At 45.6% G+C, this 71245-nt stretch overlaps 2 protein-coding genes and 1 long non-coding RNA gene across 7 annotated transcripts; 2 read left to right on the forward strand and 1 right to left on the reverse strand.

The window, feature by feature from the left end:
• The first annotated feature begins 6292 nt into the window (after positions 1–6292).
• Positions 6293–11130, forward strand: LOC132002787 (uncharacterized). Its single transcript, XR_009400012.1, has 3 exons — positions 6293–7308; positions 9275–9438; positions 10802–11130. It is a non-coding gene; the product is annotated as an uncharacterized LOC132002787 (long non-coding RNA).
• An 11149-nt stretch (positions 11131–22279) lies between these two features.
• On the forward strand, positions 22280–35300 carry GTF3A (general transcription factor IIIA). Its single transcript, XM_059377965.1, is given in 11 exon segments — positions 22280–22357; positions 22394–22687; positions 25196–25296; positions 29347–29443; positions 29819–29907; positions 31126–31199; positions 32587–32667; positions 33416–33645; positions 34733–34796; positions 35034–35086; positions 35088–35300. Coding segments are annotated over 11 exon segments (1272 nt in total). The 3' UTR covers positions 35199–35300.
• Positions 35242–48651, reverse strand: MTIF3 (mitochondrial translational initiation factor 3). Of its 5 annotated transcripts, none has more exons than XM_059377963.1 (5): positions 48553–48647; positions 42928–43002; positions 39080–39543; positions 36430–36587; positions 35242–35498 (listed from the first exon to the last, which is right to left on the reverse strand). In XM_059377963.1, exons 3-5 carry the CDS (start codon positions 39540–39542, stop codon positions 35280–35282), a joined length of 840 nt encoding a protein of 279 aa, XP_059233946.1. In that variant the 5' UTR covers position 39543; positions 42928–43002; positions 48553–48647; the 3' UTR covers positions 35242–35279. The 5 variants fall into 5 exon arrangements, with proteins under 5 accessions (XP_059233946.1, XP_059233945.1, XP_059233944.1 ...); XM_059377962.1 differs by having other exon boundaries at positions 48442–48637; XM_059377961.1 differs by lacking the exon at positions 42928–43002 and having other exon boundaries at positions 48553–48651.
• Between the last annotated feature and the right edge of the window lie 22594 nt (positions 48652–71245).

Below are 71245 nucleotides of genomic sequence, written 5' to 3' on the forward strand. Positions count from 1 at the left end.
TTATCAGAAATATAATTGTTCAGGGATACCTGGGTGGCTCAGTCGTTTAAGCATCTGCCTTCGGCTCATGCTCTGGAATTGAGTTCTGCGTCCGGCTCCCTGCTCAGCAGGGAAGCTGCTTCTCTCTCTGCCTCTGCACTTCCCACCACTTGTGCTCTCTCTCTTGCTCACTCTCTCTCTTTCAAACAAATAAATAAACTCTTGAAAAAAGAGAAAACTTTCCGTATGTGAGCTTATTTATTTATAAACTAGGAATCATACATTTTCTTCTAGCTTTTTTGTAAGGTTCAAATGTGTGAGGTTATGTTCTAGAAGTACAAAGCATGATGTACGCCCACATGGGGAGAATGTTAGTACCCAATAATATATATTGTGGACACATTGATATGAAGTATTATATTTCTTTGGACCTTAGACCAGTGGTGTCATGCCCGATATAAACCTATAGGCATCTTACTGTACTGATCCAAATATAAAAACACTCCTGGTTATCACGAGCATGAAAAATGTTTATTAAATATTTATCGAATTTCCACTTTTGTTCTGTGTGGTCCTTGAAGTCTGGGTGATTATCTGTCTTTGAAAAGAGCAAAGGGTTTTGTGGCCAGGAATCCCAGTCCTACTTAGCTACACCCATTGTTAATGCCTTAGGAAATGCTCTCAATTCCAGTTTCTGTAGGGGATAGTTCACTTCCCATCTCCCAAATTTCTGAATTCTGAAAAGCCTTGGAATTTCCAGTTTCCATTGAAGTTTTCCTCTGTGCTTTTATTTCTATTTTTTATTTTTTGAAGATTTTATTTATTTATTTGACAGAGATCACAAGTAGGCAGAGAGAGAGAGAGGAGGAAGCAGGCTTCCCATTGAGCAGAGAGCCTGATGCGGGGCTCTGATCCCAGGAGCCTAGGATCATGACCTGAGCTGAAGGCAGGGGCTTTAACCCACTGAGCCACCCGGGCACCCCTCTTCTGTGCTTTTATTAATCGAGGCTGTTGTTGATATAGTGCATGATTTTATCCTCAAAGGTGAAATCTGGCCAAAATACAGATGGGAATATTTCAGTAAGAATTTTATTCCAACTAGTTTAGCCCTTTGTAATTATTTGGGCCATGTGTTCAGAGGACTTTCTACTTTGGGTTACATACTCTTGAGTCGGTAACTTCTTGTTTTGTTTTTGTTTTTTAAAGATTTTATATATTTATTTGACAGAGAGAGACACAGCGAGAGAGGAAACACAAGCAGGGGGAGTGGGAGAGGGAGAAGCAGGCTTCCCGCTAAGCAGGGAGCCTGATGCGGGGCTCAATCCCAGCACCCTGGGATTATGACCCAAGCCAAAGGCAGACGCTTAACAGTTGAGCCACCCAAGTGCCCAAAGTCAGTAACTTCTTATTAAATGAATGATGTTTTAGGGTTCATAGCTAGTCCTCCCAAGGCGTGGCTAGTAGACTGTTTCCCTCCGTTCCACAGCCCAGAAAGGAGTTCCAGCTTCATCCCCTTCTCCTCCTTACCCTCTGGCCCCAGAATGGAACTTGAACTTCTGGGGTTTAAAGACAAACATACCAACTGTGCTCCAATAATAGACACCTGCATAAACTCATGAAAGAGTCCTTGATTCAAATAGCTAGTTTTACATTCTTGGCCAGTTGTGGAACCCCACCCCACCCCTTAGCCCCTGGGCTGTGGCTGGGGGAAATCAGAGAAGGACTTGAAGTGATAGCACATTCCAGATGAAGCATGCGTGCTCACAGGGTCTGTCTTACGGCACTTACAACCTCTCCAGGAACAGGAGGGAACTAACTGCTAGGTTAGAATACCCATAAGACAGATGTGGAGATGGAGATACAGAAGGGGGCAGACCCCAGATGGGTGGACACAGTGAGCTCCTGGGAGTGCTGGCAAAACCAGCCACTCCCTATCCCCTGCTCCTTCATCCTGACCTAGTAGAGAGCTGGATTTACTAGAAAAAAGGGGGACATTGAAACCTCATCAATTAAGCCCAGCAAGGAATGCTTCCTCCTTCAAAAACTAAAATGCTTTTGTCGTCAAAAGACCTTTTAATTAAAGGAGTTATGTCAATAGCCATCTGGGCACGGTGAAAAGAGCTCATTTGAATGTTCGTAAATGCTGTTAGTGTCACAGTTATTCAAACTGTGGCTGACGGTTGTGTTTCAGCAAGTGCTACCTGCATTCCTACTTCTCCAGGTGCCTCTTGGAAACCGGATCATTGTAGCTCAACCTGGCCATTTCCCTAATGAAAAAGGAATTTATGAGGCTGCCTACTTTCCTCAGGCTTCTTATTCAAGAAGAGTTGATCTTTTGTCCTCTTCACCCTATTACTAAATATCGGTTCTGAGTAGAAGGGACTTCTGGAACAGAATTACTTACTAGTATGAGTATTTAAATTTATTTTTTCTGTAGTGCCTTTCAAAGAGCAGATTTTTGTGTTCAAAACTCTAGGATGGCTTCCAAATTAGGAATTTGTTTATTTGAACTCCTTTTCTCGAGAAGTCCACAGGTGAGTGTTCCGAGAAGGGAATAGTCTTCAAGTCTAAGATACTTCCTTACTGGAATGACAGTAGCGAGGGAGCTGGGAGCCAGTCTAGAACAGTCCTGCATGGGAGGAGGGCAAGGACACAGCCTCCCCTGGGATCTGCAGGATCCCAGGTCATTTCAACAACAACAAAAAAGGGAGTAGAAAATGGAGAAATGTTTTTGTCTTGTTCTCTTTTTAAACGAATGGACCCTTCTCGAAAGACATGGAGACCTGTCATCACTGACAATTAGATACTGTGCAAAATAAAACTCCAACAATTCCACACTTGACCAATAATCGCACAAACGCAGTTTAAAAAAAAAAAAAAGAGGGTTAAAAAGGGTTTTTTAAAAAAGGAGCATTTTTAGACATCTGATAAAGCATTGTAAAATGTATTTCATCCATACAGATCCCTAGACATGTCCTCCAACCCTGGAATTTGAGTTTTATGATCTGCCTGTGTAATCGAAGTTTTTGGTTAAGTTTCTAAGGGAGAGAAAATTAAACACCTTGAAAGCCAACACCTTGTTTCTCAAGACATAACCCGGGGCAGATTTTTATGGCTGCACTAGGCTTTTAGTCCCTGGCTGGCACTCTCTTCCTAATTCTCAAACTGCTCCTAGCACTTCCTCTTTATGGCAGGGGCTGGGCTTCCGGCTGCAAGTTCAGACCTGTCCCGCCAGGCTCCCTGCAGAATCTCGGGCAGTCAGGGCCTCCAGGTGGGGGGCTGACACTGAAGGGGACAAGCCCAGGCTGAGCGGTTGGCCAAATTATAAAGTCAAGGAAGTGAGAATGGGAAATACAATCACCATGTCTGAATAAATAACTAGTCTTTCTTAGGCCACAGTAGTCTTCCTGCCAGACACTCAGTGATGGGCCGGGCCAGCTGGTTCCGGCTCCCAAGGATCTCCCAGACCAGTGATTACACAGAGCCATTACTGGTCATTAAGTTATGGAAAGGCAAAGGTAAGACTACTTGAAGATGATCACTTCCCTAATTCGCTTTTACTATTTTTTACATTTACTCTGTTCTATAGGTACTTTTTTGTTTTTTTGTTTTGTCCTTGTTTTTCATTTTTTTTAAATGATTTTATTTATTTACTTAAGAGAGAGTGAGAGAGAGAATGGAGGGAGAGAGAGGGAGAAGCAGAACCCCTGCTGAGCCCAGAGCCTGACATGGGGCTCCATCCCAGGACACACCACCCCATCAAGACCTGAGCCAAAGGCATAGGCTTAACCAACTAAGCCATCCAGCTGCCCTGTCCTGCAGGGACTTTGGATTTCTGTGCCAGTCCGGGGACACACTTTTGGAGGGCATAAAACTGGGCATTGTTCCCACCTCCACATTCAGTGACGTCATGGCAGTCAACTGAAATCTGCCACGAGGGGAGTGTTTACACCATAAAAGTGGGCAAAATGTTATAAATCAGAGCTCAGTTTATTGTTTTGTTGATTGTCTGGACTTAAAGAAAAGGACAGAGAAAAATGTCAGTGATGCCGCCGATGAAACTTACAAGTGTGTCATGTGTTAGTTGCTCAGTTGTGAATAGCTGAAAAACTGAAAATATATTTTTCCAGGGTTTGCAGACATTAGCTGATTTAGCCATCACACACATCTTTGATAAATGGCTGAAGTTTCGGCATCGCCTTTGTCATTCTATTTGGTCTTACTCTTAAAAATACCACCTAACATTTATGTCAGAACTACAGTTTGTCCTCAGTTGCAACTATAGCTTGGACACAGGATATGAGAACTCAACAAACATCTGCTGAAAGCCAGAAAGATAATTACCATATGATCTTTCTGATATGAGGAATTTGAGAGGCAGTGTGGAAGGGCTGTGGCGGAGAAGGGAGGGAAAAAATAAAACAAGATGGGACCAGGTAGGGAGACAAACCATAAGAGACTCTTATTAATCTCGGGAAATGGGCTGATGGTTGCTGGAGGGAGAGGGGTGGGAAGGGGAGGGTGGTTGGGTGATGGACATTGGAGAGGGGATGTGCTATGGTGAGTGCTGTGAATCGCATAGGACTGATGATTCACAGACCTGTACCCCCTGAAGCAAATAAAACATTATATGTTAATAAAATAAAATAAAAAATAAAAATAATTTTTAAAAACCTCAAAAACATCCACTTAAAGCATTCTGTAAGGGTCATATGGCTGTATGGAATTTCCAATCAATGCTGTATATTGTCTTATTTGTACATTATGGGTCAGACATCTTCTACATCGGTAACATTTTGAATAAAGCTATAGATGAAACAGATCACACACACACACTACCCCTGAGTGTTGATTGCTAAATGTCTACTGGCACACCCACACATACTCAGTGCAATGGCAGTCCAGACTTCTGGGACAGTGAGTGGTCCAGAAACTTTCTGGACAACAACCCACTTTGACAAGCAAAAAATCATGGCCTCCTTACTTCAAACAGTTTCTGTATGGCATAAAAACAGACCTCGTCCTGTCCCTTCCCCGGCAGAGTTAGGCGCATTTCTGATATAGCAATAGGGGCATGGACGGATGATGTTTAAACACACGTGTATTGATGTGTTTCCGTGTAATTACGGGGGGAGTGGAGGCAGATGCTGCACCACTGCACACAGCAGGGCTAATCAAACAACCACAACAAACGGAACTGACAATAAAAAAGCGAAAGCAGCCGGCGAGTTCTAATTTAAAAGCAAGAGAAGCCAGCAATTGCAAAGCATGACCAACTCAAGACAGAGGTTGATAACCAAGTGCTCCTCCCCCCGAAATGCAGGAATCCCAACCACGCTGCTCAGGAAGGAACCCAAGTGAAATGGTCAGTTTCTTCCAGTCCCGGGCTCATTTTGGTTTGAGAAGGATAAATTGCACTGACTCCTAATGACTCACTGCTGAGGTCACAAATCATCAGGCATCAGTCATCTATAAAAATGTAAGTGTCTGGAAGTGCCTGTCATTTACACTTGGGAAAGTTTTCCTCTGTTCCCTGCTCAGCTCGTGGGCTGTACGTCAAGGGCAAGCCCAGGCAGCCCATGTCCTAGGGAGCTCTGTGGCATCCCTTCATGCACAGATGCTCTGTCCACTCTGTCCACCAAACATGACTCGGGCTTTGGAGTCCTTGGGCTAAAGAAGACCCATGCTGGTAGTTACTGGCCAGGAAGTGACGCATCAGATCTTTCATGTCCTCAGGGAGTCAGCTGGGGCAGGGGCGGAGTTGGTCCCAGAATGTCTGCAGGCTACCTTCTTCTCCAGGTGGATGGATGGGCTTCCCTGGCTCTGGTCACTACAAAGGCCCAGGTCCGTGCCAGGCACTTAGGCAGACAGGCCCCCCGTCATCCAGATGAGGTCCGAGCAGCCGGTTATCTCTGAGGGGGAAATCCTGGGTCTGCTTCACCATGTGCTTTAAAGAGCTTATCTTTCTGTTTATTTGTTCTCCTGATAGAAACAGCGTTGGCCCAGCAACAGACGGCACCCGGAGCTGACCCAGCAGCCCGGCCTCCTCTGCCTCAGTCCAGGGTTGATTTGGGGGTTAAAGGTTATACTTTTGGAGAAAGGTAGTAAAACATTAATGATGAGTAAAGTTCTTTCTCTTCTCCCCCTTAAGTTAACTGGGTGATCCCGTCTGCTCTATAAAATGAACTATGTTTGCCGAGGATAATTTGAATTCGGCAGCACAAATGACCTTGATTTCCTCCTGCTGCTGGGCTGTGGGTGGAGGTGAGCCCTGCAGGGTGTTATCAGGAGGCCGTGGTGCCCAGGACAGCTCTCAGTCAAGCCCCCCAGGCAGGAGAGATGCTGCAGGTTTTATGAGAACCCCTGGACTCAAGGCTGGAGTACCCAAAATGTGAGCAAGGCACAAACTTCTCAGAGCCTCCTCCTCACCTGCAAACGTGCTGACGGTGTGCATCACACACACTGACGCCCAGTGACATTAAAAGCTGGGGAGTCACTCACTTTCATCACTGAAGGTTCTGATTTTATTCCCATCTCCAGCCCCCAGAGTCCCGGGTGACCTTGCAAACTGCTTCGGATTCTACATCTAGAATGTGATGAATTTCTTTTTTCATCGTCTTCCCACTGGAATCGAAGCTCGTGAGAGCAGGACCTTGGCCTGTTTTACTCACTGCTGACTTCCCAGGGCTTGGAGCAGTGCCCGGCATGGAGTCCGCGCTCGGTGCGTGTCTGTCAAGTGACCACATGGATCCCATCACCTGTTCTACACTTGTCGCCCGTTGCCTTTGTGGTATTTGGCACCTCCCTGGGCAGATGTGGGTGATACGTGGCAGTCGTGAAAGAATGAGACAACAACATAAGACCCGCAGAGCCAGGATCTAACACACAGGCAAGGCGGGCACGCCTCGGCAGGAAGTCATCGGGCTCAGAGGCCCTCGTGGGCTAAGGGCTGAGGTCAGGCAGGCGCCTCTGTGTCTGCTGGGCAAAGATCAGGCTGGTGTGGGGTAAGGGCTGGGTGAGCATCGTTGAGCAGAAATTACATTCTAGGTTGCCCTAAGGACATGGAGAAAACTGCTAGTTTTTAAAAATCGAACTGAATTCTGTCTTCGTGGGCTGGAGAGCATGGTCAAAGTCATTTCTAGCAGATCACACCCCGTCTGGTTTGGGGCGGTTCCTCCGTGCCTGGAAACTTCTATACCATGCCAGGGCTCATAGCTCCATTGTTTGTCGTCCTGAGACTTGGCTTTCCTAAACACGGCCCAGAAGTTCTCTTCCCAGCACTGGGCAAGTGGCTGAGAAGTTGCCCATCCAAGGAAACACATAGAGAAGGTGAGACAAACTTATTGGTCATCACATTTAAAAAAAAAAAAAATTGTCTCTCAGGACGACTGGGTGGCTGTCACTGAAGAATCCGACTCAGTCTCAGCTCAGGTCGTGATTTCAGAGTCATGAAATCGAGCCCCGCGGAGCTCGGCAGGGACTCGGCTTGGGATTCTCTCTCTCTCTCTCTCACTCTCTCCCTCTGCCCCTCCCCCTGCTCGCACTCTCTCTCACATAAGTTTAATCTTTAAAAAATAAACAAAAATTTTTAAAATGTCTCTCGCGGTGAGTATCCAGTGTGCTTATGTGGGGCCTGAGGTTTGTACGCAGAAAAGCACACGGACCTCCGCGGTCGCAGCTGACCCGGGCGCCGGACGCTCCCTCTGGGGGCAGGCTGTTGGAACGGCCGGAGGCCCAGGGCAAGACGCAGCCGCCAGCGGCCAGGCTCAGACAGCAGCTGGTCGGCGGTGGGCCCTCTGAACGCCTGTCCCGACGCCTGGTGTCACGCTCTGCGCCGTCTCAGGGGTCAGCGTGTGTCAGTGCTGTTTGGAATGTGAGAAAAGTCCCTCGCGAAATGACGGAGGCTTCCAGAAGACAAACCGATTCTGCACACCTTGTACCGTCTCGGACAAATTAGGTTTATCCTCAGAACAGAGCAGTGGCCGCCTGGCACGTGGCAGCAATCGGGAGTTTCTTATTTTCCCACGACATAAAAATCAAAACCACGCAACTGAGGCAAAGAGCCAATCTTTCAGGATCACGGTTACCCAATTTGGCTGTTTACTTTAATCAAATCACAAACTAATGATCGAAATTGGATTGGATTATGTACCTATAAAGATAACCAAGGATCCCACGAAAGTGACTGTCAAAGCCTTTCAGACAATAGCATGACAACATGCCAATTACATTTTTATCAGGTAGTTAAGATAATTACCTGTGGTAAATGTGTTAGCGCGACAAGTCTAGATTGCTGTAAACATTTGCCGACCACTTTAAAATGCTGCCCGCCCGTCTGGGAGGAATCAAGGGTACAATAGCATGCAGATGTATTTACACCGGCTGAGGGCATAGAAAATCCAATAAAGTTTCTTCACCGGAAGCCTGTGTGTCCTTTTGCCACCACAAGATGGCTCTGTACCGTTTCTTCTGGGGAGCAACAGGGGCTCCAGAACCAAATCGCGTTAGCGAAGCATAGACAAGCCCTGGGGTGGTGGGGGGGATCATCGAAACTGGACAAACAGCTTGAACCCCTTGTCCCTCCCTCTCTCTCAAGCCCCTGATGCCCTGGGTTTTCTTCCAAATGCTGGACCCATGGGGCATCAGCCTCCAATCGAGGGTGCACTGCCTGACGTTCTCCCCCACATGCAATGCTGGTGAAACTGCATACAATTTTTAATATACACTTTGTTCCATTTGGCTCTTTGTATTAAGATGATCCTTTTCCCAAACCCCAAACTTAGGTGATTCAAGACTTGCTTTCCGTCAGGAATGTTAGCTGCATTCCCATTCCTTCCTCTCCCTATTTCTAGATGGTACCAACTCCTGCTGGTCCTTTTCTAAGGAAGTCTGGGCATTTATCTCATTATCTCCACAGCATTGTCTTTTTCTCCCACCCTAAGAGCCTCCAAAACGATTTCACTGCATTTGACTGTTCTGAGTGTTTACCACGTATCAACTCCTTCAGTTTCTTAACTCTGCTGTGTCAGTTACCAGCCAAATTTCTACTTTGCAGCCTCCAAAATTTTCCTGCTGCAATCTTGTCTCTTGTTCTTTTGTTCTTCTGGGATAATGTGCGTTGGGGGAACATATCCATTCAGTCTTTTTATCAGGGTTTCAGAAGCAAGCCGTCAATGCTCATACTTAGTCCACCATCTTTATTAAGAAGCCCAAAGGGAGCCCTCAGCGTGTGGGTGCTCATGTCCTTATGTACTTATCACAATAACCTTGGCCTGTCAATGTCCCCATTTTTCAGATGAGGAAATGGAGGCACAGAAGAATTAAATAACTTGCTCAAGTCCACACAGCTAGGAAGTGGAGAGGAAGCTAGAATTAATTCCAGGCAGCCCGACATCAGCATTATGTCTACTTCTGGAAGAAACAGAACTGACAGTCTGCTAAGAACTGGTCAGACCCCAGGTACAGTGTTGGTGTGCCTGTGCACATACAGGCGCCACACACACACACACACACACACACACACTCTCTCTCTCTCTCTCTCTCTCTCTCTCTCTCTCTCTCTCTCCTTGCTGTGCAGTCTCCCCTTGCCTCTTCCCATCAGAAGCTTGGAGTTACTCCCAGTGAAGAGAGTGAAACACGAGGTCTTTGGATTGATGGGGGTCTAGCACAGTGGTGCGTAGGAGAGACAGAAAATGTATCTAACGAACAGGGGGAGATTCCCAGTCTCCTCCTCCGCAAAGCTTCTGGGATTCTAGAACCAGAAGCATTACCTTTTGCAGAAACCTGGTACATGCGACCAGCTGGAGAGGACAGCCCTCAAAACACCAGGGTTCCCAGTGACATGGTGCAGCTCTCAGTCAGCACTCACATGGATGAAACTGGCCTTGAAGGAAATTTGAGGGGGACTGCCAAGGATCGCTGCACAGCTAAAGAAACTTTGTAACCTAAGACTAGGCTCAACACAAAGGGGAGAAAGCAGAGTGGAGTAACCAGAATCTAGGCAAGGAGGTGAAGATTTCAGAACTATGATCATTAATATCCTCAAATAGAGAAGAGAAGATACCAGATGCATGAAACAGGAACAGGATGCCATTGTGTGTGTGTGTGTGTGTGTGTGTGTGTGTGTGTGTGTGTGTGTGTTTTAAACAAACCCTGAGAACAAATTTTAAAAATTTCAAAACTTGATAGCAGAAGATATAAAAACATACAGTTATTGTAGAATATTAAGAAAATTCAGTGTATAGCTTAAAAAATAAAGGTAGGGAAATCTTCCAGAAAACAGAGCAAAATAGTCAAAGAACTAAAAAGTAGGAATGAAAATGTGGGCACAGGGGCGCCTGGGTGGCTCAGTGGGAAAACCTCTGCCCTCGGCCCAGGTCGTGATCTCAGGGTCCTGGGATCTAGCCCTGCATCTGGCTCTTCTGCTCAGCAGGGAGCCTGTTTCCTCTTCTCTCTCTCTGCCTGCCTCTCCCCCTACTTGAGATCTCTATCAAATAAATAAAGAAAATCTTCTTAAAAAAAAAAAAAGAAGAAGAAGAAGAAGAAGAAAGACAAGGTGGGCACATAAGGGAACTGAAGGACATCATTTAAGAATCAGTTAAGGAGAGGGGTGCCTAGGTGGCTCAGTCTGTTACGTGTCTGCCTTTGCCTCAGGTCATGATCTCAGGGTCTTGGGATCTAGCCCCTCATTGTGCTCCCTGCTCAGCAGGGAGCCTGCTTCTTCCTCTCCCGCACCCTCTGCTTGTATTCATTCTCTGTGTCTCTATCAGATAAATAAATTTTTAAAAAAATCTTTAAAAAAAGCAGACTCTTTCAACTGCAGGACACAGGTTTTCAGAACATGTGAGTGCACTCTGCCTGGTCCAGCGGTCAAAGAGACCACACCAAGACGCAGCACTGCCTACCCCTGGGAGATCTCAGGACACCAAGAAGGAGAGGATGCTGAAGGCTTCCGGAGTCCTCGAGGGAAAAACAAAATCAATTCATAAATGAGATACAGAGATATAGATAACATGTAATATACAAAGGATGAGGAGTCAAAATGTCTTCAGAATTTTCTAAAGAATGCTAGAGGCAAGAAGGCAATGAAACCACAAATTCCTGAAAAGAAAACATTTCAAACTTGGAATTCTATACTCAGCCAAACAATATAGTGGGAGGGTAGACAAAAGATTTTTTTAAGCACTTCCCGAGAGTTGTTTCTAGGGAAGCCACCAAGCGCTCCACGGATGACAAGCCAATGACACTGTAAAAATGTGATTTGGGGATGTAAATAAACATACCAAAAAAAAAAAAAAAAAAGCTGAGAGGAACATAAAATGTTTGCTTCTGAAGACGAAATTGGAGGGAGCCTGGGGTGAAGGTGGGAAGGGCAGAAGTATGTTGTTTTTCGTAATAATCCTTGTCAAATGACTTAACTGTCGGTTCCCGAGAAGCAGACCCTGAGACAAGGATTTGGGGACAGGATTTAGCAAGGAAGGGCTCCCGTGGGAGATAGGAGGGGAGGGGAGAGAGGGCTGGGATGGACTCAGGCTGACTCTGCTGCAGGCAAGGTTGCTGGGCCAGCCGCTCCGCACCTCTGGCTGGGGGCCAGGTACACCCACAGGCCCACAGGTAAAGGAGGCTCCCGCCGCCCCAGGGCACCCTGCCTCTGGAGAGATAGTCCTGGGTGCCCGTTTGCAGAAGACTGGTGTCAGGCTTAAGAAATGTACAAAGAAATGTACAAATGGGTGGTGGCCTTTAGTTAGCTAAAGGTCCTAAAAATAGTGTTCAAAAATCTCCAGTTTGTATCTCCAGCCAAACTCTTCCAGACCTCGCTGGGATGGGCAATAAACCCAACTTATTCAACTCTTAGAGGTCTGTGGCTGGAGGAGGCTGAGATAGCCTTCCAGGGATCCCCCCCCCCCCTCCCAGTTACCTAAGTTTCTCAGTGTGTACATTTAAGCATGGGGTAGGGTTCTTCCTTGAACCCCTGAAATCCCTCCACGTGGACTGGCACACCTGCCTTGTCAGTCTCAATGCTATGAGTGGGCGGCTGCTCAAGAAATATAACCTTATCATTTATTGGCATCCTCCCCAAAGCAATTTATATTATTTATGTATTTTTTATTCAAATTCAATTATTTAACTTATAATGTATTATTTGCTTAAGGGTGTAGGTCTGTCATTCATCAGTCGTCTATCACACCCAGTGCTCATTTCATCACATACCCTCCCCAATGCCCATCACCTGGTTACCCCATCCCTCCACCCACCTTCCCTCCAGCAACCCTCAGTTTGTTTCCTAGGATTAAGAGTCCTGTATGGTTTGTCGACCCCTCTGGTTTCGTCTTGTATCATTTTTTCTTCTCTTCCTCTATGATCCTCTGCCTTGTTTCTTAAATTCCATATATCAGTGAGAGCTGATTGTCTTTCTCTGATTGACTTATTTCGTTTAGCATAATACCCTTTGTTCCAACCACATTGTTGCAAATGGCAAGACTTCGTTCTTTTTGATGGCTGAGTAATATTCCATTATATATACATATATAACATATATAATGTGTATTATATACATATAATTCATATATATATACCACATCTTCTTTATCCATTCATCTGTCGATGGACATCTGGGCTCTTTCCATAGTTGGGCTATTGTGGACATTGTTGTCATAAGCATTGGGTGCAGGTGCCCCTTCAGATCACTACATCTGTATCTTCCCCCCCAAAGCAATTTAGACAGAAACAACAGTGTTTAAGTAAACTTTAGGACAATTATAATATTCAAACAGCACTTTTTGGCAAATAAAGAACCAGTAACAAAATATCACCAAAGATTCTTAAATGCTCAAGATAACTTTGAAAGAAGAAAAAAACCAGTCCTTCAACTTTCTCCAGAGGACACTGCCCTACCTTTCTTCCAGATTTACATACTTTCACCGATTGCTAAATAAAAGCTTAATAAAAAAGTTTGTATATGATGACAGGATTAAAATCCATAGGAATTCTTTTTTTTTTTTTTTCCCAGCAATCCTATTGAAAACAAGAAGGGACCTCTCACTCCTGTTTTTATATTTCTTACCACCACAATGGCACTGGCCCAGGCATCCTGGTGGTCAGCTGGAAGGCTCTGTGGGACACACCCCAGCATCACGTGGGGCTGGCACAGCATCTCACCCAGAGATCCCCAATAAATATCTGAAGGAACCAACCTGAAGCCGCTACATGCAGGCTCCCTCCCATTATCAAAGGGACCATAAACACATGTCTGTCTGTGGCAATCATATCATAATACATGGTAAATCTCTGTGGGAGGTGAATAAGCAAGCCATTGGTTTATGGACAAGATTTACAGTCACAAATGATCACACAGGAGAACATGCTCCCTTCTAAGTTGACAGTGCTTCCCTTCCTGGGCTGCCCACCCTTTGGGATGTTGGAGGACACCGCTGAGCTGGAGACAACCTGTTCAAAATCATTGCTAACTCTAGGATTTAAAATGATGACAGCAACCACAACAAATCAACTGAAAGATCTAAAATTCTAAACCAAGTTGTTGGCTCCATTTCATTTTGGCTGTCCTAAGTGTTACTTATGAAAAATCTTTTTCCACTTACCTTCTGGAGCAGGAATTTTTTTTTCTTTTCTTAGAGACAGAGTGTACACAAACAAGGGGAAGGTAGAGCAGAGGCAGAGGGACAAAGAGAATCTTAAGCAGGCTTTACTCCCAGCACAGAACCCATCATGGGGCTTGATCTCTTAGCCCTAAGATCATGACCTGAGCAGAAACCAAGAGTCCAGTGTTTAACCTACTGAGCCACCCCATTGGCCCTAGAGCAGTAATTCTTAACGTGGGGTCCAAATCCACGAGATTGTTGGACAGTTTTTTTGCTTAGATGTGTATTTTCTAGGGAGAGGACCCTGGAGATGACCTCCCAGTTATAGCAGTAGGCTGGAAGGGTGACAAAGGGAGAGATTTTGGTGCACAGTGGAATATTTTTTTTGTACATTTGGCAGAGGAAGTATCTCCATTGGGGGAAAGAATGACAAAAGGCTAGGAAAACAGAAAAGCCAAACAGGAAAAAAGGAAAGAAGAGAGAAAAGAAAAGAAAAGAGCCAAACAACCATTTCATCCACTAGCTGCAAACAGATGAAGGCATTTCTCCTTTCATACAGAGGCAGGGACCCAGATAGGAATGGAAGCAGCTGCTCTGACTTCAGTGACTAAGAAGGAAAGGGGGGAATGGTATTTCAAAGTCAATTCAGAGGCTACAGGGACCCCATGAAGCACATGAGAGAGAGAAAGGTAGAAAGTAAAAACATTACCGGCGTGCTAGAAAGCGACAGTTATAACTTTGTTAAAGGCAAAAAATTCATGTTTTATGTGAAGTGCTTTCTGGACCAGTAAGTGTTTGACAAAGTGATAAAAATGTCCGCTGTTATTTCTGCTGTTTCTTGGCAGTAGCAGGAAATGCATTGATTCAACTGAGAAATATTTATTGGCACCTACCATGTGCCAGGCCTTGTGCTAGATGCTGGGGTGACAGTGGTGAACAAGATCCACGGAGCCTGGCCTGCAGAGCTGTCATGCTGCCAAGGACGATGAATTGAAGAATTTCAGTGAAGCGTGTCTGGTGCCAAGAGTGGAGACATGCCAAGTACTGTGGGGTCCAGAGCAAAGCCCCTTGCCCAACTGAAGCAAAAGCCTTTGGAGGACTTGACCCTAAACTGCCACCCGATGGATGAGTTGACATTTGCTGGTTTGGAGGGACAGCAGGGAGCAAGGAGGAGAGAGTGATACAAACTGAGGAGTATCGGGGAGGCCGGAAGGGAAGCGAGAGCTGGGCAGGGGTGAGGAAGGAAGGAAGCACAGCTGGGGCAGAGCGGAAGTGGCAAGGAATAGGGCTGGGATAATGCCAGCTTCCCTGAGGCCTTGCAAGGGTATTACTAAGGAGTCGGGACTTTGTCCTAAAGGCTATGGGATGCCGCTGTGATCCCTGGCGTTTGGGGAGGATCCCTTGGCAGTGATGCAGAGAAAGGATTGGAGAGAGCGAGCCTAGATGGAGGACGGGAAGGGACCATGCGCCGGACTGCGGTGCCAGCGGCGGAGGTGAAAGGAGAGGGATGGATGCTGCCCCTCGTGGAAACCAAAAATCCATCCCGAAGGACTTCCTAAAAGTGCCTGCTCACCTCTGGCAGAGGTGGTGTCGGGTGGCTCAGCGAGAAAAGCTGGAGGAGGAAATCATCAAACACAAAAATCCTCTACGGGCTGTAGGTGGAAACCGCACGCATTCAAGCAGCTGTCCCTGCGGGCAATCAGAGGGTAATTAGGCCGCACTCACTGATGCAATCTGGCCACTCCAGACTAAAATGGAATTGAAGTGGGAGGGAATGGCGAAGTCCAGGCCTGTGGCGGTACCCTGGCGGGGGAGTTCCAGCTGCAGGGAAATGTGATGGTCAGACCGAAGCTAGAGGAGGGCTGATTTGAGAAGCCAGGTTGGAACTGCGCAGTGAGTAGACAACCAAGAAGGACAAGAATACTGGATCTAAGCACTGTGCACTGGTTGATTCCAGGCCAAGTCATGTGAGACATCCAAAGAACAGGTGTTCAGAGAGGGCAAGAAATCTGCTGACATAGCACAGCTGGGAGCAAGGACAAAGATACAGGTGACAGCCTGGGGGACATCTTTTAACTGGGCAATTAGACAATCAGTGACTCCTCAAGGCTCTTTGAAAGATGGGCCATAGAGTGAGAATGTGGCTGAGGGGCAGAATCTTTCTTGCTCAATCTGAAGGCAAAGTGGAGGGAAATTTGCCTAACCATTGTCTTCCAGCTCACTTTGGACTGACCTTGGCCAATGTAATACTGCTCAGCCATTAATTCATTTTGTTGTTGTTTGAGCCAATATCTGAGAACCTACTGTCAGTTACAGTTTACAGACATATAGCTCTTCACGGTGTTCACGCACACCATGTGATGATGGTGACAAGCACTAACATTCCCTGAGCAACTCCTCTGAGCATGCGTTTTGCTACACGGCTTACATGTTTTCTTGTTCAGTCCTCACAACCTGAGGTACTACTGTCCTAAATTGACTTACAGAGAGGTTAATGAACTTACCCAGTTCTTACATAATACCCACAATAACTCTGTGAAAGCAGTAGAGTAGGGTTTCCTCTATTTTATAGATGAGGCAAGGCAGGTTGGGAAGAGCTGCCCAAAGTCATATTCAAGTAGTAGCGATGGGGGTCCAATCCCAATTTCTTTCTATCACATGCCTGTAAAGGAAAAAAGAGTATGTGGCTCTGCTTCATTAAGTTAAAGGTGTGTTTTGGGGATGATGTCTTGGTTCCTTGTCTGATCCAAAGGGCAAAAGCTCTAGCTAACCACCTTGCTTGTGCTGGACCAACCCACAAGAAGTGAATATTGGAGATGAGAGTAAAATTGGGGTGAAAGGAACTACATGCTGAAGGCCTCCCAGAACTGTACACATTTGAGCTATTTTGTCCAGTTTCCACAGTAACTGCACTAATTTTTGTTGCACTGTGCACCTGACTTGGTTAGGAAGAGACTTGTATAATGGCTAGATGCTGTGTCAGGGTCCCCTTTGCTGTCAGAACCCTCTTTGTTCGCCATTCTGCCTTTAGTGAGAGTTCAGGAGCACCAGGTCTAGCATTACTTTGTATAACGAAAGATACTGACTCTATGTATTACTTATATTGCATAACAAATTATCCCCAGACTTAATGGATTAAACCAACACACATTTATTATCTTACAATTTCTGTGGGTCAGGAGTCTAGGCATAGCTTTACTAAGTGGCCTGCTCCAGGGTGTCTACCTGGTTGTGATAAAGGAGTCAGCCAGGGTTAGGATCTCATCTGAAGGTTCAACTGGAGAAGGATCCACTTCTAAGTCTCTATGGTTGTTGGCAGGATTCACTTACTATTCAGTCCTGCTGGACTGAGGGCCTCTACTTCTAGTTGGCTGTTGGCCAACCAACCAACCCTCAACTGTTTTCTGTGGGCTTCTCCAGCATGGCAGCTTGTTTCATCAAAGTGTACAAGCCAAGAAGAGGAGGGGAGTTGCTAGGAAGATGGCAAAAGCCCAATATTTTGTAACTTAATCACAGCCCATCACCTTTATCTTTTTCTATGAGTTAGAAGCACTTACAAGGAGAGTCCTCGTCTGCACCCAAGGAGAGAGGTACTTACACAAGGACATGAATACCAGGAAGTAACGATTATTGGGGGCCATCACAGAAGCCTGCCAAACACAACTCTAGCTTGAGAGTAAAAGGCATAAGGCAGCAGCAAATGAGGAAAAAAATAAAGGCTTCTATTTTTTGCTGACTTGTCATGTGCTGAGCCTTGTGCTGAGCACCACACAAGAATTAATTAATTCTCACAACAACCCCGTGGCATATATATTATTATTCCCATTGTATTATCCCACAGATAACACAAAATTCAGAGGGATTAAGTAACTATCTCAAGGTCAAATAGTAAATGGTAGAGCCAGGATTCAAGGTTAGATCTGCCAAACTCCAAAGCCCATCTGTTACTGGGATGCCTTTTCACCTGTGCACTCAAATGTCTCCTACTTGCCTCCCTCTCTCTGGTCCCATGGTCACCCCCTTGAGCCTGGACTTCCACTCTTTTGACAGTCCTGTACCGTAGTATGCCTTTCTAATGTTAGGATCCACCCTTCTAATCCTACTATCTACATTCTTTTTCTTTAGCACCATTTTTGTTAGCGTTCAAAGATCTAGGTCTTGCTGGAGTAACTCTAGGAGGACTGGGGAGATCTGGAGCAGTTTGGGGGAGGATAGCTCTGAGCAAGATTCTCTCCAAATGGTTGGGGCGTGGCATAATTTCAACACTGCTTTTCTGATGGTATCACAGCCTGCAGTGGTAACGGGAAGGATCAGGGCCTTTCTTGGGTGTAACTGAAGATGGGGAGGTGAAATCAACTGTGATGGGCCATTTAATAAATGCAGAAGGTGAAAGAAGGGAAGAAGCCACGGGTTCAGTCAGCTGGGTGGAGGGTGGCCACATTCATTGGGACCAGAAAACCCCGGAGGAGGAGAGGGGGGTGGAGAGAAGTTTTGAATATGTGGAGTTTGAGCACCTGTGGGTGTTAGGTGGTTTACAGGATCTACTGTTCATTTTGCTGGGTCTGATAATAGAATGAAGATATGATTATATAATTAGAATCGGCAGTTAGAGCTAATTCTCAAAATGAGATGATGTAGGAGACTGCTTTAAAATATTCTCTTTAAAAAAATATTTTATTTATTTATTTGACAGAGAGAGAGACACAGAGAAAGAGGGAACACAAACAGGGGGAGTGGGAGAGGGAGATTCAGGCTTCCCGCTGAGCAGGGAGCCTGATGTGGGCCTTGGTTCCAGGACCCCAGGATCACGACCTGAGCGAAGGCAGACGCTTAATGACTGAGCTACCCAGGTGTCCTAAAATACTCTTTAAAGGAGCATTTTGCTGGACTTTAAAATAGTCCGGGAAAAAAAAGAAAAAAAAGAAAAAGAAAAAGCATGGGGAAAGTTGGGGATGGAGGCATTTAGAATGAAAACAAATTATTGGTTGTCACAGTGGAGTGGTGGGTCCATGGGGTTTCTCATACTATTCACTCTATTTTTACATGGTCTGAAAGATGATAACGGTGGCGATGACGATAAGACAAGAAGAGGAAACGAGGAAGAAGGGCACAGACTATCCCTCTCAATAACCTGGCTGGGAAGGGAAACCATGCAGTGGATATGAGAAGCACGGAGACATGAAGGAGTTTTTTGTGTTTTTTTGTTTGTTTGTTTTTCATTTTGGTTTTAAAGATGAGATTCTAGAGCATATATATTGGCTGAGGGAAAGCACTTGAGAAGAGAGTACAACTTAGCCATTGACACAAAACTGCTTAGTTAGAAGCTATCCTACAATATAATGGCTCCCAATCATTTATGGTCAAGATGTGTAGATAAGTGGATAGTCAGCAGACGGTAGAGTGATGGACACTGGCCTCAGCAGGGAAGACTCAACTTTGTTCCTCATGTCTCCCTTCTACCTAGCACAGGCTAAAGCTGAAATGTCCTCGTGGGGCCAATGACAGAAGTCTAAGAGAACAACACACAAATTCTCTTGAGGCCTGGGCTTGGAACCAGCACACTGTCACTTTCAACTCACAAGCCAAAGCAAGTCACACAGCTGAGGAGAGAGAAAATATCTCCGGCTCCCTTCACGGGAGGGAGAGGGTCAAGAGTTGATAAAAAGCTGAGGCTAGTAAATGAAATTTTCTAGCTAGAAGGGGTATATTATAATTCTGTCTATATTAACCCTTTGGCTTGACTTACAAGAGGCACAGTCTTATCCCTTTCAGGCTGAAGCTGTCTGGGACTGGGGAAAAGAGCGTGAACCTCAGGTAGGCCCAAGATTCTCTTTCAGGAGTGATTCTCTATGGGCAATTAAGGAGTCAGATTATATAAAGTCCAGACTGCTTGGGTTGAGCCATAGCCCTTGGAAAACCACAGTCACAAGGGTAGAAACTCAGAATCTCATAGAAGAAGCTAATCTATAGAGAAGAGTGGAGAAACAGGCAGGGATGACCAGGGATCTGGGGCTGTCAGGGCATGAAGCCTGGGAGAGAAGGGGGAAGGGAAAAAACACACACACATGCAGACATACATGTACACATATGTGTACACACAAAAATACGTGCACACAGCCAGGCAAGTAGTTTCCTAGAGTAGTCTAACAGATGCCTGGAGAGAGCTTAAGGAGGACAGCAGATCCAAGTATCGACAGTCAGATGGAGAAGTGGACTGTCCGCAGATGACTGATCCTATCAGGTCTTTCCACAATTGGTGCATAGAGATTCCCTTGAATGTTTACCCTAAATCTCTTTTCACGTGGATTAGTTCGAGCGTTCCTTGTATAGAAAGATTCCTTGATGAATACATTCATGTAAAACCTTTAAGGTTTCACACAGTAGTTCATGGTTGTGCTCATATAACCAAGAAATAATGTGTGCAAGTCACCTTGCTGTTGGGGATCCAAAATGTGATCCAGTCTCTGCCTTTATGGAGAGTAAATCAGGATCGGGGAAACAGGAAATTTATAGCCTGCTAGTCAAAGACAACCCAGACACTGGAAAACTTTCTACACAGTGCTATGGAAGGAAAGGGCTGCAGAAGTTCAAAGGCAGAAAAGATGGGTGAGGGCTGCAGTAATCAGGTAAGGCTTATCTGGAGGAAATAGGACCGGATCTGCTCAGAGTCGGAAGGAGACTGCTGGCGGGCTGAGCTCAGGGACCCCATTTCCCACCTGAGTGCTGTTACCTGAGCTGCAGGCACAACAGCCAAGAGGACTGAAAATGCTTTGCAATTAGCAGTCTTGCACACTTAAACTTATACAATCTCAGATGTGTTAGGGAGGTGATGCTGGAAGCCTCCTGACTGGCTGTTTCAGGTGGGTAGGTCCCAAGTACAGAAAAACTAGACAGAGAGTGAGAAAGGGAAAGAGGAAGGAGGAGGATCAGGGATTCAGATTTCACTGGTCGCCCCAGGTGTCATCGTTTTCAAAAGTGAATTTCCTGTGTGCAGCCAGGGCTGAGAACCACTGTTCTAGGATTTCATGAGTGGGAGACAGAGCTCATCACTGTTGACAGGGCAAGAGAGGGAAGGAGGTATAGCCAGATGGAGGAAGTAAGATTGATTGCTTGGTGTTAAAGTTAAAAAAAAAAAAAAAAAAAAAAAGATCCACTTGTCATTTAGAAGTATGGGTATTGGAAAAACACACTGTGGAGTAAACTGCAGAAAGAAAAGAGGTGGAACAATGGATCCGTTCACAGGAAAGAAAGAGACAGAAGGAAAAAGGCGTCCTATTATCGGCTTTACATGCAGTGTTGTGGGGGAAACTGAAACTGGTGGTCGATGGGCCTAGCACAGGGGCCTGTAATAAATGGAACTGTTGTTTCATATGATCTCATTCATTCCAAAAATTACTATAACAGGTGGGTATTAGGAGAAAAAAGAGTCAAAGCTATCTAGACTCCTATGGTTAATAAACTAGGAACCCAAAGGTAGGTGTAGTAGGAGGCTCTCCCACCACAATACATCACAGCAGAGGGCTGAGCATGAGAATGTGGGTACTGAACTAAGAAGGTGGGAAGAACTAAAGAGAACTAAAGAGACGGGAAAAATCAAGAAGACAAGAGGAGAGCCGTGGGCACACTGAATGGAGTCAGGAGGCTAAGGGAGTATCTTGAAGAGATTCACCCAGTATCCTTGACATGTCTAGGGTACAGTGGGAGTGAGGAGGAGAAAGCCAAAACCCACACAAGGGAAAGCATTTAAGACCCTCCAAGTTGCGGGAGGGTGGGATGCATGTGAGCTTGTCCCACAGATCCCCACTACCGCGGCAATCCAAGAAAAGCTACAGGTGGACCCACGTCCCAGCACCCTCTCTCAGTCTCATGACACCCTGAGATGGGCATTATTATCATCATCTTCACTGTAAAGATGAGGGGATTGAGCTCAAGGGTGAGTATGCTGTGAGGATCCCAGATCAGGACTGGCTAGTAAGCCCTGGCTTGTTTTCGAAACTTCTCTACAGGGACCTGTTCATCACCCTCTGACAAAGACCCGTTTCGATTTGGAATGACGCAGGATATGAAAAAAACACACCTGGCAGAATGTCAGACAATCTATCCCATCATTGTTACCCTCATCCAAGGACATACTTTAAACATGTGATCCTCGTAAAAAAAAAAAAAGACACCTATATTCATTTGAGCCTCTGAGCAGCGCTTCTCGAATTTTTATGTGCATCGCACCACCTGGAGATCTGATTCAAGTAGGTCTGTGGTTCTGATATCTATCAATGTCGCTGGTCCGCAAACCATACTTGGAGAGGCCAAGGCCTTAGGGCAATGGTTTCCAAACTTCCATGAGCACTCGAATGCCTGGCGGCGTTTCCAAAACTTCTGATTCCTATGTCCTACCTCCAGAAATTGTGGTTTAATTGGTCTGGGGCATGCGCTGGGTTTGGAATTTGTAAAAGATCTCCACTTAAGTCTAACGCGCAGACAAGTTCAGGAAGCACGTAGAAAGCATACGACCAAACATATCCATAAGAAGCCAAATCAATAATGTAAGGACAAGTTAGTTTAAATTATGCACGACACAGTGCAGAGGGCGGTGGAGGAGATGGGGAGCAGGTCGCAAACCAACCGTGCCTCCTGCTAGGTATGAGGAAGCCACGCCCCTCAAGCGCGGGAGGGGCGCCGGCCCGCCAGCGGCTTGTCGGAGCATGCGCGGATGCGGCGCCGGCGCGGGGCGGGGCCTGCTATCTGCGCGTGCGCCGCCGCTCCAGTCCCGCTGCGCTGAGGTCGCGCTCCCGGAAGTGCGGAGGGCTCGCAAGTAGGGTGCTCCCGGAACGGAAGGCGCAGGGCTGAGCGTCGGTCACGCGCAGCCGTTTGCTGCACGTGTCTCGGCACTTGGCTGACCCACTGTGCGGGGCGCCCTGGAGCCGCCTGCCTCGGTTGCGGAGGGTGTGTCATCCCTGACCATCGCCGACGCCTTCACGGAAGCCGGCGAGAGCCCCGCCCCGCCGCCCTCCGGGCTCAATAGGAGGTTCATCTGCTCCTTCCCTGATTGCAGCGCCAGTTACAACAAGGCCTGGAAGTTAGACGCGCACCTGTGCAAGCACACGGGGGAGGTAACCGGGCACCAGCCTTGCGGCGGAGGGGCGTGGCGTCCAGCCCCAGGGACTCGGGACGTGGAGGCCGGCCTGGCGGGCTCTGTCCGTGAGGCCAGGGGCAGCACGTGGGTGCACATGCCTTTGCAAGACATGTTTATCTTTGGCAGCCTGGATCATAGAGGCGAACCAGCTCTGCCTTAGGTTTGGGAGGAGCCGAGGAGAGGTAGACACGTTCTGAGACCGAGACACTTGTCCTGGGCTCGGGGCTTTCTAAACCAACGCTTCCCTTTTGATCTTGAGCTTTGGCCAGTCATCACCTCCGGGTAATCTGTAAATAGGTGCAGAGGAAGGATACATTTATTCTCATCCCTTCTATATCCCCTATTTTTACCCCCAACAGACACCTGACTTAATCCCTGGCGTCCTGGAACTGGAATAGGGAATGACTTCTAAGTACTGGAGCGTTAGCAAGCAGCATGCGTTCATTCCTTCATAATTCAGGACCTTTCTAGCCCTGAAGAGAGAAGAACAGTCTGGGCAGGAAAACAAAAAAACAAACTGCAGAAGGAAGCGTGATTGAGTGTGATTGAGTTGGGGACAATACAAGAGGAGGTTTGAGAAGCATGTCTGGTGGGCTGATTTTTTGGCCAGGGTACAAATAGGGTTTGGAGTTTGGGTTTTATTTTGAGGGCAATACGAAGTCTTTGGAAGATCATCTCTGGGGAAAGGGAAGTTCACGGAGGCCAAGGAATCTGCCCAATTTCCCAATGTTTTGCAGAACCTGGCTTCACATTGCCTCATATGAAGGCCCCCAATTTCCTCTGCCTCCATCCTTTTTTTAGATTAATTTATTTTGGAGAGAAAGAGAGGGAGTTCAGTGGGGAGAGGGAGAGGCAGAGAGAGAATCTTAAGCAGACTGAGTGCTGAGTGTGGAGCAGGATCTCATGACCCTGAGGTCACGACTTGAGAGGAAATGAAGAGTTGGATGCTCAGCCGACTGAGCCATCCAGGTGCCTCTGAAGGCCCTTAATTTCTTAAACCAGAGGCCTGCAGCCCCTGCTTTTGCACCTAACACCTTCCACACATATAGGCTATTCATTCCGTCACATGTCCTCATGGCCCCCATCCTCCTTACCCTCTCCAGCATTGGAAGGCTGACCATTTCCTCCAAATCTTTTCCTCTTCCTCACCTACTGTTTTCACTGCTCCTTTCTGCCCTTGACTTTACCCATGCTACCCAGTTGTCTTGGCAGTCTTACCCAGTGACTGTCTTCACTCAAAACATCCATTAAGTTCTGCCACCCTGTCCTTTCTGTTGCCCATTCGGTCCCTCAGATTGTGGGTTCTGAAACTTGTATGTCCAAGTAGGGAAGCATGTGGTCACTTTTGTGTCCCTCCCTGAAAACCTTTGGGGCAGCATGAGCCTCCTCTCCCTTCGGTGGGTCACCCCCAGAGCCATGGCCCAGAGGAAGGATAGACTGTCTGTGATCTTGGGACATGGGGCAAGTAGTCTCCAACTCTTCCCTCAGCTCTGCCCTCTAGATAAATAAACTGCCCTCTCTTTAAAACAAGGGCGCCTGGGGGGCTCAGTGGGTTAAGCCTCTGCCTTTGGGTCAGGTCGTGATCTCAGGGTCCTGAAATCGAGCCCAGCATCATCAGGCTTTCTGCTCAGTAGGGAGCCTGCTTCCATCTCTCTCTGCTTGTTGCTCTGCCTACTTGTGATCTCTCTCTGTCAAATAAAATAAATTAATTAATCAAGTAAAAAAAACAAAAACAATAAAAAAAGACTTATAAATACTGTGCAAAGTTCCATGCATTTTCCCCCAGTAATAAACTCTTCTGTCTTCCTGTCTAGTGGCTTTGCTACTAGTACTGATATTTGAGGCTTTGGTACCTCCTTCCTGGACCATCTTGGGGTTACGTTTTTCATAATAAAATAAAACTGGTGATTTGGGGGACATTTTTTACTTTTACTGTAGGTGTAGAATGGAGACCCTTCCTCCCTGGGTCCCAGGTGGTGGTTGCAGTTAGGCTGAGAGCTGATGGCTTTGCTCTGGCACCTGTGAATATCTTCCTGGAGGTGTGCTGGGCATTCTCTTAGCATAGGCATTGTGCTTGTCTGGGATGAGACGGAACCTGCATGTTCCTGTGCCTTAGGCTTCGAATGGATAAAAATATGCTGTGGTTGGAAACACGTGCATGTTGGCCATGCTGGGTGGGGTGGTACCGGTGAAGCCTGTTGTCAGGCTAGAAGTAGGTTAGCAGTGCCATCTCTTACTGTGAAGGCTACCTGGGTATTTCATCTGCTATTCATAGAACAAAATCTGTCACACTGCCTTTGTGAGAAAGTTGTGGCATTTGTAGAACACCATTTTCTAGCCTCGGGTGCTCAGCACTTACTGAGAGGAAACCATCTCTGGAGGTGGCGTCCATGGTTTTGCCTCCTGTACAATTTTAGGTGTTTAAATAATACCAGAATTACTAACTGGGGCAGGATTGACCTGTTTTTTCTTTCCTTCCTGCTAGAGACCGTTTGCTTGTGACCATGAAGGGTGTGGCAAAGCCTTTGTCAGGGACTACCATCTGAGTCGCCACATCCTGATTCACACGGGGGAAAAGCCATTTGCGTAAGTAGAGCACAATTCTGAGGCCTTTGAAGCGGTTGTATTTGGCATATCGACCTGTATTTGGCATATCGTTCCTGGTAAGGAAGTAGATTGTTCACTCCTAAGACCAAGAGCGAGCAGCTTCTCTCCTTTGCTTCTCTGGGTCCAAGAGGAGACTGGGTTTGAATATGTGGGAGAGAAGAGGGGGTTTTGTGGGTCCTTTGTGTGTGATAACTTCAGCAGTGAGTTTATCTGAAGTTGTCTTGAGTTTGCATCCTGTCTTCTCCCTTTTATTTATTTATTGTTTTAAGATTTTATTTATGTATTTGACAGAGATCACAAGTAGGCAGAGACGCAGGCAGAGGGGATGAGGGAAGCAGGCTCCCCACTGAGGGGAGAGCCCAATGCAGGGCTCGATAGCCGAAGGCAGAGGCTTAACCCACTGAGCCACCCAGGCACCCCTCTTCTTCCTTTTACAGTAGATACTGACTGGGAAATCCTCCCCCCAAAACACTCTATTCAGACTAGATGGTATAATGGTTCTCTGGCAGAGTCTTGCCTCCATGGGTTACAGGGTCTTTATGAACCAGTAAATAAGCTTCTGGGATAAGAGACAGAAGCATGAAGAAGTAGAGCTTTTCATAGTTTTATCTTGTATTTCTTCAAATTAAGCCCTGCACCTCTCCACACCGGGTTCCTATTTTATTCTTCTTGGAGTTACTGCTTGCCTTTTGAATCAGCTACTTCTTTAAAGCACTGGATCTCAGATTTAGGGAGCTGAGAATCACCGGGAGAGCTTGTTAAAACCCGAGTGCTGGATCCCATCCCGGAGTTTCTGATTCCATAGGTACTGGGTGGAGCCAGAGAATGTGCATTTCCAGAAAGTTCCCAGGTGATGATGCTGTTGGTCTGACGTCCATACTTGGAGATCCACTGAACAGAACAGAACGTTCCATGGAAACACTTAGTTTTCATTGAAAAAACAATACTCTATTAGCTGTCCAGAGCTACATACAGGAGACCGGTATTGCCCATGTTGGAATTTGATATCGTAATTGTGTTCCATGAGACATTTCCTTGCGTGTAAGGTTTTCTCATGATCTGAGTTGTTTTCTTTTAGTTTTAAGATGATGGTGAAGGTGAAGTGTCTCATGTCTCACTAAGGCCCAAACAGTCTTGGGGAAAGTGAGTTGTCAGTAATTGACACGGGATCATCTTCATGTCCTTTTCCACGTGGAGAGCCACCTCTCTGTGTGACCAGCGTGGTAGCAAGCGGGAATGGGACAAATTACTGGGGGGGCAGATGTCTTTATCTCAGCCTCCGCGCAAGCACACGGTGTATCATCAAAATAAATAGCCCTAAGTAAAGCTTAATGGATTTCAAAATGTAGTTCAGCTAGCCCAGCAGAGAGTAACTAAGTATGGTCTGGAAAATAGAGCTGGACTATAGTTTTTGACCTGGAAGTTTCACGTTGGGGGATTTATTCTGTAGGTACCCTCGTGCCTGTATTAAATGCATGTATGAGGTTATGCACAACACTATTAGTAGGATCGGAGCATTGGGATCAACCCACCTGCTGGTCATGAGGGACTAAAGAGCATAGCAACACAGTAGAATAGTCTACAGCTGGGAAAACGAGTGCAGGTGTTGTCTGGGAAACAGGATCTCCAAGGCATAGTCACTGAAAGACCAAAGTTCAGAAGAGTGTGTACGGAGAACTGCCTTTTTGCGTGTAAAAAGGAGGAGGGAAGAGGGGCGCCTGGGTGGCTCCGTGGGTTAAAGCCTCTGCTTTCGGCTCAGGTCATGATCTCAGGGTCCTGGGATAGAGCCCCACATTAGCCTCTCTGCTCAGCAGGGGGCCTGCTTCCTCCCCTCTCTCTCTGCCTGCCTCTCTGACTACTTATGATCTCTGTCTGTCAAATAAATAAATAAAATCTTAAAAAAAAAAAAAAGGAGGGAAGAGTGGACAGGAAGAATCTGTATTTATATTTGCAACGTTAAAAGTTACTTAATAAAACCGAAAGTGTCACCTCTCCTAAGAGTGGTGGGGCGTCACGCAGCAGTGTCCCTTTTCATGCTTTTTGGTTTCTGAGCTAAGATACTTTGTGCTATTTAAAAGATGAAATCTTCAAGGAGAATGAGCTGGGTACAGATGCATAGGGGGACCAGGAAAGCTGAAATGTTCTTCCCTCTGGACCAAGGCCACTCTGTGGTAATCCTGGCCAGCTCTCTCCCTCACCTGACCCGTCTTCAGTTCCAGGCTCCCATCTGGACAGTGCTGCTGGATGTCTCTCTGACTCCTTAAGTTTCCTGTGGCGCAAATCCCTCCCAGTCAAGTCTGAGCTCTGCTTCCTTTGGTCTTCACCTGCCTGGTCTTCACCTGCCTCGTTCTTGTCGGGTGGCATCTGTGTCTACCTGATGACCCATAGCAGAGACAAGGCAGCTCCCCTGGGTGCCTCACCCTCTTAGCTGTCCCTCAGACCCTGTCCTTCAGACTCTGTCCCTCCGGCTGCTGTGGTCTTACTCCAGCCTCTTAACTCCCACTTGAATGGTGTTTTCTTTGCCTCCAGACTGCTTCCCTTTTTAAGGCTGGGCACGGGTTTTAAGTGTGGCTTTCATAACCAAATCTAGGACCTTAGTATGTTGTGTAAATGACCCTGGTGACCTCACCTTTTCATGATCTTGCCCTGTTTGCTTGACTCTCTGACATGAAACTTTGGTCCAGCAGCACTTAACTGACCAGCAGCCCCATCTGTGACGCTGCCTGCATCTACTGGGTCTCTGTGCCTGCTCCTTGCTTCCTGTCAGGACGTTTCTGGGCCCTGTCCTCTTGCCCCAACTTGTGTTGGGTTAGATGCTTGGATCAGGATTCAAGGCCAGAGTGACAGAAAACCCAGCACCCTAGTGGCTTAAACAAGACAGTCTCTGTTTTTCTTGCTTAACTGAAATGCAGGAGTGGACAGTTGAGGGGTGTGCCACAGTCAGGAGACCTGGGCTCTTTGTAGCCTGTCTCTGCCATCTTCATCTTGGGGCTTCAACATCATGCTCCAGGAGGACTGCTGGAGCTCCAGCTATCACACAGGCGTTCCGCCACCAGGGTGGACGAAGGAGCAAAAGAAGGTGTGCCCCTTCTCAGATGCTTTATGGTTGCTTTAATTGGACGGGCCCAAAAGAGCCATGTGGCCACCCCTAATTGCAAGGGAGGCTGGAAAAAGCTCTATTTCTGTTCATCGTGTACCCAGCTAAAACTGCATTCTATTCCCAAAGTCAAAAACAACCCCTGTTGAAATTCATAGTGGTCTCTGCCCCAGCGCCCCTCCTGTGTGCTTCTAGTGCCATCGATCGCACGGCCCCTACCTGTGTGTCTCCCATCTGTCCCTGTGCCCGACGGGACTATTACCCAGTATTTATCAGTGAATGACAGCTGAGATCAGGGCTCTCAGGGAGGTCCTGCTTCGTCCACCAAGCTTTGGAGAACTCATCACAAGAAGAGCACACAGTAAAAAACGCAACCGCCCAAAGAATTTAGGTAATTCAAGGGTGAGATATAGAAGCACTCATTAAGGGGTGGGGGACTAGAATGGCTTGATGATATGCGAGAAGCCATATGGTTTGTGGTTTTGCTCTAAATATCTGTTTTTACCTCTGATGGTAAGCAGAAACTAGTATTTTTGAGGTTTTTTTTGGAAATGCAGCTTATTGTGACATTTCAAGCAAAATTAAGGTTATTCAATTCTAAATTGAGAACAGTTTAACTTAAATACAATTTAAGCCTAAGCAGGGTTTGGGCTTTTGGGAACTAGTATTTTCCACTTTCCCTCTGCCCGGTTCACAAAGCGTGTGTGCTGTACTATGCCTGATTTCAGAGGCCTCACATGAAAAACGCATCTCCGTGCTTGGTAATCATATCAGAACTGAGAGGCTGACACTGACTTAACACTTTGGAATTTGTTAAAGACTATTTCATACTGTACTTGGGAAAGTACTTTTATAAAGTTGGAGGATATATGCATCTTAAAAATTCTCTTCCCTCGGCTTGTAAATATTTTGATTTTTACAATTTCTTACAGTTGTACAGCCAGCGGTTGTGATCAAAAATTCAACACAAAATCAAACTTGAAGAAACATTTTGAACGTAAACATGAAAATCAGCAAAAACAATATGTAGTAAGTATGAATGATTTGCTGTGCCTAAATTCTCTATTTTTATGCTTATTGTCCATGTTACGAAAATGCTTATCAACCAGATTTTGTCTGCCAAATACCTGAATTTAGCCCAACTCCTAGCTAACATAACAGCGGCTTATTTTGAAAGCAAAACATTTTCGTGCTGATGAGGTTTATTATGGGTAGGCTGCCCCAAACGAAACTCTTAAGCTGTTACAAATGGGTTCTTCTTCAAAGCTTCCTGGCCTAGAATTTGACAGTAACTCAGTGGAAGCAAGTAGCAAGTATAAAGTTTCCATAATGTGTTTATCTTGAGGGAATTCTCTTGTGAATGGTTCTTTTTTTTCTTCAGACTAATGAACCTTTATTAAACAGTGCACTTTTGAAGGTTGCAAGAAGGCCTTTAGGAAACACCAGCAGCTGAGAATCCACCAGTGCCAGCACACCAACGAGCCACTGTTCACGTAGGTGCTTCCTGCTCCTGGGCTCTCTTACAGTTGAGGGGGGGATAAGATTGAAAGGCGGAGGTTGGGTGCAAGTGTTCAGAAACCATTTCTTAACGCTTTTCTGTACTGTGAATGCCCATTGATATAGTGGGGCATTTCAAAAGTTTGATTGTGCTTTTCCTTTCCAACAGAAATAGTTAATGTATTTCTAAATGATTTGTAAACTAGTGCAGTTGTGGTGAAGCTCGAAGGGAGAACTAAGAAATTACTTTATTTAGTTAGAGCTCATTTATTTTTATTTTTATTGACGATTTTATTTATTTGTTAGAGAGGGAGGGCGCCTAAGTAGGGAAAGCGGCAGACAGAGGGAGAAGCAGACTGACTCCCCACTGTGCAGGGAACTCCGATATGGGACTCGATCCTAGGACCCTGAGATCATGACCTGAGCCAAAGGCAGACGCTTAACTGACTGAGCCACCCCCGCGTCCCAGAGAGGCTGTTTAATTGTGTGAACTGTCATTATACAGACACGAAGCATTCCTTTGCTACAGAGCAGAAGTCTACTTTAGAGTGGCCTTCCTGAGGAACAGGGATGGTGACTGGACACACGGGCCTGGACTTGCTGAGGGTGTCAGGGAGCTCCAGCTGCCTGCTCGGAGGTGCATCTTCAAGGGCACTAGCCAGCCTCTCTGTGGGCCACCATCCTGCCCAGTGCCTTCCTGGTCCCCCCAGAGCCGTGGCTTGCCTGGGGTCACTGCAGGGCCTGCGTCTCCTCGCTGGCAGGCCTGCCACCTCTTGTGCCACCCGGGCCTTTTGCACGGAAGCGGCTATGCCCTGTGTGGCTCACCAGAGCCCGTGCGTCTGCCGCTGCTTTCCTTCCACACTGTCCCGAGGTGGCAGCGTGAGACCCAGGAGACAGTTGAGAATGCCTTAGTGGTTTACCTCAGCTGTCACGTAGCCATGAAAACAGCCCAGTCTCAGAAGGGTGAAGATGAACACTTTAATATGATCACAATGCCAAAAAAAGAAGTCATGACTCTTAGTTTGTTTGGTCTCGAGGCTGGTCAAGTCACTTGAATTTCACTTGGGATTTGGTCTCAATTTCAAATATCCTCTTTATGATTGGTTTGGTGGTGGGGAGAGACTTGGGTAGCAGAAAAGGACAGAGTAATACTGACCTTCAGCAGATGCTCCACAAAAGCGGATTGGCTCATACGGGACCTGTTGTTAACCCAGGTGTGCCCAGGAAGGATGTGGCAAACACTTCGCCTCACCTAGCAGGCTGAAGCGACACAGGAAGGTCCATGAGGGTATGTCTGGCGCTCCCAGGTGGCCCCCGCTTTGAGGAGACCCCAGGAGAGATTTTGTGTGTGTGTGTGTGTGTGTGTGTGTGTGTGTATGTGTTGTGTCAAGTTCTTTGACTGTAAGATGCTCTGTTCTGTGCTGTGGTCCCGTGGCACCCAACACGATCTAGGTGGGGACCGCGTGCTGTAGGTTCAGGCTTTAGACTCGACCAGAGACACTGCACGCCCTCGTCTGTTCTTCCACTCCTGTCATCACTGTTTACAGCCGGTGTCTCTTGGTCTGCCACAAGTGCCTGGGGGTTCTCTGCTTCTGAGAGGGTTAGCGCTCCGGCTATGAAGTGCTATGGTTGGCTTTTTCACCGCTGTTACCTCTGATGCCTGTGTCCTCCTTCTCATTAGGGGCATCCTCAGGGCTTGGATAACAGTTTGAGATTTTGGAGTTAGCAGATTGTAACTTTTTCCAGAAAGACTTGATTAAATTACTTGAATCTTCTCTCTGTTTCCTTGAGGGCTTTGTTTTTTTTTTAAGAATTTATTTATTTGACAGAGAGAGAGATCACAAGTAGGCAGAGAGGGGGAAGCAGGGTCCCCGCTGAGCAGAGAGCCTGATATGGGCCTCAATCCCAGGACCCTGAGATCATGACCTAAGCCAAAGGCAGAGGCTTAACCCACTGAGCCACCCAGGTGCCCCTCCTTGAGGGTTTTTTTATTCTGTATTCCAGTTTTCTAAGTATTGAGTATATGGGGGTTTTGTTGTTGTTGTTTTAAACATTCCACTAGTAGCTGAAGAGTAAGAGGTACCCTCATTCCTTTTAGTTTCTGTCTATTGAGTTGGTGAAATACAGATTGGCTGTTAACAGTGACAGATTCTTCCAGTTCTGGTGCTTCGCATGATGTCTGCTTTTGTCTACAGTGTTTCCTCTGGGTTCTTATTTTCTCCCTTAATTGCACCCTGCGTCTTTCCTGTATTTTATAACTAACAGATAGTAAGACTAGAGGCCAGGCGTAGGCACACAACCCCTGAGACGTAGTGGTGGTGTGCCAAGCCCAGAGGACCAAGGAGCTTTCACGAGGAACACAAGAGGCAGGCATAAAGCAGGGAGGGGCAGGGCGCTGCAAGCCATGGCAGCTGGGGAAGGGCAGCAACTTACTGGGAACAGTGTGCTTCTGTGAAGTGTACAGACCTAAGACACTACGTGGACTACCTTGCTACATGATTATTAGGTTTCCCTGCAAAACTGAGTTTTTATTCCCACCTCTAAAGACTAACTGAACATTACTGGGAGATTGGAGAAAGATTATGTAGGCTTACAAGTTTCCTTTCTAATTATGTTTGGTATTTATGCTGAATATTTATGAAAGGCAATGCACCAATGTATTTTTTTCTCAACAGGCTATATGTGTCAAAAAGAATGTTCCTTTGTGGCAAAAACATGGACAGAACTTCTAAAACATGTGAGAGAAACCCACAAAGGTAAGGCAGACGTGTATGGCACAGTGTAAATATTTGTCGCTATAGAACTGCTTTTAAAGAGGGAAATATTAAACATGGGCCTTAAAATAATAACTTTTCCATGTCATGTTTTGAGACGTGCTCAGCCATGTGGCACATGAGCAGACAAAGCTGTGGTCCCAGGTTCAGGAGGAGCTACGCAACAAATTGCTTGTGCACACTTGTGTTTTTTTAAGATGTTATTTATTTATTTGAGAGAGCGAGCACAAGGCAGGGAGGAGAAGGGCAGAGAGGGAGAGGAGCAGCAGGTTCCCCACTGAGCAGGGAGCACAATGTGGAACTCAGTCCCAGGACCCTGGGAACATGACGTGAGCTGAAGGCAGAGGCTTAACAGACTGAGCCACCCAGGCACCCCTAAATTAGTAGTCAAGAACTTTGGGAGGCACTGGTGGCCAATGGGACAGTTTGGGAAATAGCGCTTTATGTATTGGCAGACAAGGAAAGAAACTGGTCGTCTCAATCTCCCTTTGCCCGCAGCTACCATGCTGAGAACCCCTGCTCCCTGGTAAGGGAAGAGTGACTTTCTGTAATACAAGAGCATGGGAGAATTGAGACAGATTTCCAAGCAATAAAAATTGGACTTCGTTTTCTGATTTATGATAATCATGACATTTTCAGCATCAAATATATTACTTCTATATTGAAGTAAATTTTCTCTGTATGGTCATACCTGGGGAAATCGGTTAAGTTTGTCTGTCTACTCCACCAGAGGACATAAAATGTGAAGTATGCCAGAAAACATTTAAGCGCAAGGATTACCTTAAGCAGCATATGAAAACTCATGCCCTGGAAAGGGATGTATGCCGGTGTCCGAGGGAAGGCTGTGGTAGGACCTACACAACCGTGTTTAACCTCCAGAGCCACATTCTCTCATTTCATGAGGAACGGCGCCCATTTACCTGTGAACATCCTGGCTGTGGCAAAACCTTCGCAATGAAAGTAAGTATTCGCCCTCCCGGATGCTGTCCTTTAGGTCTGGGGCTTCCCAGCTGGGTTCCTGGGAGCTCTGGATTTCAAGATGGTGCCCCAGGACCTACAGATGGGGAAAACCGGGTACTCTGGACCTTCCACTCTGGCTTCAGCAGGAGCGGTTCTTAACTCAGGTCTGCAGAACCACCGGATTTTCCTATGCCAGTGGCTCTCAAAGCATGGCCCTGGACCAGGAGCATCGGTGTCACCTGAGAACTTGCTAGAAATGCACATCCACAGGCCCTCCCCGGACCAGAAACTCTGGAGATGGGACCCAGTAATTTGTTTTAACAAACCCTCGGGTCTTCATGTCCTTGAGAACCAGTGGCCTGCAGTACCACATGCTTATTAATTATAAGAGTATGATAATACTTGGGTGTCCTTTTAGACTGTCGTCTTTTAGGGGTTGAGAGAGTGGGCAACAAGGACATGAGGGACTATAGCACTTGGGGATCGAGTCTGGATCTTGGTGTGACTTGAATAGGTAAGAACGGGACACTTACCAGATGACCCGCGCTGCTCTGTGGACCCTCAGTCTGGCAGGTGCTCCTACAAGTGTGAACCATGAGTTACAGCTGAGTCTGAAGAGACAGTGATGCGGGCGCCGAGTGCGTCCAGACCGTTAGAAAACCACCTGGGGCTGACGATGGTCAGCATTATTGAGGACGGGAAGGCCTCGGTCAGATTTTCCACTGGGGTTTCGGAATGCTGCTGAGGTTCACCTAAAGGTGCAGCTAAAAGAACCTTCTTCGGCTTGGAATAGCTCACTCAGAACTGGTTTCTCCTCCTCTTACGAACAACTAAGAAGCCGGTGGAGGTTGAGACTGTGTAAGTTCCTATCCTGGGTCCTTCAGAAAGGTAGTGATTTAGGTCTAGGATTTGAGGAAGAATTCGCTCTGGTGGGGGAATCTTTGTAAGCTGAGGTCACATCCTTCAACGGGATGTAACAGAAAGAAGGTGGACAGTTTATTTAAGTAAGTCATGGAGTTTTCCTATTAAGAGATACCAAAATGGCAGTGTTCTAAAGATTTAACTGTTTCTTTCTCCTTCATTGTAGCAAAGTCTCACTAGGCATGCCGTTGTGCATGACCCTGATAAGAAGAAAATGAAGCTCAAAGTAAGTTGAGTCAGGCAAGCTGTTGATTTTAAACACCAGTTACCTCAGCCAGATACAATCTAGAATGTTTCAGCTCCTTAGTAGCGAGTGAGCCTGCGCTGCTGTGGAAGGGAGGGCACGACCTTCACTGTTCTAAAGGAGCGCTGTGTGTGGGGGTGGGGGAGGGGGTTACAGCTAGTAGAAGATCGGTTCACACAACTTGATTTTGAATTACCATTATCTTGTTTCCTTATCTCCAAAGGTAAAACCCTCTCGTGAAAAACGGAGTTTGGCCTCTCGTCTCAGTGGTTATATTCCTCCTAAAAGGAAGCAAGAACAAGGCTTATCTGCACCTAAAAATGGAGAGACCCTGAACTGTACTGAAGACCAAGTACTCTCCACTGCTGCGGCCCTCGCCCTCAGCTGAACCTCACCCTGCTTTGTTTAAATGATGCACAGCAGCCATCTCATTGACTTCCACTCAGAAGCACATTTTTCTTTATTAAAATCACTGATGCACAACATCTGATTCTTGATTGTTTCTGTCTTCTTTATTCAAAGCGTCTCCTTTCTGGGTTCCTTGAGCTTCTCTCCAGGCATTCTCTTCCTTTTTGCTCAAATGACGAAGAACACACATTACAGCTTTTCCTCCCCGAACAGGCTGTGGCCGGGATGAGAAGGTAGCTAGTCCAGGCATGGTCTGGAGTATTTGATTACAGATCTCCTCCTAGAAAGGGAAAACACCCAAAGATAAATTTAAAACTGTCTTTGATGCTTTCTAGTGTTAACGCTCCAATACACATAAAAATCAGCATTCCTGAATTGCTGTTAAGTGACTGCCTAATATCAAATTGTGCCTATCTGGTTAAGCTGACTGAAACCTGTACAATAACCAGGAGTTTTACAAATGCCACATAACTAACTGATGCACTGAAGGTTGACAGTTTTAAATTCCCACTCTGTCCTGGCATTGTGGGACTGTGTCTGGGCCCTTCTACCATCTCCAAAAAAGGAGGTACAAAGCAGTGGGTTTCAGTACTGACAGAGGACCTCTTTATCCCCCAAGCTGTCAGTCTAGTGCATTTCTTAACATTGGTAACACAGAGTCACTGGGGTGATTAGAAGAATACACCCAGTTCTAGAGACTCTGGGCTGAAACCTAGGCCTAAGTGATTCTAACCTGGAGTGAGGGCGGAAACCACCAGACTAATGCTGCCTTTTAGCTGCTAAGGTCTTGGACTCTAAGGACAAAACAAATATTCTAGAAACTTAGCCTGGGAATATAAACTGCTATTTTCCAGAAAGGCAGTGTGACTTTATATATAATGCTTCTCAGGGGCATTATAAATAGGAGACTTTTAAAAATGAATCTTATGTTTTTAAATTATAAATATTGTGCAGTTTGTAAAAAGAATAGTAGATAGCCCTGCGATTATGCAGTGCAATGTTTTCACATGACAAAATACGCTTCCATGGAAAAAGTGATGTACACCGAGTATGCTTACATTTTGAAAAATGAATTGGAAATCTACTGCCATCACTGGATAGAATTAGCCATTACTCGTCTTTGCCTTTACATTCTCCAGATTTTCTACAATTATATCTTTAGATCAGAAAACAAAAACCATGAGCAGTTCCTCATACCTGCCTGTACTCACCATCTTCTGTTCTGGTTCCTCTGGGTTCTTCCCTTTCTTTATAGTAATTTGAACTTTGTACTGTTTCTCAATCCACTGCTGAATCTGTTTACTCTTTGTATCCAAGTCATGTTGTCCAATATTTGAAGAAAAACTGAGTTCCTTTGTCAGGGTAGATCCTAGTTTGAAACAGGAAGACTTGGTGCTAGGACTGCTCACTGGTCTCTTCATGAGACCTGAGCTGTACCACACACTTCAGGAGAGATCAGCTTGGCACGGGGGCCCAACACTCCTCTCTGACTTAGTTTCAAATGTTTTTTTAACATTTGAGAGATGGACAGATTTAAAGGTACCGATTTTTTACCTGCCAAGGAAGAGTATATTGGTCTCAGCCTTTAAAAGTAGATATTCTGTAATGTACAGAATGCTTCCAAAATCCTTACCTTCACGTGATGAAAGAACAAAAGAATGGTCCTTTTTATTAAAAGGAACGAGTCTAGCTTTATGATAAAACTTGACTATCCTTATTTTTCCTTCTGATTAAAGCAGCAGCTGGGAAGTCCTCTTCTCATCTGACTCCTTTTGCGATGGCCTCCTAGTGACAGTGGGGTCATCCAGACTGCATGAGACAAGAGGGAGCTCCCTGTGTCCTGTATTCCGAAAATGGAAACCCTGACTTTTCGAAAATTATTTTACAGGGAAGGAACAAACTACCTAGTAAAAGCGCTGGGACAATTCAGGGTTTTGATACGGGAGAAAAATTGGGTCTCAAACCATACAACAATCTCCCTAGGAGGACTGACTAAATGTGAAAAAATTACAACTTTAAAACAGGAGAAAGGAAAGTGTGTGACCTCAAGACAGGAGAAGGATTTTGTTAAGAAAAAAAACTGGTAATTTCCTTTATCAAAACACTACTGGTAATTTTAAAAAGGGCAACCAAAGAAATCGAACCGGGACAAGGTTTTGGCATCACACAGAACAGAGAACCCTAATAAATCGGGGGTGGGGGAGGACCATACAAGTAGAAAAACAGGGACGATAAACTGGTAATTCACAGAGGAGGCAACTCAAATGGTGAAAGGAAACACAAATCAATAAGACAGGCTTTCCTACCCATCAGCGTGACAAAAATGAGAGGAGCGGACCAAGTGTGGGTGAGGATGTGGGGAAAGAAATTGCAAACACTGCTCATCTGCCCCACAGGCTCAGGACACTGACAGGCGCATAGTTCTCAATCAAAGACTGGAAACGAGCCCAGTGTCCACGCAAAGGCACTAAAGCCATGGTATATGGTATATCCTTAGGATTCAATTTAGTAATTATAATAAATCAGCTACGGATGTTCTATCAACATGGCTCTTGAAAACAGCAAGACGTAATTTTTATGTGTATAAAATCCTGCTCTACACTGTTTCTATGGAACCAAAGCTTAACAACACAGATCTACTACACCCAGAGTCCACGATGGTGGAAAGGGAGGACAGCACCGGGAAACAGCGCCAGGGGACTTCCAACTTTTCTGGGATGTTTTATTTTGTTTAAGAATCTGAAGCACAACAATGTTAATGCTTGTTCATTCTGGACAGTGGATAGTAGGTATTTATATTTTTCTGTATGCTTTCCAATTCCCAAAATAAAAGCAGTGTTTCTAAAAAAAGAAACCCCTCCTTGCTTCCCTCAAGCCCCTACAGCTGGTTCTAGGTCTCTCTCAGAACAAAATAATGCCTTTAACACCTTAGCCCTCCAAGTAGCGCTCACAACAGCAACGGGTCTTCTCCAAGCTTCTCTGGGTTGTTCAACGACTTTTCTGGGATACAGTTTGAAGCCTTTACCATCCTAGTTGGCCTCTTCTGAATGCTCTTTGTTTTCTAGTCAACATCTTTGCTGAATGTGGGCTTACAAGACTGAGCCGCAGACAGTGTGTGGTTTTCTTAAGACACACAACCTCGCTGTGGTGGCTTCGGGACCAGTGTTCCTGGTCCCTGTCCCAGGCTGTTTAACAGAAAACACTCTTCCGTAATGATCAGCACTTCGCAGGAATCGTGACTAATCCAGGTCTATTCAATTCATGGTTCCACGAAGGCATCCATGACAAGGGCATTGGAAGGTGATTGGCAAAATGCGTAAATGAGCGTTACTTACCAATATTGTAACAAAACACTGGGGTGGGAGAGCCTAGGAGGTTAGAATCACCTGAATCACCTAGGAGGTTAGAAAGTGCCTCCAAGCAATTAATGAGGCACCGCCACTTTAGAGATGTGGGGGGAAAGGCGGGGAATAGAATGGCCCAGCCCTGGAACAGGGACTCGAATCCGCCCCCTCCGAGTCTCCTTTCACTCCCATTGCGAATGGTTCTGCCACCCCCAGATCAGAGACTGAGCTAAGGACCACAGGGAAAGTGATTTCATCACTTTGGGGAGTGTACCTTATCCCCCACCCTCCACCTTTTTACACAGGCTTAAAGGAAGAGATGCTGTCCACAGGGCATCCAGGAAAAAATGGAATGGCAATAATGGAAAGCTGAAGAAACATGTGAGCAGGGGTGGGGAGACCGTACACTTCCCTGTTTTTTCACATCCCCGAGGTCACGAGGAGCCGTGGCAGATGCCGCTCTCAACTGCTGGTCCACGGTCCCAAGGACTCAGTCTGCAGACAGCACGACACCTACCAGCTTTGGGGTTGGTCTTTTCCAGTTCCCGAAGCCTCAGTTGCTCCTTATGAATCTGTGCCCCCGTCAAGAGCTGGTACTGGGGAGACTCGGTGCCGCTGTCCCGTTTCACAAGCTTCAGGTCCCGCTCATTCATGAGCCTGATCACGTCTGCTCGGTGCATGTTTCCCAAATCATTGCCCGCCTCATCCAGCACGTGAATGACTCGCTCGTGAATTTTTCTCCCAATGCTATTAAAAGCCGGCTCGCTCTTTTTCTTCTTCTTTCTTTCGTCCTGGGGGTCCGCAACAGTACTGAAAGCTTTTGCATGAACCCAGGAGGACAGTCTTGGGACAGAAGCTCTGAGGGACCGCTGCGCTGAGATGGTCTCACGCAGGGTGCATTTACCAGGACATCGGCTGATGTAGTTACTTCCAGTCTTTATGGTTTGTGATGTTAGCCTCTTTAGAAGAAGGGCGGCCATCCTAAAAAGCAGAGAGAAGGTTTGTTACAATTCCATCAGTTCCTTGCTGTGCTTTGATACAGTCGTACATGGAGGGCGTGTATGAGGCTGCAGGCCTAGGTCACCTGCGAACGTTGTGGATCCGTGCCTGGGGAATTTACGCCAATGACATGCGCTGTCAGGGGTCTGAAGTCATATTAAGTGGTGGATGTACTGTCCCCAGCGCAAGTTATTGTGAGAATAAACCGTACCTGCACATGCTGTCATTTTCCGTCGTTTCTTCCCCCAATACTAGCTCATTTGACCCTATTTCCCAAGGATCTTGTAGTGCCAACTCTAAAACCAAGAATCATCCTAAAGGTTTATTTAGGAGAATGCATATATAAAATCCTTGGTGATTCATAAACACCAACTCATAAGCTTTTAATACAATCAACTGCTAAGACAATTTATCAATACATCCACTGGTACACGGAAGACAAGAGCTCTATTCTGGGGAAAGGGACCCCCACGAAGGAAGCTGACCCCGTGGGAGCACTGATGGAGACTCTCAGGAAGGAAATATCCTGTCATAAATCAGAGTGCTGAGCTCATAAACTGTACGATGACCCACAAGGGAAGGCAGGACAAGCCAACGTTAATGAAGCATTTGGTACACACGGTGATTCTGGTTTATTTCATAGGAATAACCACTGTTCTTAAAAATGGCATTTTGATTTTGAACTTGCTTCTCTCCCCCAATAAGTCTTTCTCCTTCCATTCATATGCTGGGCAAAGCCTAGAGGGGCAGGCTGGAGGAGGAAAGAGAGGGCCCAATCATGTCATCTGGGGTGGGCAACACAAGGACTCAGGGAGGTGGGCCTGTCCACGACCAAAGAGGAAGGGAGAGGGGCCTTCAGCGGTGCTTCTCAAAGAATGGTCCCTGGGTCACCTGCAGGAGAGTCACTTAGAATGTTTGCCAAAACTGGAAGTGCCCTCTGGTGCCTAGATTTGATCCCACAGAGCTGTACAATCACTGACGCAACCTCCATCATCACCCTGTCTCAGGCCTTGGGTTGGGTTGACTGCAGCCCAAGCTGTCCTGAAGAGGCCCACAGTGGCCCCCACCCACCTCTGCCCACCGCGCCTATCCCACCTCTTCCAGCTCTGTTCCAACCTCACTGGCCTAGGGGGTGTTCCTGGCACATACCGAACACAGTCTTCCTCTGGGTCCTTCCACCCAGGAGGTCCCTTCCCTCGGCTGCGTGGTTCATTTACCTCAGGCCTCCCTCGGCTTAAGGGTTACTGCTCAGCGAGCTCTCCATCCACTCTAAAGAACATTGTACCCTCGTCACTTTCAAATCCATTACCTTGCCTTTGAAAGAATCCACATCCTGCCATAGTCTATAGCTACTTTGCACACATGTGCACAATCTGTCCTCACGAGAATACAAGTTCCTAACACTAGAGCCCAGAGCCCCTATGAGCACAGACATGCTGAGTGAACCAATGTTTGAGCCAAAGGGAATAGCCAGGAGGGAAGGTGGTGTCTGCTGGTGTCTGACCCCTGGGTCCTCAGATGCGTCATTCCTTAGCAAAACACACAAATGCAGGTAGCCCATGTGCTTCACGTTCTGGCTGGCCTCCCAAATGTCACTGGCCTCACTGAGATCTAAGGGCAGATGCTCTACCCACAGGGGAGGAGATGAACTCACAGTCACTACCGGTCAGGACTCCAGCTGCAGATGTGGTAAAAACTCAAGAACAGGTGCTCGCTTCGGCAGCACATATACTAAAAACTCAAGAACAGGAGCAGACTGGATCTTTTTTTTCTTTTTTCATTTTTATTTATTTTTAAAAAAGATTTTATTTATTTTTTTGAGAGAGAGAGAGAGACACGGAGACAGAGAGAGAAAGAGTACTAGCAGGGGGAGCTGCAGGCAGAGGAAGAAGCAGACTTCCTGCTGAGCAGGGAGCCCAACGCAGGACTAGATCCCAGGAGCCTGAGATCATGACCTGAGCCGAAGGCAGATGCTTAACTGACTGAGCCACCCAGATGCCCCCCAGATTGCACTTTAAGTAGCTGAGATACTCCTGTTTAACAAAAGAAGTCAGATATTTGTTGGTGGAGGAAGCCCCAAGACCAAAAAAGCAGAAAAGCCTGAGGAGACCAGAGAAGACTGTTTTCCATTTAGCATCAGAAAAATAACAGCACTACCAAATTTCACCAGGAGTTAGGATGGCGCTGACAGTAATGGAAGACAGCGACTGCATCCTGGGTAATGAATTCTCAACACATTAAAACAGAGAATATTATTTCAAAATGTAGGATTTTTTTTTCTCAAAATGTAGGATTTTCAAAAACAAGAAAGTATATAAATAAACAAAGCATAGGAAAAAGAGAAAATAAAATTTATGAAAACCCTGGTTGTTTGTGGTAAAGGACACAAGTGATTTTCCCCCCCATCCTTCCTAATTGTCATTTTTCCTCCATCTTTTACATGGAAGAAATACTTTTTACCAATAAATGAAATTACAAAATAAAGATGATTTCAGAAAAATGATGTAGAATTTTTTTTTAAGCTTTAAAAACACTTTCCAGGAAAAGGAAAAGGAGTAGAAAAATACTGTAACTATATTTTTCTTTAAGTTCTGCACCATTTTAAAAATTTTAATAAAGTTTTCAATTTTCTTTCCTTTTATTAATTTTTTTAAGATTTATTTATTTGACAGAGAGAGAGATCACAAGTAGCCAGAGAGGCAGGCAGAGAGAGAGAGGGCTTCAGGCTGAGCAGAGAGCCCGATTCGGGGCTCGATCCCAGGACCCTGAGATCATGACCTGTGCTGAAGGCAGAGGCTTTAACCCACTGAGCCACCCAGGCGCCCCTTATTCGGGAATGTTTCAAACATGTTCAGGCAGAACAGTATAATAAAGCCTCAAGCTCTCATCACGCAGCCTCTTAATAGCATGTAGCCAAACCAGCCTCCTCTCTGCCTCATCTACTCTCCTACAACCCCAGCAGCCCATAAACTATTCCAAGGTCAATCCTATCTCACCAGCATATACCTCAGTAAGTCATCTCCAAGAGGTGAGGCTTCTTTTGTCTTTTAATGACCATAATGACATTACCCCAATTAATAATCATTCCTTTATATTACCAAATATCCAGTTTTCTGGCTTCCCCCACACTATTGTAATTTCATTTGTTTATGTTTCATTCACAGGTTGGGTGCATGGACAGACTCCCACTGGCCCAAATATGTGGTAATCACAACACTAAGGAACAATGGCAGAAAGTTGTTTCAACACAAGGAATATGCAAAAATCTACAAAAAAGAAAGATCATTTGCCAGAACCGCCATGACTATTACCCGGATTCCCTACCGTTAAAATTGGTAAAGAGAAAGGACTAACCATTCACCCTACCTTTTTAGGAAGAACTGACATCAGCAATCATCCCCAGTGGGTAAAGAAAAGCTCTTCATTAGAGGAGAATGCCAGCTAATAAATGAAGAAGACAAGCCATTTAGAAATCACCATTTTGCCACCTTCAATCAAGTAACAGGTCCAGGCAAGGGTGGATACGAAAACCATTAGATACAAAGCTAATGAAGAAACAAGGTATTTATTATAATGGTGCCCAAGGGTGACTCAAAGGTTACCTGCAAACTGAAATGGGAAAAAACACACTTTGGCTGTCATCCTCCTTCACCTAAGGTCAGACTCAGCATTCCAGCGATGGGACAAACTGACATCCTAGCGCACACTTCCTCCGGTGGCATGGCATAGGGGTGACACCTTCTGTGAAACAGTCCTGCCAAAAAAGCTTTAACCAGAATCTGGTCTGGCCTCTAGATGGTTTCCAGTTTCCAGGGAATACAAGGGCCAGACTTGGGAACAAATCAGACACCACCACAAGGAAACAATCTGACAAATGCAGACTGTGGCTTGTATCAAAAAAAAAAAAAAAAAAAAAAAAGTCAATGTAAAAGGGAATGAAAAAAGAAGGGGGCTATTCTTGAATAAAAAGAGGAGACATAATTGTAAAATGCAATGTGTTTGGGAAAAAAAAACAACTACAAAGAGATGTTGAGATATAGGGGACAAGCTTTTGAAAAGTAAGAAGACTGCTGATGGACCAGGTACGATCTGAGAAGTATTTTGACTGTCTCAGGTGGGAAAATGCCGTTCTTGGGAGGGGACTCTGAAGTATTCAGGGTAGAGGACCATGACATCTGCCATTTGCTTGGACAAGGTTCAGCAGAAAATACATGTGCAGCATGGCAACATTTGTTGAATCTATGTTATGGTTATGTGGATGTTTGGTTATTGAGCCTTAAAACTGTCCTATAGGTTTAATTTTGTTCATAATTAAAAAGTTAAAAAGAGAAGCAGCTACCCGAAGAAAGGAAACAGTTCACTAGTCGTGCCAATAGGACTGTTTCAATCCATATAAGTTAGATACGTCACTATAATTTAATAAATTGGCATTCTGGCTTTATATAATCTTCAAAAAAATGTTCTCTTCATTAGTTTTAAGGCCTTATCTAGATGAATTCTATGTCTACGGAACTTTACAGATTGCAAAGTCTGAATTGTTTGGTAATGCAGATCACCTTTATTCTCCATCTAGCTTTCATCAGTCTAAAAGTATCTCCCCATCATAAATGAAGATGGTTTCATGTCCAAGTAGAACTTGTGCAATGTTTGGCTAACTCGTGGTTAAAAGGGAACATGTTTTGGAGCAGTGGTTCTCAGAAATTGGAGGCCTACCAGCATCATCTGGGAATGCTTTTTCAAAACACAAGATGTTTCCTTGTTCCTCTATTGTTAAGAACCACTGGGTGAAGACCCTCTCAAAAAAGGAAGACATAAGAAAATAAATGATGAAACACTGTAACGTTAGTGGGCGCCAGTGGTTTAAGCTAGGCATTCTGGGGAGTATAAGAGCAAAGGTTAAGAAAAGGTTAAGAAAGCTTTCCAGGGGATGCCTGAGTGGCTCAGTCAGTTAAGTGGCTGCCTTCAGCTCAGGTCATGATCCTAGTGTCCTGGGATCGAGTTCCACAGAGGGCTCCTTTCTCGACAGGGAGCCCACTTCTGCCTCTGCTTGCCTGTGCTCTCTCTGACAAATAAAATATTTAAATAAATAAATAAGAAAGCTTTCCGGGTGGATGCAAAACAGAAAGCCTTGCTCTTCGTGAAATTTCTCCAATTAAATGTGTTTGATAACTGTCAAACAAATAGTCGGCTGACTGAGCCAGCAGTCCAAACTGCAGTAAGTTCTCATGTTCTTATGACAATATAGGTGCCTTTAGTCACTCACTGCCACAGCTATCCCTTCAGAGACATCCAGAACTATTTGAAAAGCCAATTATCTTAAAGTCATTTACTTAAAATACGTAATTGTGTAGTGAGACAGCCATATCTGGTTTCACAGAAACCTGGATCTGATCGAGATCATCCCAGGCTGCAGCTCTCTGCACCCACTGGGAGTTTTAAATTCCGCAGCTGACTCCACATTGTGGGGAGAAAATATAATATTTTTTGTTGTTGTTCCTTAGTTGCATGAGATTGGTTAGGTGCGTGGAAAACTCCATATCCTCAAGCACTGGAGGATAAACGGACAAGTGCCCTCAGGGCCCCCTCACTCTTCTAAGCAAGTCCCACTAATTTCAGTCCTCACTCCCCTGCTTGGCCCTCTTCAATACCACCCCTAACGTGCCTGGGACCATGTAAGAAAAATGACAATGGCATTATTCCAAATGCACACAACACAGAGTAATTTTAATGTTTGACCTACATATTCCATAAGAAATTGAAAGGATTTTAAATAATAAGCCATAAAGTGGGAAATTACAAAATAAATACATGGCTACTTCCATACACAGTATTTCGGGAGAGCTTGGGGCCGTTCTTTATACTTTCACACTACGTGTACAGTTGTTTAAAATGACTAATATTCTTTGAGGACTATTTCCCCCAACTTTTACCATGGAAATGTTTAAATATACAGAAAACTTGAAAGACTGTACACTGAACACGCCAATACCCATTCATCTAGATTCTACATGTGGCTATCTTTGTTTTATTTACCCATCTATTTATTCCTCTTTCTATCCATTTATGTTTTGATGCATTTCAAAGTAAAGTTGCAGACACTGACATCTTCAAATGCTTCATCCTCAAATACTTCAGCATGCATTCCATCAACTAGGGTTCAGTATTTGGACTCTTTCCATTTTGAAGCAAAATTTACATATAAATTTGGGCTCAGTGGCTCAGTGGGGTAAGCATGTGCCTTCAGTTCAGGTTGTGATCTCAGGGTCCTGGAATGGAGCCCTTCGTCAGGTTTCCCACCCAGCAGGGAGCCTACTTCTCCCTCTCCTGGTGGCCCTCTCCCTGGCTCATATTCTGTCTCTTGCTTTTTCCCTCAAATAAATAAAATCTAAAAAAAAAAAAAAAAAAGTTTGAATCTTAAATATACCTTTTAGTTTTGACAACCACCCACAACTCCTCTTAACATACAGAATATTACCATCACCCCAGAAAGTTACCTCATGTCTAAGTTAGTCTCCAACCCCACCCAGAGGCAACAACTGTTCTGATATTTTTCTATCATAGTCTGTTCTCAGATTTCATACAAATGTAATCAAGCCTATGTACTCTTTGTTGTAAGGCACGTCAGCATATTTTTGAGATTCAATGGTGTTGTTGGAGGTGTCACTCGTTTGTTCCTATTTCTCAGAACTGTCCCAGTGTATTGATATACTACAAATTTTAAATCCAGTTTTCTATTGATGAACATTTAGAATGTTCCTAGTTTGGGGCTGTTATGAATAAAGTTGCTATAAGCATTTTTGGTTTGGGGTGTGTGTGTGTGTGTGTGTGTGTGTGTGTGTGTGTTTTGCTATGAGCATTTTTGTACAAGAAAAAAAAAAGTAATCAAATGATTACTGCTCCAAAAGACAGCTGTATTCCCCTTATGATACATTATTTTGCATTACCAAGTACTTCTTCAGGAGATACGAATAATGTATTGTAATGAAACTTCTTGGAATATGATTTAAATATGTGGTTATGAGGGAGTCCTGTCCTGTAAGAAATTAAATTGTTTGCACGCTCACTGCTCTTCTTTCCTCTATAGCTGATATTTACAAGCTCATACTTACTAATACTTGTTATTTCCAGGGAGGTTGGATCAAAGCTACATAGATTCTAGAGTACTAAATATTTGTGAAATTAATTTTGCCAGTTCCTATGACTTTAAGATCCTTCCTCACACCTTTCAAAAGAGTTTCACAAAATCCTTGCTTCTGCCTGCAGACCTGCCAACAGGCCATGTGTTCTGTTCCAGTGGGCTCTGCAGCCTTAATACCAGAGGACTGAACCATGGTCACTGAGCCTTCATGGTGCTCTCCCTTGGCTCCGGTTTTGCTCTTCCATAAGGAGTACAAAGTACTATCCATACTCAGGTTAGCTTTTTAAGAGCAATAACGCCAATTTACAACACTGAAAGAAGCTGACATATATCTTTGGTCAATTACTTAACCATATTTTTTTACCTATAAAATATTTAACTTGCTTTATATTTTACTTATCTTCTTGAAATAGCTTAATGGCCATCCAGGAAATGTTTTTTAAAAAGCTTTTAAATCCAGAGCTACAGACTCAGTATTAACGTTGGACTTATTCCAGCACATGTATCTTCTACCTGGTCCTTTGCTCTTCCAGAACTTCCTATCTCGGTGCCCAGCATCACAGTCCATCCTCCAAAAGAGTACCCCTCTTTTCCATCTCTGCTCTCCCTCACTCTCCTAGCTAACCCAACACCAAATCTCATAAATTTTCTTCTAATTCCACTCAAATCCAACCACTTCTCCCCACGCCCATTGCCACCACCGGATTCCCACCAGTAACCTAACTAGGATTTACACACTTGGAACCGCAATCCGTTATCCCTGGGCGGCTGTCACCACACATCCCCACCCTCCCCACCATAAAACTGCCTCATATTATGACCAACATCTTTCATGAAGCCTAAAGGGTCGTGCCACCTCTCCAGCATCGTTCTATACAAAACTTTCTACTTCCCTAAACCACACTGGCCGTCCAAATCCTTGAAATGCTCTTCCCTTAAGTTTGGGAAGCTCCGGATTGTTGCTTAGTGCTCCCTTTCTCCAGGCATTCTTCTGATTACCTTCCAAACGAAGCCGATCAGCCCCTACTTCCCTTGCCCCCTCATCTGTCTGTTGAGCTCAGCATTAATGCCCAACATTAAATGCTCGCGTAGTATAGTTTATCTTTTTCCCTTTTAGTACTAATCACAATCACAATCACAATCTGGTGATTATCTGATTGCTGTTTCTCTCCTTCAATAGGTGGTAAGTTCTCTGAAGCTGGGAACGAATCTGATTTATCCTTTACTGTCCCGTCCCTGGCATACTAAGAGGTCGCTGACTTTGCAAACGCCCCTCCACTCTGCACCTTCTTAGACTGCGAGTTTTCTGTAGGAAAGTTTATTTACTTCGTTCAAGAGTCTTGTGCCATAGAGCCTATTAAACTGTGAGTAGGGAAAGAAGAAATCCCCCAATCACTTAGCAACCCTCCCCGCTACTCCTCTCCCCGCCGGTGGACAGTCACGTGTGTCAGCCGCGGCCACGCCCACAGAGGGAAGTGGTCCCCCAGAACCCTCCGGCTAGAGAGGGACGTGGGGACGTAGGGCCGGCGTGCGTGCACGCGTGCCCGTATGTACGCCGCGATGGCGGGGCGAAACGTTCAGAGGCCGAAGGGCCAGCGTCGGGTCTAGCTCCTGCGGTTCCCGGATGCAGGGTCAGCATCCCGGACCCAAAGACGGTTCTAGAGACCGGCCGAATCTCCCACCCCGCGGCAGGGTCTGCGGCGCCTCTCCGCGCTCCGTCCGGCGGCAGAGGGGGCACTGACCTTCCAGGGACACAGCTGAGCGCGAAGCCGCTTCCTCCGCAGGACTGTGCCTAAGCCCACGTCCTCCCGCGCAGGCCCCCCTCGCACGGCGCCCCTAGCCTTTGGCTTTACCTACGCCCGGCCGGCGATTGTAAGGTCTGGCGGAAGAAGCCAGGGAACGGCCCCCGCGTGGAGCCCCCTTCGCCCTCCGTAGTGGGCGGGGCTTCGGCTCACGTCTTCTAAAGGAAAGGTGACGCAGGGAGGAGCGCCGTCTGGCTGGAAGGCGGAAGTCCTCCGCAGAAGTGTGGAGGGCGGAGGGCGGTTCTTGCCGGCGTTCTCTTTTATTAATTTAATGTTGAGTAAAATACTTCATAAATGTTCTTATGGTTCCTATGGTTTAAGAAGCACTGCCTCCGGTTTGCCGGTGAGCAGACAGACTCAGGAAGTGAAAGACTGCCCTAGGTTCCCGAGCGCGGGGCCACCTGAGATCTGAAGTGGGTTCAGGCGTGTAAGATTCAAGAACTGTCGTGACGAGGAGAGCTTCGAACAGGCCGTCAGTTGCACGAAGGCGAAAACGGGCCGGTGGTGGTGAAGTGGTTTGTCAGGAGTCAGTAGGGCAGTTGCAAACCTCGGTGCTCCTGGCTGTCACCTGCCCGTGCGGGGGCACACCCCTGTTGCGAGGCTGCTGTGCCCTCCGTCGCACTACTGATGTCAGTGACCTGACCTGTCACCTCGTCTTCAGTGGGACGACCCAGTGGGAATCTGCAGTCATGACGCAGCGAAGCCACCTAACGAGAGAATTTACCATATGGGAGGAACCGGCATCTACGGATATAATGCGGCTGAACACATAGCTTTATTCTCCTTAAATGACCCGGTGAATCAGTTTTTACCTGCTTTGTTACAGATGAAAACGCTAGTTTAGCCTTAAGAGCTGAAGTCCCGAGTTTCTCTTTCCTCATCGAATCCCAGTGTCCGGCGCATCAGGTGCTGACTATTTTGTTGAAAAAGTGAAGCAATCAACTCAGAAACGACTTGTGTGTATGTGGTCCATAGTCCGAGGTTAGTATTTGTGTGTTGGCCATTTACCAGTTCAGCAAGAATTAGGCCACCCAAATTATTCTTTAATACCAAGATACAAGTTTGTTTAGATAGGGGGTAGAGTGACCAGCGGATGCGGTAGGATCGGTGGGTGCTCAACAGTTACTGATGCGTGTTTCTAGTACATACCTGTGTGCCTGCCAGGCACCCTTCTAAGCGCTTTATTTCTCTTAGTCATTTAGTCCTCAAGACAAGCTTCTTACCCTGTTTCACAGATGAGGGAACTGAAGTCTGAAGAAGTTCAGTAATTTGCCCAAGGTCACACAACTAGTGGCGGAATCCAGAATAGAATGCAGGCAGCGTGGAATCAGAGTTGGTGCATTTTTTTTTTTTTTAATTCATTTGAGAGCGAGAGAGAGAGCACACAAGCAGGAGGAGAGGCAGAGGGAGAAGCAGACTCCCTGCTGAGCTGGGAGCCTGACATGGGCTTGGTCCAGGACCTGGAGATCACGGCTGGAGCTGAAGGCAGACTCTTAACCATCTGAGCCACCCAGGAGCCCTAGAGTTGGTGCTTTAATGCTAAATGTTCCTTACGCTGTTAGAATAAAGTAGCTAGTGAAGCAGTGGAGTTACAAGTCTGCGAGGATATTTAGTGCAATGTGAAAAACTGAAGAGGTTTCACACCCAAACTAAGGGCTTGAAATTTGGTAAGACTGTAATTTGAATGAATTCATTCCAAGTACTTGTTGGTAGCTGGAGCTACCCAGCCAGCACCTGTGTGTGGTGGTTGCTCTTTGAGGCCTATGTGTCCCAAATATATGACCTGGGCAGTTTTCCAGACGGCTGTCATTAGCTATCTCAAGAAAGGGGTGCTTTACTGTTCCTGGAAGGAGATGAGTAGAGCAAGGTGCACAGAAGACATGCCCTCAAAGATACATTTTTAAAAAAATCTCTTACTTTGAACTCTGCTTTGACCTCCAGCTGAGATGGGACATGGCAGCTTTTAAAGAGTCATTGAGAGTCTTGGATTCAGCTCCCTTGTGGTGGATTTTGAAAGCCCTTGAGTAAAGATAGTAAAGCAGGCAACTGGATCTTTTGGATCCCCGTCCTGTATATATGGCCTCAACTTCTTGGTTTAGGGGAAGTATTATACTGTGGCACAAATCCTCTGTAAACTAGTTGAATACGTGCATAGAACAGAACTCTTGGAAATTCACAGAGCTTTCCCAATGGCTATTGTTTCTACCTATAGTTTACAAAAACAAAAGCAAACAAACAAACAAAAAACACTCCAAAATATAGAAATGTGACTCAGTAAGACTCAAATCCAGGTGACTCTAAAACTTGTACATTTTCCTCCATAGAATAAATTCCATGTTAATTTCCATGGTTGGTCCCCAAATCACACGGTTTCTTACACAATGCATATATTGGTGTTTTTCTCTCTGGAAGGATTAAAGGAAATATTCTGTTCCCCCCTCCCTTACCTGTTAGCTTCCAAAGTCCCCTCTCCCCACCTTTGGACCAGGGAGGCCCATTAGACACAGTCTTAGTCTAGTTCATTGAGATACAATTCATTGTTCCACAGAGTTATTACTCTATGGGTGATTTCTTTAAAAAGTTTTTAACACTAGGTTGTATCTTCATGATGCCACAGTCAGTACAACAGTTACTTTAAGAGGCTAATCTTACACTAATCAAACCCTGTGTTTGTTTTGAAGTTACATAGATAAGTCAAAGCCTGTGTGGCTTCACATATTCACTGTATTCCTCAACAACTAATTGTTCATGAATTATAGCTAGTTTTACATACCCTGTCCAACATTAGACTGTAAGCTCTTATCAGGACAGTTTTGCTAAAATAGGGAAATTGCAGTCTATTATATGTGAGATGCTACGCAGTACCAAACTAAATCTAGCTGACAGAGGGTTCATGCTCGCTCACCTTAGTCTATGTTTACAAGCTTGGCAGCAGGGACATGGAAAGCAGGGTGTGTGGGGAGCTATGGCGGATTGTGGGATAACTTCTCAAAACATCCTGAAGTTACCCTCAGCCCAATACCATGTGTCCGTTATCATAACACATGAAAGCTGGAAGCCTTCTTATGGAATTTCTACTGTTTTTCCTCAGGCAGATCTGTGATTAGTCTATTCCAAACACGTAAGCATCCACACACTTTAAAAAAAGAAAAGAAGGGGCGCCTGGGTGGCTCAGTGGGTTAAAGGCTCTGTCTTCGGCTCAGGTTATGATCCCAGAGTCCTGGGATAGAGCCCCGCATTGGGCTCTCTGCTCGGCAGGGAGCCTGCTTCCTCCTCTCTCTCTGCCTGCCTCTCTGCCTACTTGTGATCTCTGTCTGTCAAATAAATAAATAAACAAAATCTTTAAAAAAAAGAAAAGAAAAGAAAAGAAAACTCTAGGCAGGGAGATTTAGCTTTCCCTAAGTAGCCTATTTCAATGTTTCGTAAGAACATTGAAAGGGAATGTTCTGAGGGAATCTCTTTCTACAACCTAAATCCATCATGTGGCTGCTTGTGCCAATTCCCCAGAAGCTGGAGGACATCTGATGACCACATCTGTGTTAAAACCCTTCCCGTCCTCCCAACTGGTGGTTGTGAATGAGCAAAATAAATTAATCTAAAATGAATGACATTGTAACATATATTTTTGAAAACCTTTCATGTCTGTGAAATGGAAGAGTAGTTCTACATGGAATGTCCATTTATCTTCCGTGAAAAGTCTTGTACAACTGAATGAAGCAGAAAATAGGTTCAGAAGTCTCCATTGGAAAAACAACAGAGCTGTGTGTTACCTTTCCAAAGGTAGTAAATTTGGGGGGATGATTCAGTTAACTTTCATCATTTTGAAACCCTTAATAAAAAGGATTTCCATCACCATTGCGGAGTGTCCTGAAGAAATCTAGAGAGCTAGCGGAAGAAATCCTAAAGCATATACAATGTGTACTACTGTGTAACTCAGAGCAAAACAGAAACAAGTTAATAGCATTTCACATTTTGTAAAACCCAATAATGTTTTTAAAACACCTGAGATCTGCTAGTGACAAGGCCCTTCAAGGAAGGCAGGACTGGCCACCAATATAATGTTCACAATACAACAAATTTGTACTGTGTCGAGAAGCATCTCCAGTGCGGAGTTCTACATTCTTCCTGTATCGGGAAGATGTCCCACTGTACAGCGCTGGCTGCTCCTGTCCCCTCCCCGAAAGTTGCTCGGTTCTGCTGCAAAGATTTCCAAAGCTTTTTTTGTTGGCAGCTTAGGACGCATGCGTGACCTTACCAAAGTGGAAGTGAAAGCTCTCAGTTTTTCTTTTTATTTCCTTTTTTTTTTTTTTTTTGCAACAGTAAATCTATTAATTTTACAGTCAGTTGAACAGCAATAGATTAATTTGTGTAAAGTCTGTGTTCACAAAGAAAACCTGAACTGCAGGGGCTTGAATGCTTGAAACCACAGCGTGGTGGCTGAAGGCTGGCCACTCTTACAGCTTGCTGGGGAAGGATGAAGGCAGTCCCTTGTCACCTGCTTCTGTGCACAGGTGCTGACCCCTCGGTCGATCCAGGGCCTCCTGGTGGGGTAGCAGGAAGGCTGGGCCTTTTGTGTGCTACAGAGAACGCTTTTCCAAGGACTGGGCCCGTTTTCTCCAGCAGCCACAGGAAGCAGAAGAAAGAAGAGGTTAAGGGCCACCACAAGGGTCAGAATGGGTTAAATTTAGTTAACATCAGAGGTTATAGCTTTTAACAACAGCTTCAAGAAAACTTATTCGAAGATGCAATTTGTTTCTTCTTTGTCAACTGTTATTTTTTTTCCCCCTATTGATAGTGACAGCTTAACAAAGTTGTTATATGCTGGAGGTTTTCATCCTTTAGAGAATAAAGGATTGTGTTCCTAAAAAGAGGTGCAGGTGGAGGACGTTATAAAGCTTCCATGATTTTCGAATTGGGAGCTTTAAAATAGACCTCCTGCTTGGCTAAGTCAAAAATAATCTGTGAGGGATGCGGGGTGGGGGGGGAACCTCCACTAGAAATGGAGGAATGCTTCAGCAGTCAGATGCAGGGGCTCAGATTTCTAGAAGTTTCTTTGTGTGTATTTTACTTTCAACCACCAGTTGTTTTTCAAAATGACCAAAGAGGCCCCCTCTTGGGTTTCCATACATGTGTTTCTCTAAATTTAGAACTTAGCACTGGGCATAACTAGTTGTGTATTGTTCCTCTATTTGAGAACAAAAAACATGGCTGTAGATTTCTGCATATGTCCTTCACGCTCTGCTCATTCTAGTATCCATATTTTCTGTTCAAGGGCCCAACTCTTGGTCTTTGGAAAGAGAGGTCAGCTTTAGCCTCTCAATTGGAAACTCACACTTTTCGATAGGTATGATTTACCTAGAACTGATGTTGAGTGTCTTGCTGATCATAGGAAGGCTTCAGCCGCATTTCTAAGATAAATACACGGCTTGACTTTTTTTGAAAGAGTTTTATACATTCACATGGTTGAGGTTTTAGAATGCTGAACCTGGGTTTCCAGAGCCATGGTTTCTATCTGACAGTCAGAAGTGTGAGTGTAATCTACACATCTAAGTGCTATATGATACTGTGCATTTGACAACATGTTTGCTTCAGATACAATGAAGACTCATGTAATTATTATTTGGGAAATAAGATGTTTTGTCTAAGAGAATCCTCCAGATGCCTATACATACCTCTCAAATGAACACAAAGTGTCTTACCGTTTTGAGCAAAAGTATTTTAAATAACTTATTACAAAGCATTGCATTCTGAAACATGGTATAATGAGTTTTTTTTTTTTAAGAGCGAGGGCATCGCTATGACTCTACATTATTATACGGTGCTATGTGATATAGTCATACCTGTACCAAATACCACTGTCCAAAATGCTCTGCTTTTTGAATTTGTAATTTCTACTCGTCATAGGTTTTCTTACTTTTCTCTCACCATTATACTGCTAACTTCCCCTTCTTGTTGCTATAGTCACTTACCTAGCTTTATATTTCTCCCCACTTTCTAGCATTCTGCTCAAAGTCAAGTTCAGCCTCACCTGGCCTAATGCAAGGGTTGCTTAGGGGACTTCTACCCTCCATCTGTCCTTATTCCAAATCAGCGCGCACAGCACAGCCAGGCTAACCTTATGTTAGGCAAGCTCCACCTGCACACTTTCCTTGCGACGGTTTTCCTCGTCCCCCCTGCTGACTTGGATTGTGAGGTTCCGCTCTAGCATTCACTACCCTCTGCATGGATCTAAAACCTACTGGGGTTGGCAAGTGAGTCAGTTTGCTTGCTCTGCCCAGGCCCCTTCCTCAGGGGAAAAGGGAGCTTTGCAGAACAAAAGTCCTGTCCTCATTCCTTCTTCCTGTTCAACAGCTGGTTGGACCAGAGGAGAAGACTGCCCTGCAGGAGTCCAGTCCACAGACTGTGACAACTTGCATATTCTGACTGGGACATTTGCTGGATGTCAAATGCGGCAGGAGATCCTAATTGGATATTCATTCTGCTTTTTCCCAGGTTTTAGCTGGGCACAAAGTTGCACAGATTAAGGACAGTGTGTGTAGCCTCCCCAAAAAATAGGTGTGGCCACGTGACCAAGTTCTGGCCAGTGGAATATATGTATACCTACTCCCATGTGACTTATCCCATAGTTCCGAGGAGTCCTCGTTTATGCCTGTTATCCCAGTATAATTATTAATAACATTCTTTTCACTCTTTCATGGCATATCACATGGCCACACTAAAAAAATCAGCTGTGGTATGTGCAACTTCCAGGATGTTCTCTTAGAAGGAGAGTGTGCTCTTCCTCTCCTTCCTGCTTTCTGCCAGCTGAAAGGTGGACAGGATGGCTGGAGCTTGGTTGGCATCCTGGAGCATGAGGGGCTCCTGGAATGGAAAGCGTGCATGGCAGAGCAATGAGATAGAAGGAACCTGGGCCCTTATACGCCAGCACATGGTGCTTCTAGATTTACTGATTGTACGAGAGAAACAAGCTTTTATATTGCAGCTGAACCTACCCCTGCAACATGTCACTCAAACAAAAAGTCATATAAAGTTGTTTATTTTATGATTCAGGCCAGTGACGCACACTGGAGTTTTCATGCAGCTGAGCTGGTCTGCAGAGAGAGGCAGGAGAATAAAACAGACATGCGGAAAGAACCATGCAGAAAAATAGGAGATTGTGGGGCTGGGTGAAAAACAGGGTAGAAGCTTTCATGTCTAACTTTCTGATTTCAGTCTCCATGGAGTCCACTGGTCTGCATTTCCTACCTGTACATACCTCTTAGGTGGATTTTCTCACAGCATCTATCAGTGCCACCAAACATCATTATAGCTCTAACTCTCTCTTCTTCCACCACTGCCAAGCAGCTAAATGACTACCTGCTGTTCCCTAACCATATTTTGTGCTGTTCTGTTTTTGCCCTACCTTTTGCCTGGAACAGAGCCATCTTTCCAGCCCTAGCCCAAATGCCACCTCTTCCATGAAGCTTTCCCATACTTAGTCTAACTGGGTGAATTTCTCCCTTTTTCTGACCCCTGTCATTTTATATATGTTTATTCTGTGGCTTTTCTTTTTCCTCTGCCTCCCAATATAGTTGCCTGAATACTTGGCATGTCCTGCCTTCTGCATTGCCAGCCCCTTAGAGGGAGGGACTGTACCCTTGCCAGTTTGGTTCTAGCAACAAACTGCATACCTTTAGTGTACATTAAGTATTTGCTGAAGAGTTGTGGGCTATAGAGTACACAGCTAAGCCTTTTCTAATGGTCTCTGAAATAAGAGAAAGTGAACTCTCTTGGTTGAAGTACATGAGGTTTCAGGTAAGACTTTGTATGTTGTAGAGGCTTCCCTTACTGTTTTTTTTTTCTTGCTTTGAGTTGAGAGTGCTTAATAAGAGACCTCTAGGCATCTTTTATTGAAGCAAACTTCCATGCTAAGTACTATACTTGTGACTCTCATGATTTACAATTACTGAATGAGACCTGCAGAGAGTCTAAAAAATATACAAAAAATATCACAGTCTGTCTCGTAAAGGAGTAATAATGAGATCTTTGATTCCTTTTATTAATTACTACATTATGGACTCTATAATTGCAACCTGCATGGCCTATAATCATTATCATCATTTTCAAAAAGATTATCAAATGATCACACATGTGTAACATTGGGTTAACCTTGCTACCTCTAAGGCAGGAAGGTCACAGCCCAGTAGAAAATCCAGTCTAACCATTTCTTTAATGTTCTGTACATAACTGATGGATTTTGTGACTGGCTCAGTCAAAGGTTTGGGTATTAATGCTCAGAGGAAAAAAAAAACAAAACCCTGACACCATAAAATAGATCCACATGTAATTATAACTGTAATTTTATTATAGTCTAGAAGGATGCATCATAAATGCGAGGCATGCAACAGAGTAATGGGGGATAATGAAGAAAAAGGTATGTGTGCCTCACATTTATGATACATCACTTATAGTCTATAATTGATAGCCTTTGACTTTCCTAAAACCCCTTTCACACTCAACCATCATATCATGACACACTGATAGGCCTAAGTTTATATTAATAAGAGCACAAGTCACAGAAGTTGGCACTGATTTCACTCATTTAATATTATTTTTTTACCAATTAGAATGGATTTGAAATTATTCTTTTTATAATTGGCCTCTCACTGATCTGCTTTCTGGAATGGGGGAGAGAGCTGCCAAGTTTGAGTTCGTCTAATGGGACCTTCATTTTAGCCAAAGTCTGGGTCAGCCAGGCCCTCGTCGCTTCCTGGACATCTAGTGTGGCTAGAGGGCTTGCACACCGATGGCAAGGCCAAAAAGATAAAACAGGCTGAGAAACACATTCACACTGTTAATGCAACAAAGCCAGAGAAGGAAACACAGGGCAACAAGGAATTAATTCTACATGTGTAAGGACACCTGGAGAGCCACATGGCCAAGCGCCAGTTACCCATAAGGCTCAGCAGCAGGAGTGCAAACCAGGAGCTGGGACCTCAGGTCCCACTGGTTTGGTCACTGTGTGGCCTCGCTCACGTTACCCTGTAGAGCAGTTTCATTGTCTCTTACATGGGGAGAGCAAAAGTATTTTCTGCGTGGACTTGTGAACATTTAAAAAATACACACGACACACATGCAAACTTGGTCAGTTCCTGGCACTGAGGATTGCTCAACGAACGTTAGTTATAAAAGTCATACATGGAAAACGGACCTATGGAAAGTAAGTGTGTCATTCCCAGGAAAGACCCAGACTAGCCTTCTGGGACTAGCAGTAGATTAGACTGTGTTGGCTGAATTCTCCTCGATCCCAAACTGATCTTCTTCTACCACCTTTTTATTTTTTTGTTGATAATGTGATTTAAAACTGGATTATAAAAGTAATCTTCCTCATTTTCTTTCAGTTGAATTTATTTTTCTTATACCTTGAGCATACTATATGGCTTCATTGTCTTAGGCTTCTCTGATTGAGTGAATCTTAATGACAAGTAGCCTATGGCTTTTTATTTTATTTTTTTTTTAAAGATTTTATTTATTTATTTGACAGAGAGAGATCACAAGCAGGCAGAGAGTGAGGCAGAGAGAGAGGAGGAAGCAGGCTCCCTGCTGAGCAGAGAGTCCGATGCGGGCCTCGATCCCAGGACCCTGAGATCATGACCTGAGCCGAAGGCAGCGGCCTAACCCACTGAGCCACCCAGGCGCCCGCCTATGGCTTTTTATACATCTTTCAGTTGCCACCATTTCAAGGCAACAGAGTTGTTGACTTCAAAGTCATTGCCTTTTTCTGATCAAAAAAGTCAATGTTTTTTATCCCTGTTGACACTTGGTATTGTTTTCTTTCTAATTCTAGCCATTGCAGTGGGGTGAGAAGTGGGATCTCATTGACTTTTTTGATCAGAAAAAGGCATAAAAAGTTTTCGATGTTGACCTTGGGCGAATATAAAGATCTTTAAAATCAAAGGAGAAATACAAATCAAAACCACAATGAGATCCCACTTCTCACCCCACTGCAATGGCTAGAATTAGAAAGAAAACAATACCAAGTGTCAACAGGGATATGGAAAAATTGGTAGCCTTTATAAATTGCTGGTGGTGTGACTATTGTGGAACACAGTTGAGGAGTTTCTTTAAAAGTTAAACATAGACTTACCACAGGATCCCAAAATTCCATTGGTTGGGTACTAACCAAGAGAAATGAAAACACATGTCCACACAAAGACTTGTATATGAATGTTCATAGCAGTATTATTCACAAGAGTCATATGTGGAAATAACCCAAATGCCCATCAATACCCATCAACTAAAGAATGGTACTGATCCATGCTACAACACAGATGAACTCAGAAACATTCCATTCGGTGCATGAAGCCAGACATAAGAGAGCACTTACCGTTTCTCCATTTATATGAATTATACCCAAAGAGCAAATCTATAGAAACCAAAAGTCGATTCATGGTTGCTTAGGACAGGGATGAGAATTGGGAATAATTATCAAAGGAAAAGGATTTGGGTTTTTTTAGGGTAATGGACATGGTCTAAAATTAGATTGTGGTGATGGTCACACAACTCTGTGTCATTTACTAAAACTCATTGAATTATGCATTTAAAATAGAGTGGTTTTATGGTATGTAAGAATTATGGTATGTACCAATACTATATATCAATAAAGTTATTTTTAAAGAAAACAAAGAGGGGATGGCTGGGTGTTTCAGTTGGTTAGGCCTCTGACTCTTGATACCAGCTCAGGACTTGATCTCAGGGTGGGGAATTCAAGCCCCTCATTGGTCTTGGGGCCTACTCAAGGGAAGAAAGAAACAGAAAGAAAGAAAAAGAAAGAAAGGAAGAGAGAGAGAGAGAGGAAAGGAAGGAAGGAAGAAGAAAGGCTGTTTTAATAATAAAGTAATTAAAACACTTGTAGGAAAATCTTATATAATAAAATGGTCATTTTACCAAAGTTCTATTCTCAGTGTTGCATTTCTTTTGTATCAGTGAGTACTTGCTGGGATCATAACTATGATCAGCATTTCTATTTTCTCAAGTTATTATCGTGCAAAAGTGCAGTTTGTGTTTATTCCAATTTATGTGGTCGTGAGTAGACATGCATTTTCCCTAGTATGTCAGCATCTCATGGGATTGAGGGTGTTCAGGTTTTATACTTTGCCTCAGTAATTAAAAAATACAATTATAGCAAAATTTCTATGAAGCTTATGTTTAAAAGCTGTCATAACTTTATGATATCATTTTGGTTACTGCTGATAGAATATTATGTACAAGAAGAAGAGAAACACAGCTATGTTTCGCATTAGACTGCACACGAATCACACTTTTAGTGACAGATAATGTTACAAGTTCAGGCCGTGCATAAATGGAATTTCTTTTATAAATTAAGTTGTATGAATAGCAAAGCTTATTATTCCATTATCCCAATAAGAATAGAGATTTCTTATTTTTGCTGATTGTCTAAAATATTTGAATGAGAGGAGGCCAGGTTAGAGCTGAGCCTTCACATTCAAAGTGCTTGAGGGTCTAAGGTGTCCATAGAAAGAAGCTGTATCGACGTACTCCTGAAGATTCCAGAATTTCCATTCTGTGGTTAGACACTTTCATGAACATCTTGCCTCACTGGCTTAAGGGTTTCTGTCACAAAATAAAGCTACTTATTGAATCATTTTTATGGCCTGAAGATACTGTACTGAACAGGAGTCAGGCTCCAGGGTAAGGGAGCCCAGTGGTGTGGTGAATTCTGTCCTTAATCCCATGACAAACGACCTGGGTTTCCTGGGGGAGGGGGGGGGGGCAGCACGCACAGCCGCCAGGAGAGCTGCAAAGGAGAGATGAGTGCAGGAGCCCAGTTAACAACGGAAAGGATGTGCTGGTTGGAGCACGAATGATGATCAAAAGGTCTCCAGGGCTAAGTGAGTATGGGAGGGGCTCAATCAACCTGGGGAAGTAACTTCCCAGAGTCAGGTCCCTGGGGTTTGCTCGACACCTGGCTCGGACCAGGGGCGTGCCCTTGGTGGCAGCATTGGCCACTTGGGGTTGCATTCCCCAGCTGCCTAATTTTCAGCCTCAGTGCCTTCTTGGAAATGACACTGTAACAGCCCCAAACCCAGGTGACCCAGCCAAGTGTACATATGGAGGCAGGGAGTTGGGGGAGGGGGGTAAAGGGATGGGGTGCTCAGCCAGCAAGGCTGCCCAGCATTTCCCATCTTGCTCCTCTGGCAGCAGTCCCACACTCCCTTCCCACAGGGACCTTTGGGCTCTTCCTGCCTCCAAGACCAGGCCTGGGTCTGGGATGCTCTGCAAGTTCTTCCTTGATATTCCTTTTCGAGAATTCTTCTTCTCTGGTCTTGGGGATGGAGGGATTCTATCTTGTTTTGGATAAAGAGAATTCTGGATCAGATAACTGAGCCTCAACACCCAGGGGTCTCACCCTGAGTTATGACTTCCCATATCTCCCACTTGACCCCAGCCTAAATGCTAAATACCTTCAGTGCATTTTGTCAGTGATAATGATACAATAGGTAATAACATGTACACACGTACACGGATATAGAGCTTACCACGTATGTCAAGTGGCTCGACATATATTGACTCATTTAGTTCCCATGAAAGATCCTATGATTAAGTACTGGTATTGTTCTTCTATGCCTTTCGTAGATAAGGAAGCTGAGGCAAGAGAGGTTAAATAACTTGTCCAAAATCACACAGCAATGGATGGTAGAGCTGGGATTAGAGTGTAGGAGGTCTGTCTCCAGAGTTCGTACTCTTAGCTACTAAACCAGAAGTGCTAGCTAAAACAATAATATTGTTATGTTATTTATGTAATAATAATCAAATAGTAATTTTTTATTGTTGTTAAACTAAATATGGGACTAGGTCTTGCTTAAAGTGAATTATAATTCCTTTCCTTCTCAAAAACACTGCCAGGAAAGCCATAACAAAAATCATGAGGTAATCTTTATATTACTGTTTACTTGATGCTAAAAATTCTCTGCGTTCAGTGGGGAGGACAGAACTTCATAGTGAGAATCAGGGGACCTTTATGTATTTCCTAACTCCATATTTTACCTGCTATGGTTCCTAGAGCAATTAATTTTGATTCTCCGGACCCTTGCTTCTTCCTCTGTAAAATGGGGTAATGGTGTCACAGGCTTGCAGGGGTCAAGCAAGATGTATTAAAATATTTTTTAAATTGTCAAACAATATACAAATATCTAAAATTATTCATCTCCTGATCCAGGTTCCCTCGAAATATTTTTCTCTGAGTATTTTCTGACTTCTGGGCATAAACTCAAGAGAAGATATGATGTAAACCAGCACTACTCAGAGTAGGGTCTGTGGACCAGCAGCAGCCCCTGGAAGCTTGTGAGAAATGGTATTTCCCGGGGCCCCTTCAGAGATCTACTGATTCAGAAACTGTGGGCCTGGGAACCAGCTACCTGGCTTTGACAATCTCCAGGTGATTTTGATGTGTGATTGGTACGTGTGAGACGCACCAATGCAGACAGGTTTTCTTTCACTCACTCATTCATTCATTCATTCATTCGTTCATTCAGTACTGGTGGAGTATCTCTAGAAAATATTTTTCTTAATGAACTCCTTTTCATTCTTCAAGATTCTGTTCAATGCCCCCTTGAGGGGCTGACAGGGGCCCCAAACACGGGCTGTTTCCACTAAACCCTCCTGAGAAAACAAACACCAAGTAAATGGCAAAGCGCCCATCACCGGAGTTTGCTGTGTACAGTGGTGGTTGAATAGGTCGCATGGTGATTAGTAGAACTCAGTCCACAGCATATACTCCATCATGCTCACCAATCCTTCATCACCCTTTGAAGGATGATGGCTAGGGACCCCTGCTGAGGACTGCTAAGAGTCCCTACCTAAAACTGACGACCTGACTTTGCTGATTGCTGCCAGAATAGGGCACAGGGTCAGGAAAACAAGGTAAACAACATTCTTTCCAGACTATTGCTTCAATACAGCTCCGTTTTGATGGTGGGCTCTGTGCATCACCTACTTTGCAGTGACTCCCAGTGTCTGCTGCTGTCCCCCGGGAACATGGACAAACTCAAATGACAGGGTATGATCACAGCTTTCTTAGATGGGGAGACCCTGAGCAATTCTCCTGGCTTGGCATGTTTCCCAAACAGAGGCCACCTGGCAAGGTGAAAAAGAGCCTAGGTTTGCTGGTAGGTGAAACCTTGGCCTTGCCATTTGCCAGTGGTTACGATGGGCATGGTGTTGTACTCCTCTGCTCAATGGGGATAAATAATTTTAATGCATAGCTGGAACATAGCATCTATATTAGATACAATTTGAGTGCTGTTGTGCTTTTATGATAAAGTACTTCGTCTAGGGCTGGAGGGTGGGCAGGTTTGGGGTTTCCACAAGCTGGTGATATTGAAACTACTAGAACCATTCATAATGGGTCCACCCGAGAAGAAAGCCTTCAGCAGGACAGCAGCCAAGGTGGCCTCTGGCTGGGGCTCAGAGGGATGCAGCCACATGTGGTCATCCCTGACGTGGCCTCACCATAAGGGCCACAGATCTTCTCCCCAACTCATGGCTGTCTCCCTGCCCCCTAAAACTTGTTTCCACCTTCTGTCTACCCTTCTAACACCCAGGAAGAATTTCGGGTCAGCATGGGGCAGGGGACCATGGGGAGAGATGATTGTTTGATGGGTTAATCATGGGAACTCTTCCCGTGGCATTCTTAAGCCACTGCTGACTTCTAAATGGAGGGCGGATGCCAGAGCCCTCTGTGAAGTCCTGCATTCCTTCCAGAAGTTGTCAGTGAGAGCCATGCCATGGTGTGCTGCTGGAGACCTTCTGCAATTATATTTGAGCTTCTGCTCTTTTGTTGGGAGGTGGGAAGTGGGAGGACGCTGGTGAAGGGGAGGGGTGGAATGTGGAGGGAACGGCATGGCAGAGGGTGGGGATGGGGCCCGGCTGATAAGACAGAATTATGTTTCCAGAAGCGCTGAGCCTCATTGGAAATATTGATTCCTCCCTGGAGGTCACAGCCCAGGCTTTGTTGTGCCTTCAGAAGGGCTATTTATACATTTGGTCTCCGTGCCAGCTCTGCCGAAGTGGTGTTTAAAAAAGAAAGTAGTAATTAGTAACTGCACACCCCAATGCGGGTATCAGAACCAATTCAGAACAAAAGCTTTCACATAAGTGTTGTACTCCCACTGCTTCAGGGGGAAGCTGGAATCCTCTTCATTTCTAGCTAAAGCAAGGTTCTTGGCATAACTTAAATAAGGACTTCCATGTCCTTGAAATCCAGCCACGTTTTGGTGTTTGGGCCCATGCTCTGACTTGCACTCTGATGCTTTATCCCTCCTCCCTCATGCACACCTGGGGTGGGGAGTGAGGGAGAAGGATAGATTGAAATGTTTGATCTTAAAAGCAATCTTTCCTTCTCATGCTTTTTAATTCTCAGCCTTCCTATCCATGCCTAGCTCAGCAGCTTATTTGCCAGAAGCCTGAAGATTTCACTCCAAAGTCTCAGGATGTGCCCAGGTTCTTACTGACTACGCTGCTGAAGGAGAGATCCCAAGTGAGACCAGCAAGAAGAACCGGCCAGCTGAGCACTGGTCAACACTCAGAACCACAGGAGATAATGAAATGCTGGTCATTTATAAGTCACTTATAAGTTATGGGGGTCAGACTTATATTAAGGAAGTGGGAATATTACTCTTTTGGAAAGCAGAAAAGTAATCCTTAACCAAAATCTAGAAAGGCATTTTGAAGCAGATATCCTATTCTTTATTATCATAAAAAATGTTCAATAAGCAAAAAACCTTATGCCTAAAAAGTGTTCATTGTTCCATGATTTTTAAAAATTTACAAATGATATAAAGGAGCAGTAATGACAGCAAAACCCAATGATGTACTAAATTATGATACAGGGGGTTATTAACTTGCTTTTGGAGGTGATACAAGGGAATCCTTCCTGTGCAATTCAGTTGGAACCAGTGATTTTAAAAAACTGTACATATATCAGAGATAGTATTTATTTTTACCTTAAAAATACACAGTTCCATTCCTTTTCCACCTTTTTCTGTAGACTAAGGTTTATTTTTTTTTAAAGATTTTATTTATTTGACAGACAGAGATTATAAAAAGGCAGAGAGGCAGACAGAGAGAGGGGAGGAAGCAGGCTCCCTGCTGAGCAGAGAACCCAATTCGGGGCTTGATCCCAGGACCCTGGGATCATGACCTGAGCCGAAGGCAGAGGCTTTAACCCACTGAGCCACCCAGGCATCCCTAAGGTTTTTTTTTTTTTTTTTTAAGATTTTTTTTTTTTTACAGAGAGAGAGAGAGACGGTGAGAAAGGGAACACAAGCAGGGAGAGTGGGAGAGAGAGAAGCAGGCTTGGTCCCAGGATCATGACCTGAGCAGAAGGCAGATGCTTAATGACTGAGCCACCCGGGTGCCCCTGGATTAATCCTTCTGAGTGTGAGTCCCCACTGCCTCAAATGCCAAATAATGTTGTGCAAGTCATACCCACTCCACACTGTGCTGTCAGGAATTAAAGACATCTGGGGAGCAATAGGAATGCAGAATCATCTGGATCCCCCTCTCCACCCCAGGTTTTTATACTTACCTCCTGACATCGATTTCAAAAGTCCTTATTTTTAGTGACTCATTCTGACTGAGATTTTCAATTTGGTTTTTATTGCCTTTTCTGCAATCCTATTTCAATGGTTTATGTCATCTTTAATTTGATCATATGATTATCACATCAGGTATAACTGGCAAGGATGGGAATGGGGCCAAACCAGCTACCTCTTGTCATGGTCTTTGCAATATGGTGGCAGTAACTCCGGAGTCCTCTGGGTTGCCTAGACTCATCTGGGATTCTCAAGGAAGAGCCGGTCTCCCCGGATGAGGGCTCTGGGTCCAGAGCCAGGCTCTCCCCCAGATCTGCAGAATCAGAATCTGCTTTTTGAGTGTGAGGAAGTCTTCCAGGGACTCACCTGGGAGGTGGGTCCTGATCTCCTGGGGAACAAAGCATAGTCCTCTGTGTGTGGACGACAGCCACATTCTTCCATGGTGGTCACCTGACCTTCCAGATCGGCCATCTCTGGGGGCGGTTGGATGACCAGACAGTTATCTCTGTAGGAACCCCAGCCCCTGGGGGATGGCCACACCACAGGTGGGGGAGGCCCCAGGTATGAACCCTGCCTTGTTTATTGGGATCAATCCACTCCTTCTGAACTGGCTACTCTCAGGCTTTCCCTGGGAGCCTGGCTTCGTGGGCATAGAACCCAGGAGCTGAAGCAATCTTTTCACAAGAGAAGACACTACGATTAATGGCTAGAAGGGGCTTTGGATCTTATCTGCAGAAGGATTATCTATGTAAGTAAAATCGCTGCTCCCTGCGAATTCTGCTCCTTTGGATTAAGTTTCCTGTGCCCTATCTTTGTAACTCAGAGCTCTGTAATGCACTGTGATTTGTGACTATATTCCTCAAAACCCGCTTGAAAACAAGAAGTCCCTCTTAACCCCTATGTATTGCCAAAATCCCACCCCCAACAATCACTAATAATAATGATGATTCTTATTTCATGCTTGCCCATGACCTCCGGCCAGAAGTGATGGAAGTGCATTGAAATCCAAGTCTGTCTGACCCCATAGGCTGAGCTGGTAGCTATTAGGCTTGAAGATGCTGTGTGTCCACGCTCTGCTGGGTGCTCATGTCATTTCTCATCCTAACGACGGCCTGAGACACAGCCTTTTGTCTTCATGTTCCAGGTGAGGAACTGGGGCTCAGATGACACATAGCTCAAAGCCATTGGCTCAGAATTCTGAACCCACCTCTGTCCAGTTCCCCGGCCAGGTCTTTCCCACTACCCCACTCCCACTCCTGGGAATGTGGGCAACCACGTGGAGACTCGGATTCGCCTGGCACGTGGAGGAAGTGAGGCCCCTTTGGAGACAGACTCAGGATGTCACAGCTGGGAGAAAATGATTCAGCTGAGGGTTTCCCAATGTCTGTGTCTCTGGACGATCAGCTGGCTTGGGGTGGGTGGTGCAGGACCCCTGGACACAGAAGAGAAATTGAGACCCCCAATGTGACTTGACCTACTTGTGGTCCCAGAACCAGCTGGTGAGGGACTCAAGCCCTCAGACTCCTCTGCCTCCTCAGCCAAATCAATCAAGAAGACCCCCCAACCGGAGCCTGGAGTCCAGGGAACTGTCTCCGATTGCTCACGTTCCTGCTAAATCTGGTGATTATGCCTGCATTCTTCATGACCTTGGCCTTGATGCACAAATGCTTTGGTTTCTGAAATGGAAAGGCAGGCACAGACTCCTTAAGTCTGTGCTCTTCTGCCGGATCCTCCATCCCTGAAACAAAGAGAGCCTTGTGGTTTTGTTTGGATGGGGAGGGGCGCAGTTGGGAAAGGAATTAGCAAGACCTAGGAGCGTGCTTGTTTGTGAATCAGAACATTATTCTTTAAGAACAGGTCTCATAGGGGTATTTACGCCCCACCCTTTCATAACCGCCTCCCCACCAGGAGACCAGCCTTGGAAGCTCCTCAGTGAAAACATCCGAGGAAGAGCAAGCATCAGGACACACCCCACACCTTGATCAGCCAAAGTACAGGGGAGGGAAAAGAGCTGTTGCCCTGAGGGCATCTTCCTCCTGGACAGAGACCCAGGAAGGCCTGGTGAAGGGTGGAGGAGCCAGTTCTCTCCCACGCCCACCGCGTGCTGGGTCCTGCCCACAACTAGCCTCATTCAGTCATGGTCATGTTTACATTTACAGAGCCAAAGCTTGAAAACCCTAGAAAGGACTCACCCCAGGGGACTCCCTGGAGATGGGAGCCGCAGTCCTGCTTTCATCTTCAGAGGCCCATGACTCAAATTCCACCTTGTCTGTGGGCTTCACGCCAAGGGCACCCCCCCCCGCGGTGGGTCTGCACGGGGAACCCACCACTGTCCTCACCGAGACAAACACCAGCCAGACATTCTGGAGAACGAAGAGAATTCCCCTGGTGAGCGTGAGGTGGGGATGTTTCCCTCTATCGGGATTAATGAAGCGGCACCTCTCAGGGGGTCCACTGAAAAGCTTCGTGTCTGTTCTATTCCCCGTCTCATTGTCCTTCTAAACTGCGCTCTGCTGGGCAGCTGGCATGGTCTCGTGTGTGTGTGTGTGTGTGTGTGTGTGTGTGTGTGTGTGTGTTAAAATATACATAGCCTAAAACTTGACGTTCTCATTATGTGAAATGAAATGCGTAGACACATTCACAAGTGTGACCAAGGCCACCATCCGTCTCCAGAGCTTTTTCATCTTTCCACACTGAAACTCTGTCGCCAGGAATCAAGGACTCCCCATCCCCTTTCCTCCCCAGCCTGGCAACCACCCATCCCTTTCTGTCTCTATGAATTTCCTGCTCTGGGGACCTCATCCGAGCATCTCTTCACTTGTGATGGGTTGATTTCACTTAGCATCATATCCTCCAGCTTCCCCATGTGGCACGTTGCAGACTTCCCTTCCTTGGTAAAGCTGAAAACGTTCTGTTGTATGATAGGCCATATTTTGTTTATCCATTTATCCACCAGTGGACATGTGGGTTGTGTCAGAATATTTCTTTAATGCTAATCTGATTATACCCCTGGGGGTGAGATGAGCCCTCGAGTCTTTAATAAGCTGGCAAGCCTGTGCTCCCTTTCCAGAATTGTCTCACTGCCCCACGTCCCTGGGGCCCCATGTCACCCGTGGGGACTGCTGCTGAGCTCACACTCCTCCAGAGGCTGGCTGGATCTCAGTCTGGGAGGCTGCTCCCACCCTCATCTGCTGGGTCAATCACCCCACAGTGTCTGCCTCCTCTCTGCCTCCAGGGTCCCATCCAAATCAGGATGGCAGCTCTCCTCTCTCAGGGCCCCTTCGGGTTTCCTCCTGGTGCTGTGCACACCTGTCAACGTTCTGTGTGACACTGGTTTCCACTGCTAGACTTCGAGGTAGTGTTTTGTTCCCTTCTGTATCCCTAGCACTTAGGGAAAGCCTGGCTGGCAGTAGGGGCTCAACAGATGTTAACATCATGAAGGAATGACTGTGAAGCAGGCTGATGCAGACCTGAACTGCGAACCATAGCTTGGATGACCTTGAGCTTTCCTGAGTTTTAGGTTTCACGACTGTGGCAGGCTCCTGCATCAAGGTGGCAGGTGTGTTGGGAGGTTCAAGGGAACCAAGCACCAGCAACCTGCCCAGCATACAGTAGGTGCTCAGCAGTGGCACTGCCCAGCTTTTCTCTTACCACAACTCCAGTCCGGGTCAGGACGCGTTTGCTTCTATAAGCATTCCAAATTGACCTGGCTCCCAGAAAAGGTGGTGTTTCCTGCAAAGAGAGGGTGGTGGGAAGGTTCTCTTTGCAAGTCCTGAACCCCCTGCCTGGCCTCCATCAGCAATTCCATGGCCAGACTTCCTTCTTAGCCCTAGATGCTGAAATCAACAGGGATGGGAATTGGGAAGTGGAGGATGGGAGGGCAGCTGGAAATCCTCCCGGGGCTTAGTAACTCGGCATTTAACTACTCCACCACGAGGAAGGCTCATGCACTATAAAATAACCAGCAGTTGGTGACACCCTTCTCTGGTCTGCAAAGACACCTTACTCTGCCCTCCGCAGGCTGTACCAGAGCCCAGGGCTTCCCTGGGCTCCATGGGGAACGGTGCCCTGGAGGTGTAACCGGACATTACTAGAGCAAACATTCGTACAAACACAGAGACTATCGCAGACTGATTGCTCCGGTCGCAAACGCTGGCATGGAGCCTTGCAAGCATGGGCTGGAGGTGGGGGTGGAGGTGGGTAGGGGGAAAGGCTGTGAAGTTGTTTTTCTGGATTCAGACACTTCTCCCTGCTTCAGGGCTGACAAAGGAAGGCCCATTATGTGGGGCATCTCCACTGGGACTTCCTCTTCAAATATCAGCCGGGTCAGGTTCCTTCTATGCAAATCATTTTGAGCATTTATCCTGCTTTTCATTAACATAATATCTCTTGGGTCATCACCCTGGCCTCTCTCTGAAACATTTCCCAGGCAAGAAAAGCTCTCAGCGGGGGAGGGGTATCCTGCATCTTTGTGAAGGAGGTGGCATGTTTATTCCCATTCCCTCTGCTGCCGTGCCTGCATTACTCTATGCGATAGCCACTCCGAAGAGGCTTTATTTTTTCAATAAACAAAACAAAACAAAATCCAGCTGAGATTAACTACTGGATTAAGAAGCCAGGGAATCTCAAGGGAGTTCTGAATTCTCTCTGCAGCTCACTCTAGGCAGTGTTATGCTCCCTCCCCAGATGGGCCAGACTCTAGGTATAGAACACAACACTAAATTGTGCAGACGATGCGATTATTGCAAAAGACACTTATTACTGAGGACGAATGTCCTCCAGATGCAGAATTTACTCTGTGTAGGAGAGGCTGGAGGCCCATTTTCCACGCCAGCCTTTTCTTCTGGGAGAGCATGTTTGATATCTCAACCAGCTGAGAACGCGGCAGATAGGGGGTTGGGCACCTCCGTGGCCATGTTCTGCCGCTGCCCGCTGCCCGCTGCCCGCTGCCCACAAAGGCCGTGATTTTAGGTTGTCACTTGATTTGCACGCACACACGGGCCATTCTTCTGGATTGTGTAATGTGGCTCCTGTCAGCCTGTCTCCAAACCCATCCTTTCCTGTACCAACACGATCCTGGCGCTTAGTAGGCAGACGTGGGAGAACACTCAATCCGTGTTTGTCACACAGAGTGAATTTCACGTGTTGGAGAGGGAGGGAGGGAGTCTCTGGCTTTGAAGAGCCTTTGTTTCTGAAGTGATGAAAGCGATGGTACACAATCATACACATGCTATACATGATCTCAGCCACGAACACACATGCACGTTTGTGCGCATGCGTAATTAGAGAAAAAAAAAAAGGACCACGTTATCACCATAGTATTGAAAGAATTTGCCTCTGAACAGTGGGAATTATAATTGTTTTTAGTTTCCTTTTTACATTCTTTCAAAAGATCTGTAAGACTCTATATTACTAATCGGTGGGAATTTTTTTTTTTTAATTTCCTCTATAAAAGTACCCTGGAAACTGGTTAATTCTCAATTAATTATCAGGCAACATTTTCAGAGGAATCAATGAACAGGCAGCTCAGAGCAAGGCCTTGGAGAAATGGGAGGTGACCCCGGTATCTGAGGTTGGGGGGAGGGGAGACAGTGGTGACAAGGAAGAACTGTCACAGCTTTCTAATGATTTGGGGGGTCTGTAACCCACAGCCCTCTGCCACATCCTGGGTCTGACCGAGAACTCAGAGCCCCTGGAATGCCCACACTCTTGGGCTTTAAGGCGACAATTTAACTTTATTATCAGGCAAGATCCAACTAGGACAATGGAAACATCTCCTAGTATTGCAAACAGAGGGAAATAAATATAGGAGACCGGTTTCATAGAGGAGTGGCCAACAGGGGACTAGGAAGCCCCTGGAGTGATTTGCACTGGCAGGAAGTCACCACCACCTCTAGTTTGCAGGGACAGGGACAAAGTGGGTGACTCACCTTTCATTCTTCTGGTGAATCCAGGGTCTTGGAGGAACATGCAGGGCAGGGGAGAGAGTCTTGGCTTCCCCCTTTCTTTCTCTAGTCTCCTACCATGACCTTCTGAACCAACAACCACCCCAGACCCCCACCAGAAGTAGGTGAACCTGATGCTGGTGGGTTTCAGCCCCAGCGACACTGAGGGGAGAAGGAGAGCAGAGAGGAAGTCACCTGAAGACA

The sequence above is a fragment of the Mustela nigripes genome, chromosome 15 (assembly GCF_022355385.1).
Source record: "Mustela nigripes isolate SB6536 chromosome 15, MUSNIG.SB6536, whole genome shotgun sequence".
NCBI lineage: Eukaryota > Metazoa > Chordata > Mammalia > Carnivora > Mustelidae > Mustela > Mustela nigripes.

Coding starts and splice junctions, on each gene's coding strand:
- MTIF3 (XM_059377961.1), bottom strand. CDS start 39,542: ATGGCCGCCCTTCTTCTAAAGAGGCTAACATCACAAACCATAAAGACT. Junction 36,588..39,079: donor AAAGACCAACCCCAAAGCTG/GTAGGTGTCGTG, acceptor GTTTCAAACTAG/GATCTACCCTGACAAAGGAA. Junction 35,499..36,429: donor AGGAACCAGAACAGAAGATG/GTGAGTACAGGC, acceptor TTCCCTTTCTAG/GAGGAGATCTGTAATCAAAT.